General features: G+C 38.1%; 1 long non-coding RNA gene across 1 annotated transcript; it reads left to right on the top strand.

Annotated features, from left to right (window-relative positions):
- Positions 1 to 21,011: 21,011 nt before the first annotated feature.
- Positions 21,012 to 55,743, top strand: LOC109453346 (uncharacterized). The gene is made up of 3 exons (XR_002138266.2): positions 21,012 to 21,154; positions 27,730 to 27,830; positions 52,492 to 55,743. It is a non-coding gene; the product is annotated as an uncharacterized LOC109453346 (long non-coding RNA).
- The last annotated feature ends 5,205 nt before the right edge of the window (positions 55,744 to 60,948 follow it).

Below are 60,948 nucleotides of genomic sequence, written 5' to 3' on the forward strand. Positions count from 1 at the left end.
GTGCAAGAAGCCAGTCACAAACAAGAACATGCTATATGACCTCATTTATATGAAATGTCTAGAATAGGAAAATCTATAGAAAGTAGATCAGCAGTTGTCTAGATCTCGGTGAGTTAGGAGGAAATGAGAAGTACAAGTGTTCTAAAATTGACTGTGGTAATTCCTCAGTTTCATAAATGTATTTGCTAAAAGTCATTAAATTTTACTTAAAATGACTGAATTATATGGCATGTAAGTTACACCTTAATAAAGTTGCAAAGAAATATTTTCAAAAGCTCATTCTCCCGGACCAGTCATTGGAATAGGTATTGGCTAATGAGATGTTAAGTAGTTTCTTGTGAAGGATTTTATTCTCAAATGAAAAGATAAAACTTCTTAGAAGGAAGTGCTTTGTCTCTATTTTTCTTCCTGCCTTAAATTTTTATGTGATATCTAGAGCTGCAGCAGTCATCTTGTGACTATGAGGCAAGAAACATGAGGCTGAAAGCCAACCCTTTAAGAATAGTGGAGGGAAAGTGTGGAAAGTACCTGATCTTTAATGGCTTCAATGAACAGTTGAGCCAAAGCTGACAACCATCTCCATGTTATATCTTATTACGTGAGACCATTGTTAGACTGTTTTTTTCTGTTACTTGAAGATAAATACATGCTTAACTAACAGGAGAAGAAAAGGTAAAAGTTTATGTATGGAAAAGCATAAGAATATAGCTTCTTGACTACCTCTCATGAATTATATAACAATAAAACAAACATTTTATCAATATATACTTCAAACCAGGAACTTTCAGGAATGTGTATTTTGCTTTATTTCATCTTTAAAGCACTGTCATGAGGAGGTACAAGATGGCTGAGTAGATTAACACTGTACTTGCCTCATCCCATGAACACATCAAAATTACAACCAAATTATAGAACATTCAACCTGGGAAACCATCTGAAGTCTAGCTGAATAGAAATTTTATAACTAAGGATATAAAGAAGAAGCCACGATGAAACTGGTAGGAGGGGCGGAGATGCAAAATCGGCTGGTCCCACAACCATATGTGGTGGCTGCAAATCAAGAGAGATATCTTGGCCACAGATGTTCCTCATGAAGGAGCAAGGATACTCCAGTCTCCCACACCAGGCTCCCCAGCCTGGAATATAGGAGCCAGGAAAAGGAGCTGCCACAACATCTGGCTGTGAAAATCAGTGGGGATTCCAAACATTTGGGAGGGACAGAAGGCTTGGGAAACCCAGGTGTGCTCTTAAAGGGCCTACACACAGACTCACTCATTCGCAGGCACTTGCCTTGGGTTTCAGTAGAGGGACAGTGACTCAGGAGGCATCAGAGACATAAGAGGGGTTCTGACTGAGGTGTGTGGCTTTTGGGGGAAGACTGGAGGACAGTCAGCATTTTCCTTGAGTGAGGTCCTCCTCCAGTACAGCTGGCAGGTAGGCACCATCTTTCCTGAATTGACCCTGCCCCCACCATGGCTGAATCTGAATCTGATAGGCCTGGTAAACTCCACTGATCCACTCTGCTGACTCACTTCCCTTAATATGGGAGACACTTTTTCTGTGAGCAAACAGCCCCATCCACATTGCACTCTTTCTTGGAAAACAATCAGAGTCTGGCAGGCCCTGGGCAGGCAGCACTGGCCTCCGTGTGCTCTGAGACTTTTGCTGAGTAGCTCCAGGCTCAGAACTGGCACCAAACCAGAATTAATATTAACCTGGTGACCACAACTCTTCCCAATCTAGTGACTCTCTGAGACCCTGCTTCACCCAACTTGCATATCACACAAGGCGCTAGCAGGGGCTAAACCTTAAGGGAGATGGCAGGTGGCAGCAAGCCTCAGGGTGTCCTGGCTTTTTGAGGAGCTACCCTAGGCCAGGTACTGGTGGCAGAAATCTTTGGTTCACAGTGTGGCCTCTCCTACATGCCTCCAAATTTAGCACAGGCAGCAAACAATCGTGGATTATTTTGTAGCTCCTTCCAGGTAGTCCCTAGCCAGTCAGAGGCAGTGGGTCACCTAGGTCTGTACCAAAGTCCCTCCCAAGAGGACCCAGAACCAACATACTTGGAAGTTGGCTTCAGACCACACCAGAGCACTGCCAAATTAGCCCTATAAGTGGCACACACAAAGGGTGTTCTCAAAAGGCGCCAGAACCTACTGGGATATATAAGTGGGTGAGTCCCCGACACAGCAGCCTATAAGCGGTAGACATGGCCAAACCCCACAGCCAATCAGCCTGGGGGTCAATCCCACCCACTGATGTGCCAATAGCAATAGAGGCTCAACTATAACAGGAGGACACACACCACCCCCCACACAAGGGACACTCCTGGAGCACCCAGAGCAGGTGACCAGGGAGACTTTGCCAGGGCCCCACAGGGCACCTACTACCTAAGGCCACCTGGCCAAGACTGGGAGACATACAAGATCTAACTAATACAAAGAAACAAACACAGAGAGGCAGCCAAAATGAGGAAACAAAGAAATACATCCCAAATGAAAGTAAAGGACAAAACTGTGGAAAAAGAACTAAACAAAATGGAGACAAGCAATCTACCACATACAAAGTTCAAAACAATGTTTATAAGGATGCTCAAGGAACTTGGTGAGAACGTCAACAGAGAGATACCCAGCATAAAAAAGGACATAGAAACCATAAAAAAAGAACCAGTCAGAAGTGAAGAATACAGTAACTGAATGAAGAATGTACTAGATGGAATCACCAGCAGACTAGATGAAGCAGAGGATTGAATCAGCAAGTTGGCAGATAAGGTAGCAGAAAACACCCAATTGGAACAGCAAAAAGAAAAAAGAATCCAAAAACATGAGTAAAGTTTAATTGACCACTGGGACAACATCAAGTATAACAACATTCACATCATAGGGGTACCAGAAAGAGAACAGAGAAAGCAAGGGATTGAGAACCTATTTGAAGAAACAATGACTGAAAAATTTCCTACCCTGGTAAAGGAAATAGACATACAAGTCCAGGGAGCACAGAGAGTCCCAAACAAGATAAACCCAAATAGGGCCACACCAAGACACATTATAATTAAAATGACGAAGTTTAAAGTCAAAGAGAGAGAACTCTAAAAGCACCAAGAGAAAGGCAACTAGTAACATACAGGGAGCTTCCATAAGATTGTCAGATTTTTCAAGAGAAACTTTGCAGGCCAGAAAGGATTGGCACAAAATATTCAAAGTGATGAAAAACAAGAATCTACAACCGAGGACCTACAACCAACGATCTACTCAACAAAGTTATCACTTAAAATCAAAGGACAAATAAAGAGCTGCCCAGATAAGAAAAAACTGAAGGAGTTTATCGCCACCAAACCAGTATTACAAAGAATATTAGAGGGACTTCTTTAAGATGAAAAAGAAAAAAAGATTAAAAATGTGAATAATAAAATTGAAATAACTACATATCTATCAACAATTACTTTCAATGTAAGTGGATTAAATGCTCCAATCAAAAGCATAGGGCAGATGAGTGAATAAGAAAACAAAACCCTTAATATACTGCCTACAAGGGACTCACTTCAGATTGAAAGACACACACAGGCTGAATGTAAAGGGATAAAAACAGATATTTCATGAAAATGAAAATGAAAAAAGAAAAAAAGCTGGGGTAGCAATACTTATACCAGACAAAATAGACTTTAAAACAAAGGCTATAACAGGAGACAAAGAAGGACCCAGTAATCCCACTTCCTGGTATTTATCTGAAGAAACCCAAATGCTCCTTCAAGGATTCGTGCATCCGTATGTTCATTGTAGCCTTGTTTACAATGGCCAAGATGTAGAGCTAGTCTAGGTGTCCATCAATAGATGAATGGATAAAAAGGAGGTGGTACATATGTACAGTGGAATATTGCTAGGCCAGGGCACGGAATGTGTTCTTGCCATCTGCAGCAGCATAAATGGACCTGGAGGGTATTGTGCTGAATAGAGTACATCAAATAGTAAAAGACAGATGCAATGTGATTTCCCTTATCGGAGGTCAAACAATTAAGTTCCCAAACTTGTTGCAACAATGCTGCTAACCTTTTTTTGATATCAGAGGGATTATTCATTATGAGTGTGTACCAATTGGACAAACAGTTAACCAAGTTTCCTATTGGGAAGTGCTGAAAAGGCTGCGTGAAAAAGTTAGACAACCTGAACTTTTTGCCAACAATGTACCAGCTCACACAGCACTGTCTATGAAGGTGCTTGTAACCAGTCAACAAGTAGGAAACACCCTCCCTACTCACCTGATCTGACCCCCAATGACTTCTTTCTTTATCGGAAGATAAAGGAAATATTGAAAGGAAGGCATTTTGATGACATTCAGCACATCAAGGGTAATACGATGACAGCTCTGGTGGCCATTCCAGAAAAAGAGTTCCAAAATTGCTTTGAAAGGTGAACTAGGCACCGGCATTGGTGCAGTTTTCCAAGGGGAGTACTTCAAAGGTGACCATAGTGATATTCAGCAATTAGATATGTAGCACTTTTTCTAGAATGAGTTCTCGAATTTAATTATCCAACCTCATATGTGGAATCTAAAGAACAAAAGAAAGAAACAAAACAGAAATGGTCTCATAGATACAGAGAACATTTTGATGGTTGCCAGATGGGAGGGGGGTCTGCATGGGTGAAAAAGGGGAAGGGATTAAGAAGCACAAATTAGTTGTTACAAAGCAGTCATGGGGATGTAGGGTATAGCATAGGGATTATAGTCAATAATATTGTAATAACTACATATAGTGTCAGATGGGTACTATTAATAGATTTGTTAGGGTGATAGATGGGAGGGGGTTGGGGGACAGGGTGAAAAATGTGAAGAGATTAAGAAGTACAAATTGGCAGTTACAAAATAATCATGGGGATGTAAAGTAAAGCATAGGGAATATAGTCAATAACATGGTAATAACTATGTATAGTGCCAGGTGGGTACTAGACTAGTCAGGGGGTTCACTTCTTAAATTATATAAATGTCTAACCAGTATGCTATACACCTGAAATTAAAATAATATTGAATGTCAACTGTAACTGAAAAATTTAAAAGGGAGAGGAAAGGTGAAGGGCAATAAGTGGTCCAAATTTCCAGGTATAAAACAAGTAAGTCATGGGGATGTATTAATAACATACAGCATGGGGAATATAGTCAATAGTACTGTAATAACATGGCACGGTGTCAGAGGGTTGCTGGACTTATCATGGTGATCATTTCTTTAGGTATATAAATGTTGAATAACTGTGGTGTACCGCTGAAACTAATATAATATTCTATGCTTACTATATTTTTAATAAAAATCTTTTAAAAAACCCACTTTGAGGTAGTTATAGTTATCTACCATTTATAGATAAGGAAACTAAGGCCAATAAGAATAAATAAGTTGTAGAAAATAAAAGTAAAGAGCAGAGAGGAATCTGGACACTCATTTTTCTGACAGTAATGGCTATGCTCTTTATACTATTGTATGCTATTACTTTGTACCATTGTCATGGTTTTGTTTTGTGTTGTATATACAATAATGTCTCATCACTACCATGTTCACCTCTCAATATTTACCAGACTTTTTATCAGTGCTTTTCTTCTCCTTTCCTTTCCTTTCCTTTCCTTTCCTTTCCTTTCCTTTCCTTTCCTTTCCTTTCCTCTCCTCTCCTCTCCTCTCCTCTCCTCTCCTCTCCTCTCCTCTCCTCTCCTCTCCTCTCCTCTCCTCTCCTCTCCTCTCCTCTCCTCTCCTCTCCTCTCCTCTCCTCCCCTCCCCTCCCCTCCCCTCCCCTCCCCTTCCCTTTCCTTTCCTTCCCCTTCACCTTCTCTTCTCCCTTCCCTGACTGTTCTCTCCTGTCCCCTCCCCTCCCTGCCCGTTTCCTTTCCTTTTCATTCATTCATTCATCCATTCATCCATCCATTCATGTTTTTATTTAATCAGAAAACACTCCCCAAATTTCTGCCTCATTTCTAATCAATGCATTAGATGAGTATTATATAAACGGGTAATTCAATACCTTAGCAATCAGCTCTACCACAGGATCATATATACAAAATTGCTTACATTACAGAACTTAGACTATAAAAAATTTTAGCGTACAGCAGAAGTTCTTTTTGAAAAATTCAACATCTCTCCTAGAAGAAACTATCTCCAACTAAAATTTAAACAGAAAATGTGATTTTTTTTTAACTTCAAAATTTTAAATCTGAAGGTCAATTTTATTTTACTCTATAAATTTTTTTATTAGATAGAAGATAGACTCATAGAAAACTTAGAAACAAGAGTAGACTAGAGAAAAATATTCACTTATATTTCCACTTCTAAGAAATCCTATTTTGAAATGTTTTCTTCTAGTCATTCCACTATACTATGCTTAGATTTACATATGCATTTTCTATGATTAGATTGTGAGCTGTGATCTCACAATTCCTTTATATTTGTACAATTTTGCATTCCATTTTTTTTAGTAATTGTTATATCAGCAGTATTTTTATATATGGCAAATTTGTACTAGTTATACATTCCTTCATTCTCTTTCACTTCCTTCTTTTAAGGTACCAAAACACTTCCCAAATATTTAAGAATAAACAGTAGTCTTTAAAATGCTTATTAAATAGGAAAAATGCTATAATAGGTAGAGATTATATGTGAGCATATTTATAAAGATAGTATTCACTTATTGACCATACTTGATACACTCTGCTTTCTGCAGCTTAGATGTTTTTAGCTGTGTTTTTTGTGTTAAACTGCTTCATGTATGTTACAAAGGGAAAACATAGAATGTAAAAAAGGAAAATGAACATGGAGAATTAGTGGAGAGTTATGGTTTTCTGCAATAATTTTTTATACTCTTTACCACAATTAGGCCCCAGAACAATTGTAGGAAAGTGGTTGAAACTATTTCACCTGTTTCCAGGATGGCATAGAAAGGACAACAAAATGTTAGTCACGAAATAATCCTCTTTAAGAATATGAATCTTCCTCAATTATGCCAAATCACGTAGATCACATTTTAGTCATGGTACATGTTGAATAAGGAACATTATGACTCTAAGTGGTGTATCATGACTGCAGAAATTTAAAGTTGTTTTTTTCAGATGAAAATTTTGATAAGCAAACTAGAAAGAGGCTTGTAGATGGATTATGTGTGTTTATACATGTGTGTGCATGCATGCCTGTGGAATTTGTGCACCAATTGACTTGGATGTTGTGTGTGTAGTAATTGGTGATTGAACTCCTTGTTTCCTTTAGTATTCAAATGTGAGCCATAACCCAGAGATAAATACTAATAGCATTCTAATAATTATCCTTTCAGTTAAAAAACATACATACGTAGCTGTGCATTTTTCTAGATATATACATTTATATATATTAAATATAGAAAATTATATAGTTATATATGTATTATATTGTATGTGCTAGATATAATGCATGATATTCAATTATACCACACTAACTTAAAAGTTAGTCATTGCTACCCTGTTAGGGAGTTAAACTAACTAACTTTCAGAAATTTAGGGACAGAAAAAATCTTGACTTATTCCTTAATGGAACTATAGAAAGTACGGTTGGATAAACTGGGTGAATTAATAAAGTCTAAAATAATAAAAATGACTTATTAAACTTATTTTTAAACCTCATCCCTGTATCTTTGTAGTTATAATTACAAAATAATCTGTATATCTGCAAACTCTGGGCAGATAAAATACAAAGGTAAAGAAAAGTTAATAAGAATAACTTCTGGTTGCTCAGAGCAGAACAATTGGTAGAAATTTTCATCATGTTATTATTGTACTTAAAAGGTCCATGTTCCTTGTCAGCATTCCCGCTAAAAAGGCTAAAGAGAAGACCAGGACTCATTGGGAAGGAAGGAAGTCTTCATTATCACAGCATCAGCCTCAGTCATTTCCCACCTTCCTCCATGATCTTCTTGCTGCATCTCGTGAAGACCATTCACCTGGGTCTGTTGTTTCTTGTCAGCACTCCATAGTTTTGCTTCAACTTTCTCTTTCCATCTTCCACCAATCAGCCTTACCTGCTTCTACTTTCCCAGGTGGTTAACAACTTGATGGAATCCATACATCTGCATTGGTCTCTTAAAGTGATCTAAGATGGCTAGCCTGCCTCCTGTCTCTTCTCACCTCAACTTTACATCATCCTCAACTTCATCCTTCTTCCCTCTCACCTTTGATCACTCGTCAAGTCTTTTTTTAATTTCCCTTGAGATTTTCTCTTTCACCCATGGGGATTATTTAGAAGTCTGTTGTTTAGCTTCTGCATCTTAGATTTTTCTATTATTCATATTTGGTTGTTTTCCTTGTCACCAGAGTACACAATGTGTGATTTCATGTTTTAATTTACCTTTTATTGGTAAAGGAGGTAAATTCCTGCCCTAGGGTTAAGAGGACTTGACAGATAAGACTGACAGCAGTTTATTAGTCCCATATACTCACAGATGGAGGAAGGAGGACACCATACAGGGACACAGGAGGGTTGTGCTCAGGAACAGGGTGAACCACTATGGACTGTGGGAGCCAGGCTTTATAGTATCAAGGGGATGAGGTGTTCCCTGTTTCTCAAAGGAGGATAAGATTGGTTTGTTTGAATAATCCCACAGCTGGCAGGAAACTGAACCCTGCTACTCAAGGATGTGCAGGAACTGCAGTTGTTCTGCTTGATAAATTGTGTTGTTTGGTTAGGGACCCTTATCCACAATCACAGACTGGGGAGGGGACCTTGTGGTTAGGCCAGATGAGGCCGTCTCAGTTTCATCAGATGTCAGGGCAGCACATAATTGTGGACCTTAATTTAGGTCTTATGCCACATTTTGATTATTTTAAGTTTGTTGAGGTTTGTTTTATGGCTCAGGATGTGGTTTATCTTGGTCTTTGTTCCAGTAACATTTGAAAAGTGTATTCTGCTATTGTTGGATAGGGTATACAATAGAATCAATTAGATTCTGTTGGCTGATGGTATTGCTGAATTTTTCAACTTCCGTGTTGATTTTCTGTCTAGTTGCACTATTCATTGTTGAGATAGGTGTGCTGAAACCCCCACTTATAAATACAGATTTGTCTCTATCTCCTTTCAATTCTATTAGTTTTTGCTTTACATATTTTGCAGCTTTGTTATTTGGTGTGAATGCATTTAGGATTACATCTCTTAGTGGACTGAAACTTTTATCATTATAAATGTCCCTTTCTATTTCTGGTAAGTCCCTTTGCTCTGCAGTCTACTTTATCAGATGCTAAGATAGCCACTCCTGCTTTTTATTTTATTTTATTAATGTTTACCTGGTATATATTTTTCCATCCTTTTATTTTAACATGACTTATATCATTACATTTGAAGTGACTTTCTTTTAGAGAGCATATAATTAGGTCAAGTTTTTAAGTTCATCCTGCCAATCTCTGTCTTTTAATTAGTGTATTTAGACCATTTACATTTAATGTGTTATTGATTTTTGTTTGTTTGTTTGTTTTTTAGGGCTTTAGTCTGCTATCCTAATTTTTCTTTTCTGTTTGTTCTCTCTATTTTTTATTACTTTTTCCTGGTTCCCTGTGGGTTACTTGCTTTCAAATTTATTTATAGTGTTTATGAGTGTATCTCTTTGCAAAAATATTTTAGTGGTTACTCAAGGTATAACATTATATACATATAACTTATCAGTCTACTGGCATCACCATTTTATCAGTTGGAGTGAAGTGTAGAAACCATACCTTCCTTTACATCCCTTTACCTGCCCCATTTATGATATAATATAATATAATAGCCTCAAATATTTCCTCTACATGACTTTAGAACCACATGGAACAGGGTCATAATTTTTGTTTCAATCCTCAAATATGATTGAGAGGACTTAAGAGAAAAAAAGTCTATTGTATTTACCTGTATTTTTGCTTACTGTGTTCTTTCTTCCTGGTATTCCATGATTTCTTCTTTTATTGTTTGCTCTCTGTTTAGAGTGTTTCTTTCAACCATTCTTTTAAGATAGGTTTGCTGGTAACAAATCTCTTAGTTTTTCTTCAACTGAGAATGTCTTAATTTACCCTTCATTCCTTAAAATATTTTCATCGGAGATTGAATTCTGGGTTAACAGTCCTCTACTTTCAGCACTTGAAAAAGGTGTCAATTCATTCTTTTGGTAATGGTGAGAACTCCGGTATCATTCAATTTTTTCTCTCACTATAGGAAAGGAGTTGTTTCTCTCTTGCTACTTTTAACACTTTTTCTTTGTAGTTTTCAGAAGTTTGATTGTCTCAGTGTGTTTTTTCTTTTGTTTGTTTTTGTTTTTTGGTGTATTTTGTTTAGATTTCACTCTGCTTCTTGAATTTGTAGGTTTGTGTCTTTCTGCACTCTTTCTAGCACTCCAATAACACAAATGTTACAGCTCCTGTAATAGTCCCACAGATCCTTGAGGCTTTGTTCATTTTTTTTCTCAGACTATTTTCATTCTGTTGCTAATGTTGGGTAACTAATTTTCTATTTTCAAGTTCACTGATTGTTTCTTATGTCCCCTCCATTGTCTTCTTGAGCCCATCCACTGAATTTTAAATTTTAATTACTGCATTTTCAGTTCTAAAATTTCTATTATGTTCTACTTCATATCTCCTATTTCTTTGCTGACACTTCATTTTCATTTGTTGAAAAACATTTTATGCTGGCTAATTTAAAATCTTTGTCAAATAATTCTAACATCTCTGTTACCTCAGTGTTGGCATCTACTAATTGTATTTTTTAATTCAGTATCAGATCTTCCTGGTTCTTGGTACGTTGAGTGATTTTAGATTGAAATTGGACATTTTGAGTATTATGAGATTTTGGGTCTTACTTAAACTTTTCAATTTAATTGGATTTTTCTGATACTACTTTGGGTGAGAAGGGGGTGGCTTGTTACTGCAGGTAGGTATAGAAGTGCAGCTTCTCCACTCAGCCACTGTTGACACCCAAGGGAGGGAACTCCTCATTGTTTTTGGGTTGATGGGAGTTCTGGATTCCCCCTAGGCCTCTATGCATACTCTTTTGATTACTGGCTGGGAGGGGTAGGAGTGCTTCATTACTGTTCCCCTTGTGACCTCTGACAGCATGGTGGAAGGTGGCCTTATTTCCCCAGGATGGTGGTTACAGACCTGACTCTCCACTAAGCCTCCTCTGACACCATACCATCAGGAAGAAGGAGTGCCTTGTTACTGCAGGTTGGAGGTGGAAGTCCAGGCTACCTGCATGGTCTACACTGGCATCCCAAGAGAGGTACTCATGACTGCCCACTGGGGATGAAAGGCCTGGCTCCCTACTCAAGTTTCTCTGTCACTTTGCAAGGAGGTTGAAGTATTTCAATACAGCTTGACAAAGATGGAAATCTAGTGTCTTAACCTAGCCTTTGCTGGTGTGGATAGGGGTGTGGCCACAGGTTTTTATGTTTTGTTTTTGTTTTCTTATGCTGTGTTATTTGGCCTCAGAGCAGTTTTAAACCTAAAAGTTTTCTGCCTTCCTAGACTGCCCCTTCTCTGGTCCTTTGGCTCAAGAGACCAGGCTTTTGTAGGGGTTTTTAAAACATCTATATTTGTTGGTATTTCTGGTTGTCACGTTTTCTAGTATTCAGTTTTGGGTGTATGGGCAAAAGAAAACTGAGGGAACTTATCACAATGTCATTCCTCGCTCCTGAGGTTCCTAGCTGGTCTGTCTCCCTTTTTCTGTCTACCTTTTAGAGTCTTATTATGTTTGTTTCACATATTATGTGCAGTCTTTTCCGTTGTATTTAGTGGGAGGAATAGGGAAAGTATGTCTACTCCATCTTCCTGTAAGTGGAAGTGCCCTCATCAAATCCTTCGGATTCTACAACCTAAATATAGGAAATCCTTGATTTTCATGAGTGTTGGGTTCTCATGTAAGAATTCCCCATTCTTAAATACATAATAATTACAAATATAGCATACTATATATATGATTTTGGAACCCATGAAAAGGTGCTACTGAGGTCTCTTGCCATGAAGAACACAATGTCTGACAGTCCTAGCTGCAGCCCTCTGGACCAACCACCACATTCACACCAAGGCCTTACTTCCTCTGGGCTGCTCCCAGCCAATAACTGAGCACAGTGCAGATACTAATGCAGGCCCATTCCTGAGACACTTGGGACTCCTCTGATCAGTGATGATGACTCAGAGACTCTCCATTTGTCTGACTGAATCTTTCTTGGAATTTGGCTGCATTCCAAGACTCTTCCTATTCAATCTGCTTTCCTTTCCCCCTCCTCCACAAGTGTCATACCTGCATTGTGCCCTGAAAGCTCTGCCTGCCTACTCTGGTTCTCTTTCTCTCTCTCTTTTCGCAGGCATTTTCCTCAGGTACAGCTAATCTCACCCTATCGTATTCTTTTTGGAGGACCCAAGCAAATACAATCAAGTGTTTTATATATCTAGATCAAAATCTATAATCTAGATATATGCTTAGATATATATGATCTATACATATATGACATTATACTATATAATACATAAAACTATGCATATAAATACTTGTGTTATGCAGGATAATTTGATAATGATCAAGTATCATTGACATGTCAATTCTGGAGAGAGACTGTAGGGTAATGTGGCTCACTAATAGCCAAGTAATTATCTTTCCTACAAAAACCCACAGTATGGTTCATAGTCACATCCATGTAACATTACAAATTCTCATGGAATCAGACTTCACAGTTAATCATGTATTTTTGAAAGAACAAAGACCTACGCAGTATTGCTCAATAGAACTTTCTGCAAATGTAGATACATCCTATATCTTCACTGTCCATTAAGGTAGCCACTAGCTAAGTGTGGCTACTGAAGACCTGAAATATAGCTAGTGTGACTATGGAATTCTTTATGTTATTTAATTTAAATTTAAGTAGACACAAGTGGCCAGTGGCTGCCATATTGAACACTGTCGGCTGTAGTAGTTCCCAAATCCTTGCACTGCCTTCATTCCAATGATCACTGACTGAGGTCAGGCTTTTACCTTCATGTGACTAGCTGTGACAGACAATAGCCTTCTAAATGTTTTCCATGTTTCTCCATTTAACCTCTAAGCTGCCACTGGGCATTTGTTCTAAATACAAAATCATGGCATTCCTTGCTGAAAAGACATTCCGAAGGGTAGGGGCTGTGACTTAATTGCTGCATTCTTTCCCTTTCCCTTACACCTGGCACTATATATACCTGGCAGCTTTTAGGCCTGATAAACGTCTACTGGGAGAAAAATGAACAAATTTTAATAGCAGGGCATTCTGAAGATAGATTGCCTTATTGCCCTATTTTAGGGGATTTAGGGCCATGTGGCAAGATAATGAAGATTTTGGGGAAGTGAGCTAACCAGGTGCCTGCCCCCGACCCCCACATCCCCACTCCCAAATACATAATCTTTATGAGACTTATTCCATTCTGGTGACTCTCTTCCTAACCATATATCCCAGTATATTACCAACACAGTGGTCAGAGGGAAGAAACACATTTCTGGACCTCTCCCAAAGTGATCCTTTGTGAAACACCACCATGGGTAAATGCTAACAAAATAATATTCTCAAGAAGGGAAAAACCACATCTGCAAAACATAAGATGCCATTTTTCAACCCTATGGATCATTTCTTTAATAAATGCATTGTTGTCCTTAGTAAATCTTCATGCTTTTTTCCACAAGGAGAAACAGGACTTGAAAGAACACTGTCAAGAGCAAAGCTTGTTTAATTTAAATGTGATCTTTGCCATACAAAACACTTTTAGTACCAGCAGTCTTTCTGTGTCTGAGGAACACACACAACCAGCCTTGAGTGTATGTTTGAATATAGAAGGTCCTCAGATGAACACATGCATTTTTTTCTCCTCCTCCCCTCCAACATTCTCCTGTGTTCATCCCATCAGTGGGTCTTCCCAGCAAACAATACCCCATCCTTCCCATGGCAGTCTTCTCTATGCCAATGCACTTGTTTTCTCAGTTTAGTGAATGTTCGTGCTCCCTGTTTCAGGGAGGAAGGTTTAATTGTAGGGTTTCACATTTTCAAAGAAAATGTTTAGACTGGGAGGGATCAGCCATATTAGAGAAATGTGGCTTGCTCACAGATGAGTGGCGTAAACCCCCTGCCATTTGCTGGCAGGTAGCTCAAGAAGAAACTCTTTGGCTATTATTGAAATAATCCATATTTGATTACTTTTTTCCCCAGCAAGTACTTGGTTCACTTGGAATCTAGTTGTTAGGTTTGACACCTGGTCAAATACATCTGCAGTTGCGTATGTGGTGCACGTGCACGTGATCGGATAGTCCCATAACTTACTCACTGTAAAGTTGGCTCCCAAATATTTCTGCACACAGCAATAACATTTAATTATTTTGTAACTTGCAATTATGACTCTAACTGTTCTAAATCCTTTGCCTTGCTTTATCATGAGTGACCAAGTTGTACTGTTTTAGTTCAGCTCAGACATGAAAGATGATTTTATTATTATTATTTTTTGCTTGTCCTTTCCTTGACCAGAGGCTAAGGAAGTCCCTTGTCTGACAAAGCCAGCTACAAACTGCAGGAAGTAAGGTATCATCTACAATGGCCTGTTTATTGGGAACTCACTAATATAAACTGGGAGGAAAGAGCACTACCTGCAAATATATGTCAAACTCTCATTTTCCATTCACCTTCAACTGATAAACCTCACTTTCTCGTGCATGGTCACTAGCTTTATGCTTCAGATCAGAGAGCAGAATTCTCAACTTGGTCTCCCACCGTCCTTTAACTTTTTGTTGTGGCTGCATATCTCATGGTATCATCCTCTTTTTAAAAAGCCCAGTGGAAGTTCCTCTCTCCCTCTGTTAGAAACCGGATGTGCTTATTGGCAGGCTGAAGCGTATAATGCAGCCATGTATACGTTTATTTCCAATGCAAATGTCTTTGCTTGACATGTTTTGAAGAGAGCAAACTGTTGCACTAAGGCAGATTAATGATTTCCTTGTCAGTGGAACAGTGATGTAAAAAGGTTTATAATAAAGACATATTCGTAAAATCTCTGCATATTTGAAAAAAGCCAGATACAAAAAAAATACGTACTGTCTGATTCCATTTGCACAGAGTCCAAAACAAGCAACAAGAAGCCCAGGTGTTAGAAGTCAGGACACTGGTTACTCCTGAGGGGCTGGACTGGGAGAGGAGCTTTGGGGTGCTAAGAGTCTTATTTCTTGATCTGACTTATGTTTACATGGGTGTGGTCATTTTATGAAGATGTGTGGTATGTTACGTGTACTTTCTGTTTTTTATGATACACTTCCAGCAGAGATTGATATTTACATTAAATAAACTGAAAATATACTAAAAATGTTCTCCATATAGGTCACTGGAATAGTATTTGTGGGTTTGGATCTAAGAGGGTCTGCATTTCCAGCACAGGCGGTTACTGCTGTTTTTCTTCTTAACCCTGTCTCGTGACTATTTAACACAAAAATGCAACACTCTAAGGGACCAGTCACACTTCTTTTTCTGAGAACTTAAGCCAATTGCTTGCTTTCCTGATTCATAAACAAGAATAAAATGTGATGAATTTTCTAAAAAGTAGTCTATGGCTCAGATAGCTCCAGGAATAAATGCCTGGGCCTCTGCCCACCAAAAGAGCCATTTTAAAGAATACTTCCTGCCACCCCCAACCCAACTGCTGTCAAACTGTTGAGCTGAAGGGGAAAAACCCACGCATGCTTACTGCAAACCAGGGGCAGGAAGTCAGAAAGCATGGGTAATGATATTTACTCAGAGACGGATTCACATCCTACTTAACTCCATGGGAATTCTCAACAGTTGGTCTTCACAACTCCAGCAATTCTGAGGCTCATTAACCTATTTGCAGGTGCTCTGCTTTCTGAGCTGTCTGTGTTCAAAGAAAAACATTTGCAAAATTCTCTAATGCAGCCTGCGTTCTCAGTTCAGAGGTAATCATGACATTTTTCAGCGCTCTTAGAAAGCAAATGAAAGCGTTGGTGATTTTGAAGTGGTGAGTTTTTAAATTAGTAATGCAATCAAACATTTAATGTGAAACCACTGTAATTGGAGAGAGACAAGGTAGGTAAATAGTCTTCCTAAATGGTTGGTCTCCTCTTCGTAGATTGCTCTTTATGAAATCAGGCTGTGCTAAAAAACCCAGGTCTCTAAACAATGTAGGATAGACAAAAGAGAAGCAGAGCATTTCCTCATGTCCTTCCTTTATTTCTTAGGACATATGTCTGTATTTTTCTGCTGAATCGCAAAGTGGGATTCCTGAGTTAAACTGTTCTGCCCAATCAGGCTAAGCCCTGGGGAGCAGGGCAGCTCTTGTTCAGTGGATTCTATTATGGGTTGCCTTTGAGAATCACATTATTTCTAAAATGCAAGGACTGCAAAATATTTTGCTGTGTACACTCCTTTTCGAGACATTTTAGGGTTTGCAAATTTCCCTTAACTCTTTTCCTCTGTAAAAGAAGCCTTGAATTCCCCCTTCGTGCTGGGGTCTCTGCTATATGATAACTTTGTTATAAGAAGGCCTTTTCCAGGATTTGCAGGCATGAGCCCCTTGGACAGGGGCCAAGACCAGCCTGCCCTACTCTAACTTCTCTGTTTCTGAGGAGGGCTGGAGACCGTCTCCTGGAAATTAATTGCCATTCTGCTCTAGTTTCCAAATATGTCCTTTCTGAGAATCGCCTTACAAATAGCTTCTCTCTCTGGAATATTTAAGACCTAACTGTTTTGATATCTTAAAGTCTAAAGCTTACCCTGAGAGTGCATGGGTAGGAGCTTAGAGTAACCAGGACAAATGACTGGACCACATTTTTGTGGGCTTGGAGGAAGGGTGGTCAACCATACTCTCTTTACTTGGGAGAAAGATGTAGTCTATTTCTCAGCAGACCAAGGCCTGGGGCACAGGTCTGCTGATTCTTGTCCCAGAGATGCTGCCACCAGCTCAGACCTCACCTCGTCATATACTTACTGTTGCAAAACCAACCTATATTGGTCTTCTGAAAGCTGGAATAAATGATCTACAAGTCCTGAGCAGTACAGGTACAGGGGTTAACTGCAGTATCAGGTATACACATTGTATGGAGTCTTGGCATTTTTCTGACAATACCCTGCAAAGAGTCCATGTTAGAGCAACAGACACACTGAAAAACTAGGAGGCTAATTCCTTGCTGCTGTGCCGTCATGTTGGTCTCTTAATGCTACTTTATTCAGGTAACACTGACCCTATGTCCTGTACAAACACTTTTTAATGTTTTAGTAGCACAAATTAAAACAAAGAGATGGGGAAATGTTTTCCTCGTTCCTCACCACGAGAGATAGCTTTTGTTTTGTTTTGTTTTAGGGAACAGTCTAAGAAGGATTTCATCAGTTTTGCACCGTAAGGGGTATAATTTGACTCTGATGGTACAGCTGGAGCTTGCATTAAGAAGTGTAAAGTTCAGGGTCTGTGCTGAGGGGGAAATAGCTGTGTGTATACCTGGGCCGCTTCACCTAGGAAGATAAAGAGAAATGGCATATGGGATGCTGTGACCTAGGACTGTACACCTGTGCAAGATGATACCAGAGGGGCCTACTTAAGTACCAATGGATGTGGCGGCTGAATGATCAGCTATGCCCATCTACCTGAGCTAACTGCCTCACATGTGGCACTGGAACTGTGGGGTCTTCGGCCACTTGTAATGTAGACTGGTTATTATTTACCCATTGGGTCCACTGAACATCATCACCTTCAGAGAAAATAAAACTTTTGTTTGAAGCTAAAATAAAACCTCTCAGCCTATCTCAGCGTAAAAACCAAAATCCTCATAAAGACCTACAAAATGGAATAGAATCTGTCCCGGGGACCTTTCCCGTCATACTCCTTGTCCTGGCAATCACAGCCCCCTGGTAGGTCCCTGGAGGTAAGCCCCAACCTCATTGTCCTCGCTGTTCCCCTGCATGGGACAACCTCACAATGCCCCGTACTTACCCAGCTCACTTTTTCATTTCCTTCAATTCATTGCTCAAATGTAACCTCCATGAAGCCCATGCTGACCACCATATAAATTACAGAACCTCCTTCAGCACTTCTGCTTCCCTCACACCTACTGAATAGGAATTGATTGCACTTACCTCTGTAACCTGCTCGAATTTTTCCCCAGTGCACATTCCATGGTCTAAAAAATTATAATACTCACTTATCACTTAGTCACTGTGTTTGCTTTAAATTATCCACTTTTCTCCCACTAGAATTTAAGCTGCCAAAGAGCAGGGATTTTTGTTTTTGTCCACTGAGGCATCGCAGAACCTAGAATGGTGCCCAACACAGAGCAGTTACTCAGTATATTTTTGTTGAATAAATGAATGAACAAACAATTGAATCTGTTGGAGCACCAGTGAAGAATTGGGTACAAAAAAAACTAAGCAATTAAAAAGTGAGTCAATCGCTACCACCTTTAGAAAGAAACCAAAAGTTGTTTGAGAAAAAAAAAATCATAACCTTGGCTCAGAAATGAACAATGTGTATATAATCAAAATAATATAAAGCTGAATAGTGATTAAACTAAAGTTTGTGATATCCTTCTTGGGAAGATGAGGAGAAAGGAGGGAAAGGTGCTAATGATGTAAGAGCTAAATCTGACCTACTATAATAGAAAATCAATAAATAATGTTTAAAATTGATAAATGGAGACATTCCAGAGAACGTATGTTATTTAGAAATATGAATGTAAATAAGAGATGCAATGAAAAAGTTGAAAGTGTTATTCTGGGAGTGTGGGGACGATAGGGGTGAGAGACCGATGTTTTTCATTATCAAACATATTGCTATTTGAGTGCGTATATAATACCTTGATAAAAATAAAATATCATTTAAAAAAGAAACATTTCCCATAAGCACCCATTCAGAAAGTACTACATTTCTCTTCAAATTCTTTTTAAATTTTTTCCTTGAAGAATACTTTTATATAATTCTTTTTATTCTATGAAATATAAAATTATATATGAAGTATTAATCAGAATTAGGTAATTAGTGACTAATATTTCATATACAATTTTATATTTCATAGAATAAATAGAATTATCAAAGTATTCTTCAAGGAAACAATTTAAAAGATTAGTAAAAAGAATATTTAAATTGTCATAAGTACATTTCAGAGAGAATGGTTAAATATTTTCAGCATTGGCTGGATGTTTAGATTTTTAAAGTAATGTATTTATGGGGAAGAGTTTCAATTTGCTATTATTAGCATAGATGCAGCTTACCATCCAAAACAAGGGGAAGTACATTGAAGAAAAACTAATATACGAGTTCAGAAAATTTAAAGATTTTATTTTTTGGCTGGAAGTTACATCTAGGCTAGTCAATGACTTATTTTGTATACACCTCTCTATTGCATGATTGAACTTTATTTAAAACAAAATAAACAATAGCAGCAACAAAACAATGTCACTAAATATACAAATATATATATAAACATAAATATAAATAAATTATATGTGTATATAAAGATTCTTTTTCTAGTATATTGATTCCAAGCACAGAAGGCTAAAACTCAAATTCCATCATACAGGAAATGTAACCAATTACCAATAAAAGGCCTTGAAAAAGCCATCCAGAACGTCTAATTACATACAAGTGCACTTTGGATGTGCTCTCAGAATCATAAGCCATCTAACAGATAGCATATTACTATCAACTGAATCATTTAAATGCTTACTGAGGTCATGGTAGTGACTTTTAAAGGAACGTTATATATTTACCTATAATCATCTCTGTATGTATGTGTTATAACTCTGATTTCTTTTTAAATATTAGGGTTAACACACACATATGTGTATGTAGATAGATAATAGATATGTGGACATGATTATATAAATATTAGGAAACACACACGTGTATACAGAGACATGTGTACATGATTGTAATACATTTAGCTATTACCTAGCAATAGATTGGCATGTGACAGAACAACTTTTAATTCAATCAGCCTGTGAACATAATTCATAGATGCACATAACGGAATGTAAATTATTTAAGATGACAAATTATTTATGATGATTTCAATAGGTAGTTACCCTTTATTTTGTTATAAAATGAATATTCTTATTTGCCCTAAAGGGGCAAATACAGCCATGTGCTTACTCCTAGCCTAGCAGTCATTGCCTAGGATTCTAATTGACTGTTTTTTCAGTGCCTGACTCATAGTTGTGATTCAATTTGTAAAAAGGCGGGAAAGAGAGAAAGGAAGTAAAGAAGGGAGGGAGAAAGGGAGAAGGAAAGAAAGAGAGAAAAAAAAATAGAAAGAAACCAGGGAGAGATTCCTAGAATGAACAATGTGGGTACCCTGTTTAATAGAAGATGAAAGTCCCATGGCTAATAGGAACCATGAAGCTATTACCTAATTCTGTTATTTCTGAGCAGCGAGTTGTCCAGGTTGTGTTGTTAGTAGAAAACCCAAGTGAGAAACACATTATGCTCTTCTGGAGACTTACAGACCGACCTCGGCATCAAACAGAGAGTACATAGAGAATCAAATTAGAACAAACTGAGGAAGGCCGTTGAAACAACCTCCAAAAGGACTATGAAAGAGCTCTGGAGGGACAGTCCAAAGCATGATGTCAATTCAATGGGGCGCAAATTGGTGAGCACCGTGACATCAGGTAGGTAAGTCTGACACGGAATGGGCAGTGCATATTGAAAATTGATTGCTGAGCCCACAGTTGAGCTTTCCATTACATCCTTGTAAGGGTGGTTCCTACTTAATATTAGTGCATTAAGTGATTGGACAGGATACACCAGGGGTGACCCAGTCTGGAACATACACGATGCATTCACTATAAAACAGATGAGTAAATATACCAGGAATTGGGGAGATAAAGACAGTTTTCACAGACTAAGGGAGACATACTCTGGGGTGCAGAGGTCAGTATGGCAGTGCTGAAGGAGTCAGGCAATGCTCCTGGGAGACAAGGAGTCAGGAACTTGGCAGACGATCTGTGTGAGAGTGAAGGGAAACAACAGCAGGACTTCAACGTGTGCCTGAAACGAAGCCTCGCGGTATCTGCAGCTATCTTCCCGTGGTCTTGGTGGTGCACAAGATGGATCCTTTCCATGAAGACAAAGAACACGGCCAGAGAACCAGGAAGAAGTGCTTCTGAAAACTGGATGGTCAGGATCATCTTCCAAGGTAAAGATGGGGGAACTATAGAAACAAGAGGAAATTAAGCTGCTTTTTACGGTTTGTAAACTTTTTTTCAGTCTGTTTTCCCATTCAGGACAAGTAGGATGTAGACCCTTCCATAGTCACAGAGAAACTGAACCAGATGCAGCCCTAGTCCTAAAATATCAACTCTATGTGACAATTCTCTTGCTTTGCGCTAGGCCCAGCAATCAGACTTCTGGAAAAAAGACAATGCAGTTCTGCCTCCTATTAATAGAAAGCCCTCTTTCTATTGTACTTCTTTAACTCTTTAAGATGTACGATGTACAGGCTGATTAGAGTACAGGCCGAATTCCATTACAGCAAATTCTCAAAGGATGTCCTAGAATTTGGTTGCATCAAATATTGCTTGAAATAAGAGGGCCATTGGCTAAAGATCAAGAATCTTACTATGATGATGGCATTGATCATCATGTTATTTGACTTGTGTTAATATTAGTGATTAGCCAGGGAAAACCTTAAAGACGATTTTTAATATTATCATTGATTGAACCTGGCTAGTTTTAACTACATTTTTCCTGCATCTGGAACAGGCAGTTTGGCTTTGGGTCAGATTTTCTTCCCGGTTTTTCAGGCACTGACTCCATGCTATGGTGTTTGGGTTGCAAATATTACAAGGGCATACTTAAACACAAACAAAATGTCTCACGGATTAAATGGCAGAGTGCGGTTTGCTTCCTGAAACTCGGAAAGAGGAGCCAGAGGCCTGGGCTCCATGCCCAGCGCTTCCACTGACACTCAAGGTGACCTTGGGGGGAAATGATTTAACTGTTTCCTGCCCTGTGACTCTTGGGGTCATTGCAGACACATCTCTGAGGGGTGTAGATTCTTTGAAGATTTTTGTCCAGAGATTGTATGGAGTTGTACGAAGCTCTTCTCCTTTCTTCCGTCCACTTGTCCATGTGAGCACAGGAGGCTCCCTGGGGAAAAATGTTAACAAGGGGTGCTGCACAATAGGCAGTTCTGGTAATAATGGATCGGTGATAGCATCATCTCCAAGAAGAAAAAGCAATGAGTCAACATATACAATGCTTTTTTTTGCATGTATCATTTTCAACCAATTTGCAAGACAATCTCTTATTCCTATAAAAATAAGCCCAGCATGCCCATGACATGTAAAAAGCACCATTTCGCCATCTCCTGTATTATCATTGTAGTGAATTGGATAAGAACTTGGACTAGAGTTAGCCTGTCTGCATAAACTCACTTTGGCAAGTTACTTAACTACTCTGTGCTTCAATCTCCCCTTCGGTAAAAACTATACCCAACACAAAAGCTTATTGTAAGGACAAATTAGTCCATACCTTTAAAGTGCTTGGAACCATGCCTGGCACTTAGAAGTAATGATATTGTTATCATTCTCATTGTCATTAATACGATTAGCCCTAGGATACAGCACAGGATGCTAAATTTGGAAAATAAAGAGAAATTGGTTATCCAAGGTGGAAGGAATAAAAAAGTCCATTACAAAAGAAAAGTGTTGCTTTGAATCTGAAGAAGGTTGGAAGAGGCAATAGATCTTGGTCAGTCAATGTAACAGGAATCATCCATGGTTAAATGTCCTCCAAGAATCATTTAGACAACATTAAACATTTCGTGACATTACCTAATTCTGTACTCAAGACAGCAAGTCTCTCTTGCTATGCTGAAAGCAGGAAATTCAGTTTTGACCAGGAGGAAAGGTTTAATTCAGATTAGGGATGCAGCCTAACTGGGCAGGGGCGGGGGGGGGGGGGGGGGGGAGGGGAGGAAGTGGGGGAGAGGAAGTGGGGGAGAGTGTCTTAAATGTGATGCACCAGGACCATAGTCATCAGATGTTTATGCAGCTGTGTCCAGCCAATGACCAAATGTGCACCATGTGCCAATTAAATCAGGAACAATTGCAGCAACTTTCCTCCTCAATACAGCCGCTCTTACCCTTTATTAGGACTAACCAGTCCATCTTTTGATGAAGGGCCCAGTCAGGTTCAGCGCTCAGATCTGCTACAAGTCAACCCATAACCCTAAGTATCCCTTTTCATGACTGACATTACTTATGTCTCAGGGAAATTCTTCTCAACAGCTTTATCTTATGTTCTTGAAACAGTAAGTGAGCGAATCAGAATACCTTGGGAATTTTGAAGTTGTGTCCCTAGATGTATGTCAACAGAGAGAAACACTGCTTCAAAGTGAAGGGAGAGCTTAAGTGGTGGAATCATTTGGGGGAGAGAAAAGACAAATTAACGATCTTGTCAAATTCTTCTATTCTTGCAGAAGACAGCATTATTTACCAGGGTTGCCCAGCATCCATTTTCTTGCTTCTCCTCTGGCTCCAAATTGTGGTTCTAGACGTACTCAGGAATTAACAAAGTCTTTTCAACAGTTGCGCATAGTGGCTAAGAGACATTTTGTAGGTTAAACAATTCATATTATTTAAAATTTATATATAGGGCTAGATGTAACCTGGGGACTAGCAATTCTTTATGTTGGCAATTAGACGGATAGTGGTAGCTCGAATTATGAATAGTTTTATAAAAATACTTAATAAATTTAAAAGGTCAATTTTATTTAAATAATTGGTATTTAAAATTTTGATATCGATTAATTATAATTTCTATTTAAATAATTTTTATTATACATTTTGGTTTCATAAATCATAACGTCTATTTTTCTTTTAATTTTGACTGATAATTTTAAATATTTTAGAAGACAGATAACTTAAAATATATAAAAATAATTTTAATTTTTCAATTTGAACATTTATTTCAATTTGCTTTTAGGTGAAAATATATTGATATTAGCACATATTGCACACAATTACATTTTTAATTCTTTGGTTTATTCCTGACTATAGAACAAATTATATGAATATCTTTATTATAACAACAGTATTAGTATCTTTGCTGAAATGAAGGCAAGAAAAAGAAAATATATAGAATACATATATAATAATGCATGAGTTATATTTTATTGCTTATCCAAACATTACCAACCTATCGATAGACATCAAGACATCCACGATTATATGAATTGAATTTTCTTTGATATTTTAGATAATAATTTTTAGTAATCTAAGAACTATAGCTTTGTACATCTTCTATTTTGTCATTATAAATGTATACGTGTTTAGGTCAGAGACTAGTACAGTCAATTCTCTTAACTTGTGCTAGTTGTGTTCTGTAAATTCCCCTAGAACACTGCATTACCTAACACCGAGCTATTGCCGTAGGAGGAATAGATGGATAGGTTTCCGTGAGTCTCTGGTCACAATATTTTCATCAACCAATTAATACACAACCTTATTTTATATAAGTTTCTGTTTAAAGACACCTTATTTAATATATATTGTTGATTCATTGACATTGAACTTACGGCCAACAGCACTATAACCCAGGCCTGAAAGCTTATTTAGCTTATGTATTTAAGGCACATCACAGCTTTCTTGGACTTAGAAACACTATATAGCACTTCAGCACTATACTTGCGAGCCATTTTAAATAGTGAAACTACCAACAAAAAGCACACACACACACAAAAGTGTGGCGTGAAATAGACCATAAAAAAGACAGTTGTTTATAGTACCAGAGCTGAAACAAGATGGCAGAGTGTCGCCTTGCTCAACCTCACCTGGGAACGCATATGCCAAGGCAATTCAAACTTTTTCCTTTTTGTGTGTGTTCACCAATGACTGCAAAAGCCCTTCAAGCATTGATTTTGGGTCACAAATGAATTTTAGACAAGTAGGCAAAATTAGCAAATACAGAATTTGCAAATAATTAGGATTGGGTGTACACATTTTATGAAACAGTTTGCAAGCTTGATTTACAATTTTAAATACTTAGTCACACTGTATATAAACTTCTATTTGTACTCTTTGCCCCATAAATGTGAGGAATGGGACTGAGTTAATGTAAGTTCCTAGGTAAGGGAGTTATGAAAAAGAGAGATGAGAAAAAATGGGCTTAGTGTGTGGGTGAGTTGGGGGAGGGTACATCTTGAGAAGATTCCAATATATCCCTTCATGTGTTACTACTACATGATAAAAAATGGCTAAATATCAGGATTCGGCAACTTGAACACAACATTCGTTGCTGAAGTAACATATTTTGGTATGTTTGATAAATTTAAATAAATATCTTAAGATAAATCATTCATTTTTGAAGAGTTTTTTTTTAAAATTGCTTAATGCTAACAAAAATCTGCTAGAACAGCCAATGTTCTAACAGAAATAGTTTAAAAAGAACCAAAAAATCACTTTGCTCTTTTTCTGACTACATCATAGTTTTCAATATTAAATGAATGTGTCTCTTGGAACCAATAAATAGGAAAATGTTTTGTGCTCAAAGCAGTGAGACACGTATTTAGTTGTTGCATTTCAGACAATTGTAAGTAGTTTTGTGCCACTGGATGAGAGAAAATGATTCTAGATGTATGGAATAGCATAGACACAGAGATTAGGCAAATGTAACTAGAGCCAGGCAACTCTTTAAGTCTTCAACGTTGCCCCCAGAGAACCCTAATTTCTCAGATGACAGCAGTAAAGAAATGGAATTGTAAATCAGCTAGCTGTTTAGAGGCTAGAGGATGTCATAACCATGGTAACATCTGTATGTGTTTTTTTTTTGTGTGTGTGTGTGTGTATGTGTGAGAGAGAGAGAGAGAGCGAGAGAGAGAGAGAGAGAGAGAGAGCGAGAGGAGACTAATAAATGGTACGCACAAGTTGATGGGACAGACGTTAAGGAAAAAGTCATCTGTAGTCCCATTTGTCTTTTGTTGTCTATTTTTGCTTTTGTTGCCTGTGCTTTTGGTGTCATACCCAAGAAGTATACTCTGGAAATATATCAAAGGAAACAATCAGCAGAGAGAAAAGGCAGTCTATGAAATAAGAAAAAATATTTGTAAATCTTCAAATGTCTGATAAGGAGTTAACATTCAGAATACATAAAGAACTCCTACCACTCTACCACAACAAAATAACCTGATTAAGAAATGGCAAAGGACTTGAATAGACATTTTCCAAAGAAGATATTCAAATGGCCAACAAGAATATAAAAGGATGTTCAACATCACTAATCATTAGAGAAATGCTTATCAAAACCACAGTGATATCACCTCACACCCATCAGGAAGGCTACATCAAAAACAAAAAACAAATGGGAGCTCCCTTCTGGTTGCTAGATGGGATGCTGCCCAATTCATGAATCACTTAATAAAGCCAATTAGATCTTCAAACAAACAAACAAACAAACAAACATAAACCCCAGAAAACAAGAAGTGTTGGAGAGGATGTAGAGACATCAGAAACTTTGTGCACTCTGGTGGGACCACTGTGGAAAATAATATATCATTTCCTCAAAAAATTAAACATAGAATTACTCTATGACCTAGCAATCTCACTTCCGGGTATATACCTAAAAAAACTGAAGGCAGGATCTTGAAGAAATATTTACACACCCATTTTCATTGCAGCATTGGTCACAATAACCAAGAGGTGAAAATGACTTGAATGTCCATTGATAAGTAAATGGATAAACGAAATGTAGTATATACACGCAATGGAATAAGCAATGGTTCAGCCTTAAACAAGAAGAAAATCCTGGAGGTGTTGGCTGGAGGCTCCCTTAGTCCTTGGCATGTGAGCCTCTACATTAGTGAAGCTCACATGGGAGCTGGATTCCTCAGAGCCTGAAACAGAAAGCTAACGAGATGGAAGTCAGTCTTTTATAACCTAATCTCGAAAGCACATCCTATCACTCCTGCTGTATTCTCTTCATTAGAAGCAAGTCAGTAGGTCCAGCCCACATTTAAGGGGAGGGAATTACACAGGCCATGAGGACTACTGGGAACCATTTTAAAGACTGCCTACTACACCAGCTTTCACATAGATGAGTTTCATTTGGGCTTACATTTCTATTTGATCTCTAAAGGAGGAAAATGAGATTTATAAGAGGTAAGTGGAGAAGTAGGAATGGAATCAAAAGTATATCCATGGAAATGGGCTGCAGACCCAATGGATGCTGAGAAAGAGAGCGTGAGGGATTCAGGAGTCACAGGAATTCTAGCCATTGAAAGGGTACAGTTCCATGGAGAAGCCTCAGCACTCAGAGAAGAGGCACATTGCTGGGGACATCTGAAGTAGTACCATACAGAAGAGGAATTATACTTATGTTTTCTGATTCCACAAAATAAAAACAGGACCAATGGGTGGCAAATACTAAGAGGCAAATATCTGCTATATAGAAAGTACTTTCTGGCCAATGGAGCTGTTGATGGGTGGAATGGGTACTGCAGTAGGGAGGTGCCCCACTGCAATGAAATTGCTCAGTAGCTCCAAAGAGAGGTAATTATGGGTAGAGGTGAAACCTGAAACCCTATCCCTACTGCCAGGCTCTCAGCTTCCCTGCCATGGGAGGTACCCACACAAAGGAAAACGTTGATTTGTTAATGGCTGAACAAGTACCCATCATGCCCCAGGGAGGGTTTCTTTGACAAGTGACCTTGGAGCATGAGACATACATAAAAAGAAGCAGTCATCAGTTCTCCCCTTCTGACTTTTCCCCCAGATAGATGACTGAGACTGCAGGGCAGGTGCAATGCACTTCATGAACCAGCTCCACCAAGACCAGACCTGAGAGCACTCCTCTGGAGGCCAGAACCTGTGTCTGTAAGTCGAAATGAGGGAAATATGAGCTACCTTATTCTTAGCCATTTCTGCTTAGTAATCTGGTATGTGCATGTTTAATCAATCCGCTATTGATGAAGATGCTTATAAAATATTGGGTGGGGGAAGTTATATTTGCATATAGAAAAAAAAATCAAATTACAGGAGTGATCCAAGAGGAAAATCCAGGTCTTTCATAAGAATGTATTTATTGATCTTATTTGAAAGTACATCGTGTACTCATATTTACAGAGTTCAAAAGATTTACTTTGAGTACTGTCACTTTTACCCTACCATCCTGACTCTATAGAAGGTCTTTTCTTTTATTGTGATAAATATTCACAACATAAAATTTACAATTTTAACCATTTTAAGTATGTAGCTCTGTGGTATTAAGTACATTCACACTGTTTTGCAACCATGACCACCGTCCATCTCCAGAACTGTTTCTCATCTCAGATTGAAACTCTATTTATCAAACAATAATTCCACGTTCTCCCCCTCTCCCTCAGCCCCTAGCAATTTTCTGTCTCAGCCCCTATTCTATTTTATGTCTCAATGAATTTTTGCCTATTCTAGGTACCTCATCATATAAGTGCAATCATACAATAGTTGCCCTTTGTGTCTGGTTTATTTCACATAGCATGTTTTCAAGGTTCATCCATGTTGTAGCATGTGTCAGAATTTGACTCCTTTTGAAGACTGAATAACATTCTATTGTATGTATATACCACATTAGTTTTATCCATTTATCCATCAAGGGACATTTGGATAACTTCCATGTTTTGGCTATTGTGAATAATGTTGCTATTAAATTGATGTAAAAATACATATCTCTTTGAGTTCCTGCTTTTAAGTGTTTTGGGTACATACGCAGAAGTAGAATCACTAGATCCTGTGGTAATTCTTTGTTTAATTTTTTTAAGAATAGAAGCAGGCACTTTTATTAGTTTCTTTATGCTTTTAGTAATTCTTTATGCAGATATAGCAAAAACAAAAATATGTACCAATTTCCCACATATATATCTCTGAAGATATTCCCATATCAGTATCCAGAGAGCTTCCTCATTTTTTTTTCTGTCTTTCTTTTTTGGTAGCTGCATAATATTCCAAAACTATGCCACAGTTTATTTAACCAGTCTTTTACTTAAGGACATTTTGAAAACTCTTTTCTCTAACAGAAATGTCACAATAAAAGAATTTGTACATATATAATTGTATAAATATGAAATGTATGTATAGGACAGATTCCTAGAATTGGATTATTGGATCAAAGAGTAAATGTAATTTTAATTTTGGTAGATATTGCCCAATTAATTGCTCCCTTAGGGGATATGAAAATTTATACTCTTCATTGCCAATGAATGAGTTTCTGTCATTTCACATATTTACCATAGATTTCAGATTTTTGCTAATCTGCTACATGAAACCTGATAACTCAGTATAGTTTTAATTTGCATTTTTCATGTCCTAGTGAAGCTAAATAACTTTTCATGTTTAAAGGCTGTTTTATTTTTCTGTGAACAGCTGGTGAATATTCTTTGCCCATTTTTCTACTGATTACTAGCTATTTTCTTACAACCATCTAGGAATTCCTTATATACTTGGGAGATTAGCTGTTTGTCTGTGAAATGAGTTAGAAATATTTGTGCCAGTTTGTCATTTGTCTTGTGAATTTGCTTATGATATTTTGCCCTGAAAAAATACTGATTTTTATATCATTGAAATTATTTATCGATTTTGAGCCATAGTTAGAAAGGGCTTCCAAGATCCAATGTTATAAAAAATATTGTCTGTTTTCTTTAATAATTTAATCTTTCTTTCTTTCTTTCTTTCTTTCTTTCTTTCTTTCTTTCTTTCTTTCTTTCTTTCCTTTTTTTTTTTTTTTTTTTTTAAATTTCACTGCTAGATTGTTTTGGAGTTACCTGGAATACTGGAACACAAGGTGTGATCAAACAATGCAGTGAATGTTTAAATAAAATAAAAAAATTATTACAGTAAAAGACACATTGCAATTAATTCCCCTCAAAACTCCCCCTTGCTTTGAACACATTTATCTCATTGTTCTTGCCACTTGCTGAAGCAGTTCTGGAAGTCCTCTTTCGTGAGTGTCTTTAGTTGTGCTGTTGTGGCTGCCTCCATGTCCTAAATCATTTTGACTTTGGGGAAGAGCCAGAAGCTGCAAGGTGCCAGATCCGGTGAATAAGGTGGATGGGGACACACCATAATGTTTTTATTTGACAGAAATTGCCATACACAAAAGCAATGTGTGACACAAAGCATTGTCATGATGGATGATTTATGGCACACTTTAAAACACAACTTCTCTCAATCATAGCTCACACCTGACTGACTGCATTGAACAAGTTGAAACTTCTCACACACTGTTACTAAAGTTCGATGTACTGTTTCCCATATTGAAGATCCCTGCCTTTCTGTTGGGTAGCACTTGGCAGCAGCATTCACTGTATGTTTTGATCACAATGGAAAGGCTCTGTGTCACACATCACTTCTGGTAAGGCAATTTCTGTCAAATAAAAACATTACGGTGTGTCCTTACCTACCTTAGTCTGGCACTGTGAGACTAGATTTCTTGCTCTTCCCCAAAGTCAAAATGACCACGAAAGGTAAATGTTTTGCAAAGATTCAGGACATCGAGGCAGCCACGATAGCACAACTAAAGACACTCATGAAAGAGGACTTTCAGAACTGCTTCAGAAAGTGGCAAGAACGATGGGATAAGTGTGTTTGAAGTGAGGGGAATTAATGGCAATTTGTCTTTTACTGTTTTTTTTTTTAATGTATTTAGTTATCTTTATTACAATTCATAAATACATCAGAAATGGGTATCTTTAATAAGACACCTAGGTTCTCATGGACCTCGGCTTTCTGTTCTTTCAGTCTTTAATTTTATTATGACAGTTTTTTCACCCAGGGATTCTGGAAGTGTCTCTGGTCCTCCTAGGTCCAAGGACAAATCTGGCTTAGAGCTGCCCATGCTCCGTGACTTCTGCAATTCCTTAAATTCCAATGGGTCGCTTGGCCAATGGAACATTCCATTACTGTACTGGTTAAGGTTCTGGGGCTATGCCTGAAAATTTACATTTCTATCCTCCTGTCACCCTTTTTATTCTATAGGGCAGTTATAGTCCCAACATAGTATCATCACTTTACCATTTCTCCCTGCCAAATAAAGGACCCCAAAGCATTGCCAACTGCCAACAAGTTATGTAAGGCTTCTCTTCTCTCCCCAAATGAAGTTATTTGGAATCTTGAGTGAAGGCAGACCATAGGTTCTCAGAGCAAAACTCTTTCCCCAAAAATATACATTTTAAAAATTTAAACATTCACCATATTTTCTGATCACACCTTGTACAGTGTAAGGTTCAGATGCTCTATCTCCTTTCAGATGCCTGCTTAGTAGTCCTCAAAACATTTATTAAAAAGTCCTCCCTTACCTGATTCATTTGAGATAGTATCTTTACTATGTACTAATTTTAGGATGCAGTTTGGATTATGTATGGGTTTCTGTTCTTTTCATTTTTGTCTATCTGTATTCATGCCTCACCATCACACTATTTTAATTATTGAAGTTTTATAGTGTATCTTAATACTTAGTATAAATAATAACTGCTCTGCTTTATCAGAGTTTTTCTGGCTAGCTGGTATTTTTATTTGGATTATATAATATTTATAAATTAACTTTGGTGGAATTGTCATCTTTATAATATTGAGTGTTCTAACTTCATGCATTCTTTTCATTTGTTTGTTTTTACTTTTGTATCCATTAGGAATATTTCAAATTTTTCTCATAAAAGTTTCTCATATACATATTTCTAGTTAAGTTTCTTGTTGGTGATTTGTCTTCTGTTATTTTTATAATATTGTCATTTTATACTTTCTTATGGCTATTGATTTCTGATATGTTTTATCAGAAATTGAGCTACTTTATTTTTACAATAGTTTTTCAGAAGATTCTTTGGGATTTTATAATTATATAAACATGATATCTATAAATAGTGATAGTTTTTCTGCCTCCTTTGCAATTCATACCTCTAACCTATTTGTCTTATCAAATTGCATTGTTTAATGCCTCCAGAAAAATATTAAGAGTAATAGTTATAAAAGGATCTGTTCAAGTTCTGTGGGTCTGTGCTTCTTGAATTATCTATTTTAGACAGTGTATATTGATTTTTATTATGAAAAATTAAGACAACTTCCCTAAATACACTATCTGGCTTAAAGGCACTATTTCATGACTGTCTTTTGATTAGTCTTGTTGTCTTTTATTGCCAAAGTTTTATAACATTTAAATTCTATTAGTAACCTTTAAGTCTTGCATGCTTTGTTCTTAGATATTCATTCTAAAAGAGTATTAAACTATTATGATTATATTAATTTTATTCATAGAGGGATCAAAAAAGAGGAATATGGTCTTGTGTCAGTAACTTCTTCTGCTCCGAAGAGAATTGCTAATTAACATCTATTTGATCCTTTACAAATTTCTTTCCAGCCTTGTTCATCTCTTCTATGTCACACTTGATTGTTATTCTTTCTTATGCCTCATGTTATTCTCCTCTGGAAGTGCCTCTGTTTCTGGAGTAACCCTCCAGATAATATTTTCACGTGGGATATGTGAGTAGTGTATTTTTGTGTGTCCTTGCATATCAGGAAATGTTTTTATTTTACCCTGGTGCTTTACTAATTATTTGGCTGTCTATGGAATTCAAGGACCAAAGTCAGTTTTCATCAGAACTTTGAGGACTTTACCACCTCTCCTTCTAGAGTCTACAGTTATTAATGGAAAGCCTGATACTAATTTGATTTTCATTCCTTGGCATATAGACAGTTGTTCCTCCTCTCTTGGAAGGATTTTTTGTTGTTGTTGATCTTTGGAATTCTGACATTTCCTCAATTGGATCCAGGGTGGGGTGTTTGTTTGTTTGTTTGTTTGTTTGTTTGTTTTTCATCCACCTGCTTAATCTTCAGTAGATAGTTTTAATACGAAGATTTCTAACATTTTTTCAACTCACACCTCTGTAAAGTATGACTATCATTCCCAACTTATGAATAAGGTTTAGAGAGATAAACCAGTCTTCCCCAGGTCACTGGTTTCTCCACTGTGCTCTACTTGTAACGACTTTAAATATACCTGAAAGCCATAATTAAGATTACTCTTGGTGCAAAGTATAAAACACTTTGACTTTAGATTTAGAAATTTGGGTAATTGTTGTCTTGAAATTTTGGCGTTCATGACAGTAATGATTAATAAATTGATAAGCTCATATTTGCAAGTTCTATCTACTATAAAAAATGAAAAATACTTGAATAGTTATTTTCCCATGGGCTCCCTATTTGGTTATACCTTATGCAATTACTTCTTTTTGTGGGCCCTAAAGGTGAGAAGTAACTAGAAGTTATGGAAATAGTATTTCCTGGAAGAAGCAAGAGTGAAATTTGGGGTTCATCCCCTAATCAAATCTTCCCTGTTGGTGGCGAGAGAAGGTAGTGTGAAATACATATTATAGATGGGAGAGGGATTGGGAGGCTGGGTGAAAAATGTGAAGGAATTAAGAAGTACAAATTGGTAGTTACAAAATAGTCATGGGGATACAAAATACAGCACAGGAAATAGGTATAGTCAATAATATTGTAATAACTATGTATGGTGTCAGGTGGGTACTAGACTTATTAGGGGGATTAGGTCATAAATTATATAAATGTCTAATCACTACACTGTACACCTGAAGCTAATGTAAAATAATATTCAATGTCAAATATAATTTAAAAATAAAATAAAGAAAAATATATTTTTTTAAAGAATTCATAGTTGATTTTTAAAAAATGAATTAGAATAATAAACTGATAGAGACAAGAGCGATATGTGACAGATCAGCAAGAATTTATGAGTCATGATGTTTTCAAGCCAGGGAGTTCCCTAAGGTCATGTTGCAAATCAGTGGTAGAGTAAATAAAAAGTATTTTCTTTAAAGATATCAAATTCCTTTCCCATTATATCAACTGAAGACATTTTTCCTTGCCTCTTTTCTCCATAGACAGTCAGGAAAGTTGCTATGACTAACAAGGAAAGCACCAAATACCCTTTAACATACTGAGCTTAAGCCATAAATAACATGAGCTAGCGTCTCCCACTCCAACTGGTGGTCAGCTCCCTGACTAGACACACCCAGAAAGAAGGGATAGTGTATACCCAGGGCAAAGGGACCATAATTTTAAAAGCCGCTGGTAGCTGTTCTGGTATAATACAGACAGCATTCTCTATGGATAGAATAAAATGTAGTGTCGTGATACGCAACCAAGATACCCCATACCAGGGTCTCTCAACTTTGGCACTTTCGAAATTTGGGGCCAGATCATTCTTTGCTGTGGGAGGCTGTCTTGGGCATTGTAGGATGTTTTGCAACACCCTTTGCCTTTACCCACGAGATGCCAGTTTGAGAACCACAAATGTCCTTCACACATTGCCAAATGTCCCCTGGGAATGGGGGCAATTGCCCCCAGTTGAGGACTACTGATCTACACAGATTCAATAGAAAATGTTTTTTAGTAAATAACTGGAATATGCATAAGAAGTTTTCTAGAATACATTTTGCTTTTCACACTGGAGTCTTTGAATATTATGTGTTAAAACATAAACATTTTAGGCTCTGGAAAGAGGCAAAGAATCTTTATATAAATACAGCAAATACTTGAGACCATCAGATAGCAACACTGCACTACACAAAAGAAAATTCTGTGGCATGAGAAACAATTTTCTGAGCAGATTATTAATCTCAGCTTTGTGTTACTAATAGCACAAACCCAGCAATTAATCTCTCTATTCGTGACTTTATGCTACAAAACATCTAAACATGATAGAAAAAAATATATTCTTACTTCAAAAATAGAACAACCCTTTGTAAAGATAATTCAGTCAGCAGGACACTCTAGTTGGCATTCCCTAAATTCTATTTTTGCTGAGAGGAGCGACTGCCTTAAAAAAGATGCACTGAAACTTAGAATATGATAAACCACTTTGCTGCACATTTTTGCTTGGATAAATTTGCTGGATGGTCATAACTTATGCCCGGAAACATAATCTTATGCCAAATATTTGGAAGGTGAATGAAGGAATTATTCAGTGTAACTAGGAGGCTGAAGTAGAAAAATTTCCAGAAAAGCATTTGCATTTTTTGACTCTTGCCTAATACTGACATTTCTTACTTCTGTTTACTGTATGGACAATGGAATGTGGCCTAAGTTGCCTATAAAAGGAATTTTCTGTTACTTCAACATTGACCCAATCTATCTTTCCTAGGTGGGGGTGGGGTGAGGATGGAATGTGTGTGTGTGTGGTGGGGGAGGCACAGTGAGGAAGAAAAATAAAATGTAAAAAGTTTCTAGTGAAAGAAAGGGAATCTTTAAGTGGAAATGGCTTATTTGTAAGCTCAAAGTGTTATTCTACCTTAAACTTTTTATGAATATTAGATCCTTAGACATATATAAACAAATGGGTGTATGTATGCATATATGTATGTATACACACACTATATATATATACACACTTATAACATATATATGTGTATATATATATTATACAATATATTATATGTGTGTGTATATACAGACACACACATATGATATATATGTACATCTTCGGTCTCTTTAACAACGTCTAGTCCTGAAAAATCCCCATTACAGAGCCCCATGGAAAATGAGTATCATTTAATTTGTGGGGAGGTGAGATTGTGAATAAAATTTTTCTATTTATTATTTAGTGTTCCATAATGCCATCTGCTAAATCAGCTGGTTAATCAAGGCATCGATCAGCCAGTTGTCCTCAACAAGCCTGGAGGTCTTCGGGAGGATAAGCTTCTGAGCTTCCTGAAGCAACACATGTCCAAAGCTTTAGTGAGAAAAAGAACTCAGACTCACCAACCCAGGAATCATGATGAAAATTCTCTTCTTTGGGCAGCGTTTCTGAATATTTGCAGACTCTTATTTAGACGAGGAATAAATAAGAAAGATGTATATTCCCCAAGAGAGCATAGAAACACAGAAAGCACCTTTGTAATAGCAGGAGGAAGAAGATGAGAAGCAAAATCAGGAAAAAAGCCGGCACAAAATGAAAGGAGGGTGTGCCTGACAGAAAAAGTTCAAGGCTTTGATAAAATCCAAAGAATCCATTTGCAGGCCTATGCCTGGTCTAACCTCTTAGAAAGAGAAAGGGCGTCCTTCCCTTTCTCCTGGTTCAGAAAATAGAAAAATTCAAAATAAAACTTAAAATGAGGAAGAAGCAAAGGTTACGTTGCTTCTTTCATAATAGATACAGTAGCTTCAAATGAGGCCTCATGAACATTCACAAAGTTTCCTAAAAATTCATAAATAACATTTCCTTGAGATGATATTGCCCCAAGAAAAGCAAATAAGGGAAATAGTGTGTTAGCCTAGAGCAGTTTGAGAATGCTTCAAACTGCGGTCTGCAAGCTGTGGAAGGGACAGCAGCTTATTTTCCGGCAGGAGATATGGGATGGGTTGGGAGGGGTCTTTATGTTCATCTTTTAACCCTGCTCCCTCCTCACCTCCCCCCACACACACACACACTCTGCACTGCTGCAGGGAAATAGAAGGAACTGGATTCCCTCTGCAAACCCCAACTAAGACGCATGTGTTCCAGTGCCTCCAAAATTCTGAGTGCGAAATGCTTACTATAAATACATGAAGGCATGGATGTAAAATGTTTTTTTTAAGTGGAGTTATTAATATCAGGAATAATAATCCACCTAAAACCCTTACAATAAAAAGTTTACATCATTGTTAGTGGGAAATGTTTTTGAAAGATACCCAGAAGTGCAGCACCGCATTTTCTGTGCACTCATGTCTTTGATGGCTGCTTTCAATCATGCAGTTTATTTGGATATTCAACCATGTAATCAATTTTCAACCTCTGTAAATAACTTTGAAACATCTTTAGGCCAACAGAATTCTCTCTGTTCCTCCATGTTTTCCACCCCATCTCCACCCACCACTTTCCCTGTGCTGTTAGGTTAATAGTAGATTTCATCTTGGACCTATGGAAAACGAATGCTCAGTTCCCCTCTTCAAAAAACTTTGTGAAAAAAACAAACAAATATCTCAGGAGAAGCAGAGTATAGTTCATGATGTATCAGTTTTTGCTGTGTTATGAACCCACCCAAAACTTAGTGGCTTAAAGCAACCATCGTTTATTAGCTAACGATGCTGATACAGCAGTGTGGATTAGACTTAGCTGAGCAGTTCTACAGGTCTTGCCAGGGCTCACTCATTCAACTTTGGTCAGTGGGCAGGCATTCTGGGGCTGCTTGGTCTAGGATGTCCATGTCTGCCTACTGGTGCTGTCGGCTGAGGTAAGAAGGTTTACTGGGTCAAGTGTCTCCAACAAGCTAGCCTAGGCTTATGGCAGTTTCAGGATCCCCAAGTACAGCAATAGAGAAACCCTGACATGCAAGTAGTTTTGAAGCCTCTACTTTAGTCCAATGCAGTCCTACAGTCAAGCCCAGATTCAAGGGGTTGAGAAATAAACTCTCGATGGGAGATGCTACCAAGTCATGTTGCAAAGTAGTGAGCATAAATGATTGGAAGAAGTTTAGGGCCATGTCTTTCTTTCCTTTCCCACCGCCTTTTTTTTTTTTTTTTTTTTTAACAATTTAGCGTGTATGGCTACTGGTATATTTTTTAAATGGAGGTCATAAGACATATTAGAAGTTCATTCAGGCAACTCTCCCATCAAAAGATTGAATCAATAATATATCATAAATGGTTTTCCAGTCATTGCTGTGATCATTATAAATCCCTTGTTTATAATAAAATGTGATTGTATCTGTTTAAGCTCCATCTATTGGTCTCAGCTCGCCCTGTGACACCAGACATACAGACCAAGCAAGATCTCACTTCTATGTGACAGCCTTTTTGATTTGTAAGATGGCTGCCTTGCTCCTTGGGCCATCCCTTCTACAGGCTGCTCATCCCACCTCCTTCCACTGTTTTTTATCAGATGTGGTTGCAACACCTTAAATATTCCACTTACTCTCCTCCAGCTCTGCCCCAACTTTACAGTCTGATGTCAACCTGAGCCAAATGCAATATTCCAGGTGCGATCGAATAGCATGCAGAAAAGGAGACTATCTTTTCCTTCATTCTATATTCTTTACTTTCTGTAAGGAAACCTTAGATCACTGTGCTAACTCAAATTGTATGCACATGCACAAGTTCTCCCAACCTATATATAGATGCCATTGTGGGATTAGATACAGATCCTTACATTCTTGTTAAATTTCATTCTACAATATTGATCCCATTTTTTCCTATTGCTAACTCCTCTCGGGATCTCTATATTGGCTTGTAAAGTATTTTGATGACACAGATGTCATCCATGAATTCAGTCAATGTGCTTTCTGGATCTTCATTCAAGTGTTAGATAAACTGTTGACTAGGACAAGGCTGAGAACAAAACTCTAGGAAGCCCACTAAGAACCTACTTAAATTTCCAACAAAATGGCATCAAGACAACTGGTCTAATGATACCATCATCTTGCTATTATGTGTCTACCTCAATTCAGGGTGAAGCAGTGGAGACTTCAACAAATCCCTCACTAAAATCTAGTTGTATGGTGTCTATCTCATTCTTCTCATTCACCAGACTAGTTATACCGCCCCACGAGAAGTGAGATTAGTGTGATTCCTCATGCACTAAATCTTCACAAGACATTCCTAATTATAATTATTTCTAAGATTGATTTAACCAGTCTGTATTAAAAACCATGATCCTTATCTCCTCTTATTTCCTGTTTGTTTATTTGTTTATTTATTTTGTTCTGTTTTCTGTGTTCCACCGTTCACTCCCCAATTTGGAGTTTGGAATTCTTCTATACATAGTGTAGATCTGATGACCAGTTATATTAGATCAAATCTGTATATTAAATAGATCTGTCTAGAAGGAGTTTAGAGGATGGCATAAGGGTGCAAGTTAGGAGATTCCTTCAGTAAACTAAGAGACATGTAATGAATAACTGAATTAAGACTTTTTCCCCCTCTACCTTGGAGATATATTTAGCAATGGAATATTTAGCAATAGAACACATTTAGGAATGGAAAGATCTTGGCAGTTGATTGAATGGGATGGAAGTGAGAAACACGATTCTATCTAGGATCACTGTCCTTAGTTTCTGATTCAATTAATTGAAAAAAATGGTTTGACATTTATTGAGGAAGGGAACAAGTTATTAACTTTATGTTACTATTTCTAGGGTTACACATATTTCATTAAATTTGAATTATTTTGAGAATTTCCTAGATAATCACAATCATTTCTATGTCTCGCTCTCTTTTTGTTACTACTCTGTTACTACTTGGTATTTGTTGTGGTTTCATAATCAGGTGAAATATTCTAGAATATCCTAAAACTCTTAAAGTATTCGCCCCCTTTAATATCTTATGTGGTTGATGTACCTTAATATTTTTCTTAGACATTTTAAAATCTATCTTTCACTTTACTGTCTTCCAAGTTCCTCACCATAGTTATGAAGAATTCACTTTCTCCCAAAGTTCCTATCATGTTCACCTTACAAGTGAATTACTGTAAATCTAAAAATGGTCTAGATTAATCCTTCCCTTCCATTCCAGGACATGAGCTGATCATCAGCCAGTCTAGAATTTTTCAGATGCTCTGCCTTTTTGCTGAATGAAATCTAGAGCTGGTGCCTTCGTGCTTTAAGTCCATCATCACTCCCTTATGTTTCTTACTTTTATTTCAAAAAGCACATTGTCCATTCCCTATACTTGTTGAAAAAGTCTGTAGGATACTATCCTACCACTTATGTATATGCGGGAGACATTGGGTCAGACTTACAGAATTCCAGGCCTAGAAAAGAACTGGAGAGCCCACCTAATGTTCCATTTACAGATGAGAATGCGCAAATCCAGGGCGGTTACGATTAGAGTAAGATCACATAATGGGTTAGTCAGGGAGAGCCAGATTAGAACATGCATCTCCTGATGTTTAGCCAAAATTTATGTTATGTTTTCAGTTGGCAGGAAGTCAGACACTAGGATTCAAGTAAAGAATTCAGGGTATTCCACTTCCAGCACTGCAGGGGCCCAATGATACATTAAGAATATAATGTGGAAGCGTATAATTGTGTGAGGCTGTGAAGATGTCCTTATGTGGTAACAGGTAGACCTTTGGATCCTGATATAGCTTCAGCTACATTCTTCAGTGTAAAGTGCCCACAGCCCTGGGAATCTTTGACCCAACCATTTCCTTACTTCTCAGGGGTTCCACTGACCACTGGAGAGACCTCTGTGAATACCCACAGCAGCATCAAGAGCTGTGTCCACTCACTGCATTATTGGTCACGTTTTCTGTGGCATTGCTTTACCTGGATCAGTAGTCAATCTAAAAGAAAGTGGCATTTAAACAAGACCAAGTTGTTATTCTTGCTCATCTCTAAACTTGAACCAGCCCTTTGTGGTCTGGTCTATTTCAGGTGAATTCCAGAAAATTCCCTTTTACAACAGCTCCTTTGAAGCCAGGACACCAACTATGGCTAGCAAAAAGAAAAAAAAAAATAACAATAAAATAAATTAAAAACAAATAGCGCCAATAGAGAAAGGTGTGTTGCTCTGAAAGTGGTCACATGGGACCTGTGCCATTGAGCCTTGAGCAGATGGGGTGACTCATAAGATGACCCATGTGCCATGCTCTGGCCTGTCACTAGTTGCACTATGAGTCCTGCCAAATGAGCTATCACCTCTCATTAGATTACAAGGGTGGCTTCCAGCAATTGTTCTTGAAGAGAAAGAACCGTATCTAGAAAATACCAGCCCACGTGCCTAAAGGAGCTGTTGTAACTGCCTCTGAGGGGAGGGCTGTGAGTTGGCCATGCTATTGGAGATCTTGTTCCCTGGAGGACCAAGAAATAATAAGGATCCAGCATCAGAGTGTGGTGCCATGTTACCCCTTGTTGAAGCTCCTTGGAGTATTCTTGTGGGACCAGGAAACTCCACAAATGTCATGGCATTTCCATATAGTCTCTGCAGAACAGAAAGCAGCCACTGAGTTTCCATCCTTTTAATTTCACTTCCTTAGGAGAAATGAAATGAAACAAGCTTGAGCTCGCTAACATGAAGAATGATCCAGGTTTGTGGCGGGAGGGAGGAATGGTACTCCTCCACCACTTTCCCCCAACCCTCGCCCCCATTGTTAACCTAAGATGTTCCTGCTATAAGTGATTGGGTATTAGAGCCAGTTATCTGAAAGTGAGAAAGTTGGAATGTAGGATCCTCAAATCTTAACCCTGCTCTACAGTTGGTTCATTGCCTCATCAAAGGTTCTTTGACAAGGACAGTCACAGACATGGTATCAGATGGCTGAAGTCACCTGCCCCATGGATAAAGGGTTGCAATGCAATATTGTTTCCTTTTAAAGCGAACACATCATTTTTTTAATGTTAAGAGAGATAAATGTTTATATCACTCGCCCTTCTGTCTCATAACAGCACTTTAGTTCTTTCGAAAGACATAATATGACAACACCATACATGCTGGTAACTTATGTTTCTTCAAGCTTACTTTAATGTCTAAAGAGCTATGGACAATCATAGGCTGTCTACATAACCTGAAGCCAGGAAAGTATTGTATTCTTTCATTTTTTTCTCAGTACAACTGGTCTTGCCAGTCAAATTCTTTGGGGCCGTGAGGAAAATACACCCATAGATCACATAACTAAGATTAAAACTGATTTAAAGTATCCCCAGAAAGGTGAGGTAGAAGGATAATTTTCCACCTCATCATCAATTTGGGTTTTAGTCCTTCTCGTCATTGAATCTGCAGCATATTTTAGGTTCTACCAAGATAATATCTCAAGGTTCTTAGGGAAGTTAACATGAACTCAAGTGACCAGGCCTTCTTTGTTCACTTTGCACTTGAACTTCTTAACAAAATAATCAGATTATATTATCTAAGTGTCAAATACTTCTGTTGACTAACTGATACCAACTACCTACCTATGAAATGGTAGATATCTCTTAAGCCTAGTGACATTGGCCAGGACAGCAGTTCTCATCCAATTCCAATCAGCTGTGTCCAGAGAAAACTTAGCAACTGATTTTACTTCCCAAACCAAGCAACCTGTGCCAGTCAGAGTTACTGAGACAGGACAAAGGATTTGGGGCCATTTTTTTCTTAAAAGGGGATTGTGCCATTGCAGGTACGTAAGACTGCATCTATTATCCATGCACCCCATGTGACCACCCCAATCCACTCAAATCCAGCCACTATTTAAAATTGCCCAAGCCTAGACTCTAGAGTGATTTTTATTATTGCAAAGTCTGTTCTTGCTACACATTTTGACCAGAAGGTCATCAAAGAACTGACCTGTTAGAGCACCCCTCTGAAGTTCATCAGAGAAAGTTTCAGATGGCCTTGTGATTTCCCAAGTAAAAGAGATGTCAGAAGTGCAAATTATTGGCATTAAATGGGAAAAAAGAACATTGGAAGCTCAAGTGTAGTTTGGGGAAAATTAAAACTAAGAAGAACAAAGGAAAGGAAATTCAATTCAGGTCTATTCTGTAAAAGGTTGGGTTCTTATTTTGATCTTGAAAAAAATTTTTTTGAGGAAAAACCGTTTCCAATTCTATCCATCTGCTAACCTTTTATAATATCTTTCATCTATAGCATGATTTGGAGGAAAGGAGGGAGTCAATGATAAATTGATCAATAAACTTAATATTTAAAAATAATAGATTGCTTGTATAAAGTAATGGCAGTTTACAAACCTGTCACAAATATCTAGGTCAGTGCTAAGAGTGAAAAAAATGTAAACAGAAGCAACGCATTTATCAGTATTATTCTACTACTACTCTTGCTATTTATCTCCCTGGTAAAGATATAATGCTTCATTTCAGGTAGAAAATATAAACTGTGCAAGCATCCAAAGGAGCGCTATTGTCTTAATTGAATTCTTTCAGAAATTAATGTGTGGCTTTCTCTCTTTTCCTCTTCTTTTCAGTCTTTCTGGGGAAGTCTAGGAGGGACGTCATCAGCCAGATTGACAGTTATACATAAGGCAGCAACAGTTTAGACTGCAAGATGAGTTTGCAAGACTGTTATAGTCAATGCCTCCATTAATAAAAAATGAGAGCATTTCCCCCAAAATATTTGCCTAGAATATATACAATATATATATTTTTAAATTCAGCATTAGTCTTAACAAAGAGAAGAAAAACATTTTTCCCTAGTGGCCAGAGTGCAGGGCTGTGAGGCTGAAAACCAGTTGCCCTGCTTCAGTTTTCTCAATAGTTATGGAGATAATATCATCTGTCTCTCAAAGGTGCAAATAAACTAAATAAGGTAAAAGATGTGATGATTCTCTGGAAAGTTTATTTGATATTCGGTTAGGAAGGATGCACTACTATGATGTTTTTTGTTTGTACAAGTATAATTATAATCAATAATAAAAAAACACATTCTGGGTGGTGAATTGGCTACAAATAGTGCCAGTCTTAGGCAAAGTGGGACATAATGAGGCATTATTTTGGATAACACTTCCTGCAGACTTCCTAGTGAGAAGCACTTCTCTCCACTCAGCCCCCCAAACAAAAATATAGCAGTGTTCCCGACTCAACCCCAACCTGACTCCTTGTCCCTGTTTCCCTTAATAGTTTTCTTATCTCTTGACTCTTCAAAGCAATTTGAGATGCTGTGATAATGATTTCAGATGTCATTCTTGCCCAGGTTTTGGGGGCATTTTAACATGGAATAATGTATTAATCCATAGGAATGATTCTAATGATGGAGAGCTTGGGTTTCTGTTTGTTCTTTCATTACTATGTTCTTTAAGCTGTTGATCATTGATTCAACAAATATTTATTGAGTATTGACTATGTGCCAGGCAATATGCGAAAACTGGAAATGCAACTGAGACTGACAGGCTCCCGGCCCAAACTCTCATGAAGTGACTTGGAAATAGACATCTGTGGACAAAAAAGAGGCTCTGTAATAAATCTAACCAAATGTAACCTCATAGGGTGATCTGATCATAAATTCCTAACTGGGCAAGTCATGGTGGGTCGTCATGACTCAGCTATAACTTCCCTAGTAAAAGGTTATCTGTGCCTTAAGCAAGACCTGTCCATTGTTTTGTGCATCTAGGTTAATACACCTTTGAAATGCCTCTTTTCTAGGTCCCTCAGAAGCATAACCACCCTCAAGAAAGCACATGATCTTGTTAACTATCCTGTAATCTCATTATAGAGATTTCCCTGCCTTGCTTTCTCCCACATTCATATAATCTTTCTTATGTTCCCTCCTTAATTACATCGTATAAAAGAAACTGCAAACGGTTACTCCTGGGAGCATTTGAGATCTTGCTTCCAGGCATGTTGTCAGTTTGGCTCAAATGAACTCTTATAAAATTCTCTGTGGGTTTGGATGTTTCTTTACATTGACACATCCAAATAGTGAAGGACAATCCATGGGATGAGGGCTTTGATGGGGCAGCCTGGGATGCTGTGGGAAACTTCTGGGTCTTGGGACAGGCCGCTTGGGAGACCCTGGGAATAGTGTGTAGGTTTTGATGCCTACCACTTAAGAAAGTGATGTCTTCACCCACAAATTGGGCCAGTTCTGTTTAGGAAAAATTACCTGCAAAAGGAGAGATGGTATTGGGAGTCAAATGCCCTAAGTGACACTTCACGTCTGCTTCACCAGTTGTGTTTCTCTGGAGAATTCACTCAACTTTTCTGAGCCTCAGCTTCCTCCTATGCCAAAAAATATGAGGGCAGACTATGTGAATTTTGTGGTTGTTATTAGTTTTAAACTTCTATATCAAAGTATTTTTCTAATACCTAAATTAAACCTTTCAAATCCAAGGTCCAAATGCAGTTCTCCTTGGACATTGCCAAAGGGTAAATTTCATTGCCTCCCTATTTTGTTGTGACACTATTTCTTGGCCACTGGTCATTGCTACACCTATAACTTCCTTGGAAATCTGCTGTCAGGGCCCTGCTCAGATGAATGATAACCATGTGTTCTCTGTTGCCCTCCCACAGGCACTGAAGAATAGGCTGAAAACCAACCTGAGATGCTGCACAAGTCCAGTCCTCTCTCCCTAGCAGACATCTTATCGTATCAGGATTGGAATGCCTAGGTCCACTGCATATGGCAAATTTAATGAACCTAGCCAAGCGGGGTAATGGAAAACATTAAAGGAAATAATTCTAAAACAGATTAGCACGCTTTGTCCTTGTTATCCAGCTTTAAAAAAAAATGACCCTAACAGAGTCAAATAAAAATGACAACTTCTTTCAGGCATGTAATTATTTAAAAAAAAAAAGAAAAGAAAAGAAAAGCACTTTAGAAGTCATTTGCTCTAACACTTACACTTCAGAGATGAGGAAATTGAGGCTCAGAGAGGGTAAAATGTTTGGGTTAAGAACCCACAGCTGGTTGGAAGCAAGCCAAGACCAGAATTCAGATTTTCTGATTCCCAGGCTCTATTGCTCTCTCTCTCCTTCTCCTGGCTACCTACCCCAGACTCTGATGTTTGTCTCTAAGTTATACATATCGCAGAGTGACCCAGTCTTTCTGAGAGTCTGGTCTGGTTCCTCACCTCTGGAGAGGAAAGAGGATTTCCTTACTTATCCCTAAATTTACTACTATGTCTTGAGATCACTCACCACTCACCCTGGATGCCTCCCTTGCTGGAGGGCCTCTGGAAATCCTATCTTTTACTGCTTACTGTTTTCTCCATGGCCTACTAGTGTCCCTGCTTTCAACCATAGGCATCCAGGTTCAACACAAAGCAAGATTGCTGAAGAACCACTGAGGGGAGTTGTTTTGTGTTTTCATGCATCTCTTTGATGAGATTTGAATGCCATCTCTGTGGAACAATTGTTAGAGCCATCAGTGGAGCCAGGAAGGTCAGAGACACCCCTCGGTGCCAAGTCTGTAATGCCTCTGGTTGAATTGGTGCCTGAGCCAAACCCTTTTAATGTTGTCCCACTCTTAAGAGGCCATACTGAAAGACAGGAGTGGGAGGTGACCAGTTGGGCAGCCAGAGCTCTAGCCCCAGCTTTCTCCTCTAACTGCACAATCTAACCAAGAGGAAAACGAATGCTACTCCACTCCCATTTCATGCACAAGGGGTATAGGTTTTAGTTAAAATGTTTTCTGGAAATACAGCCTTGTTTTCTCTGAGACAAAATGTGGCCATGTTTTGCATTCTCTTAGGAAGATGAAGCAGCAAATACTTGGGGTATATATTAAAGGAAAAAAGTCAATAAACAACAAGGTAAGTGGACGATCATATTGATCTGAGATCCATAATCTCTACACACACACACACACACACACACACTCACACACACACACACACACACACACACCTACTTTCAGGAGTTTTTAATCAATCAATATGCGGATATGTATTAAATATCTATGCTAAAGGCACTGCAGTGGTAGTTTTTTCTGATATCTGAATTCCAAAATTAAAGTGGATTCATAAATAGAAAAATATGGGCGTATCTAAGTAAGAAAAGAACTGAAGCAGTATTGGATCCCATATATGCTCTGACACAATGTTTTCAAGGGCCAGGTCACCCACCTGTTGGTTATTTAAAGAAGGGAATTCTGGCAGCAGCTGGGACTCTGCCATAAATAACTTACACACCAATGTTTTAACATTGAGCCCTTCTCCTCACATCTTTCTAAAGGATCTTGATTTTAGAGGTGTCTCAGGTGACGGTTCTCTCCAGAGTCACTGAAAATGAGAGCGGCTGTTTTCTTGTTATCATTTTCTACTCATCAGCCCTTTCTACATGCAAGTTGGCTATTGGTTTCAAAGGATTTTCCACATTGAAGGGTCAGAAAAACAGCAACTGTACAAGAATAACCACTGTTACTATCTGAGGCCATTTATATCAACTCCATTAAATAATTAAACCCACACACATTTCAAAATCTTCCAATATCTCCTCATTATCATTGATTTTAACCTCAAAAATCACAATCTTGGTATTTAAATTTCCACCAAAGCTCCCAGTCTCCCCATGGTTATACTCCCCAGTGACTGCAGCTGCGTTGGCTACTTTCTGATTGTATCTGACTCTTTACTTGATCCGCTGAATGTTACCCCCGACCGATAGCTTTCCTATTACCAAGAAGAGCTGAAAGAAGCTTAACTTGGGATGTGTATTATAAACCCATAAGTTAGGGTTGTATATGTGTGCATGTGTTTTCTATGTCATGGCCATTTGTAGGTAGGCTCACCTGTCCAGTGCCAAAGAAAATTCAAGTCATTTAAAACAATGGCATACATGAATTCACCCTTAAGGTTGGAATTAAAACAATGAAAACAAACACCCACGTCCAAGTGAAAGCTTGAGCTGCTGCCTTAATGGCTCTTTCAAAGGACAGGAAAAAAAAAAAGGGAGAGAGAGATTCTTTCAGAAGGTGGCCTAAATACTTTTATTTATTTTATAACTTCATTGGTGTTGGAAAATTTTCGTTAGAACACTCTTTTGTTTTCCTCAAAAAATGTGTCAATGTACAACAATTTGGTTGGCTTTAATGGGCCCTGTCACTCCCAATATGAACATTTGCAGATAAGAGGACCAAACCACAGACCGAAATGCCTTCACACATAAGTTCAAGCGCTATTTATATCCTACTCTGTCAATAAGATTTAATCACTGTGCATCGAATCTTCAATACGAATTGCATCATCTTTATATTATTCTAGTACAGGGTCTTGTCCTTAGAAGGTACTCAATAAATGTTTGTCAAAGCAGTCACAGAGAATTTAGGTCACAAGAAATCTAAGTGATTATCAACATAGCAGGCCTTAGTGGTAACCCTTACATGTTATTTGATTTCTCAAGAGGAAATACAAATTCAACCTCACCTTTGTGTTCTTCTTTGGTAGATTTCAAGGTGATCTCAATGGCTTTGGAGTTTCAGAGGCAGCATTTTCTTAAAATGTTTTGCTCGTATGCTGAATACACTTTTATAACTTTAAAAGATATTAGGCATATTCAAGCAATTCATTCTACTTGACTTGACAAGAAGAGAGTTATATTCATGGAAGTGTTTTTCCTACAAACAGAGTAGTAATTGCCTGGTTAATGAAGGGTAAGTGTGAAACTGTGCCATTGACATTTCACATCACAGAAATATATATACTTCTTAATTGGTGTCCTATATCCTTTCTTTCTAGGAGTAAATAACTAATTCCAAAACTGGTTTTAAGTAGTATTTAGCAATGATAGTCATTATTTTAGGCAAAATGTTCGATGTTGGTTTGATTTCAGTTAGTTTAAATTAAGTGGACCTACTCTTGGAGTGGAAGACAAGCATCCATGAGTCAATAAGAATGAGTTGTTTCAGTTTAGTTTGAGAATTTATGAGGCAATTCACTAAAAATTCCATGAAAATGTATGTCATTTAATCATGAGCACCGTGTCCACTGTTCTTGTTCTTCCAAATGTCTCTTCCAGACATAGACACATATGTCAATAGGCTTCTACATCCATTTGCAGAAGAGGAGCTTCCCAAGGAGTGTTTGACTTCGAGCAATCAAGAGAGGTAGAACATGAATACGATTGCCAGTTGGGCTGCACACATTTAACAGTCCTGAGTAGCTGCTATGAGAGCGGTGCAGAGTGGCCAAGGACGAAGAAGGTGCTGGGACTCTGACCACATCCCTCAGTGACTTCTTGCCACATGCAGAATGCTGGGTAGGAAGGGACCTCCAAGATACTTTCCCCTTTGTGTCAGCCGCACCTGCTTTCATGGAGTAGAGGTCCTTGTCCTTGCGTCTGCCTAATGACAGAGCTCCCCAGTGGGATCAGGACAAGGGTCGCTTAACCTCAATGCAATTACAAACTCAGTTTACTGGAATAGCCAGACCCCCAGCATGCACCCCCACACACACCCCGCACCAATTCTGAACTACACTGGACAGTGTCTTTCTCGTCTGCAACTACAGCTTTAGCATCCAGTTAATACTGCTGCAGAACAGGTATTCCATTTCAGCTGGATGAACGGCATGAGCTGTTGGGGTAGGGGTAAAGAAACTGCAGTAGCTATTTCCACAATTGCTAAAGTTCACAGCTGTCAGGCCTTTAAGCTCCAAGGTCAGTCCTGGAAGAGCAGCTGGTAGAGGCTGCAGTATTCCCCAAGGCTTATGCTTAATCTTTGGTCATTCCCTCTAAGCCCATTGCTAAATGGAGCTCCTTGTGATATCTTTCACGGTTATCAGTGAGGTTGGAATTGCCCAGTGCTTTCTGGAGTGTAACTGAGCTTGGATTGATGTCTGTGTCTAATCTGAAAACATGGTTTAGTATTGGCTCACGTTTATTTTTCATTTTAACGTTACTCAGGACCTTGTTGGGAGTTTACTATTCTGTGACTTTGCTAAAGTTAGTTGGTTTTCCTCTCTCTTCCCTACTACATTAATGGTAAATGAGAGATATTTGCTATTCACACCTCTCAAGCCAGACTCAATTACTCACTTTGTGTAAGTAAAGTTATATTATTAGTACAAATCCTGAAAAATGAAAAAAAGTCAAAACATGTTTTTAATATTATGTAAAGGTATATATGTGTGTGTGTGTGTGTGTGTGTGTGTGTGTGTATGTGTGTGTGTAATTTATATGAGAAACACTATGGCGCATCTATATAATCATTAAATCAGAGAACAGAAATCAGAGAACTATTCGGTATATACAGTATGTTGGCTATACTAAAATGGCTGGTTACCTTTGGCAAGTCAATTAATCTCCATATAACTCAGGTTTGTTGCAAAGGTGACTAACAATTTTGTCATTCTTCTGGTTAGTAGACTAACAATCCCCTCTGCCTACCAGACAGCTTGCTCTAAAGAGATGCCGTTGTTCTGGGTCCCAACCCACAGGACTCTGGGAAGACGAGGACACTGCCCTGCTGATCACAGGACACAATCCTGGGAACACAATGCCTTGCACAATGCCTGGCCCGTAAGAGATGCTCACGGAATAGCTGTTGAATCTACTAACGAAAGCTTGAAGTGCTCAATATGCCTGACAAATCGTTCCTTATTCTGGACAGAGTTCAAAATTTGTTCTATTCAAACAAACAAGCTTGTTATGGATTCTATTCAAAAAAAGAAAGAAAGATGTCAGACCAACAGTTTTTATTCCCTTATGAATAAGAAAAATAAATTGAAGTAGTATAAACAGGTAAATACACATCAAACACTATTAAACAAAATTGAATTGCTTTTAATTGAGTTCAATCATATTGTTTCTCATTGAAAAATCAAAGTATGCTTCTCACTCACTTGGTAGTCACTTCCAACGTTTCGGAAGAAATGACTGGATTGATAGGAAAAAATTTTAGAGAAATGCATATGGAAATTAAATAATTGAACACCATCATATCCAATTGACTTAAAAAACCTAAGTGCCCATTCTTTCCTGCACTGTGCTGATTACTATTCTAATTGACTAGTGTGGCATTTAGCAAATATCAAATAGCTGCATGTGTCACAGGCTTCATTTTCCCCCACACTGACCTTGGATTAACCCTTCACCTCTCACTCTATAGCTAATTAAATCCAGTGACAGTTCAGTGAGACATTCTTCACTGAAATAGTTAGTGAGGGTCTTAAATTCCTTCATACTTGTCCCAACCGCTGTATCTATCTTCTCATTGTACATCTGCTTCAGTGTCAATATTTTGTCAAAAAACTACAGTACTGCCATGGTAACATCATAAACTCATCCCTCGCCCAGCTCTTCAAGGAGTTTATAAAAATCCAGCTGTAAAAATTGGCCATAGGCTGTGTGAGCTGGTTGGTTTATGTGTGGTCATTAACCATTTTTTCCCTTTCTTTCCTCACTGCTTCCACTCCAAAACCAGTCATTTAAAAATATTTACAAAGTAATTTAACATTTATTTAGCCATCAAAGAGGAAATTGGCATTGAGCTCAAGTTGACTTTTCTTACTACTTCTGCTGCTTTCTAAGGTCAAAATTGTCACTTTCCTTTTTTGAATTTTTGCCATCTGGGTGAGTTCAGCTGAAATCAGGAGTCAATTTTTCATCTCCCTCTCATTTCCTCTTGCTTGAAAGTGTTCACTTCCCTGAGTTCCTTTTGAATTTAGTGAGAGCCTTACATATAGGAAAAATACACAAGCATTCATGGGAAAGGGGACAGGCATGGAAAGAACAAATCATTACAGCACAGTTAATCTATTTTTTACTGAAATCCACTTAACTCCACTTGAAATGGGGTGAAATTGTTTATTTTTTCTTCAAAGATAAGTTACATAAGGTATTTGTTTCTCCATTATTCCTAGTGGTCAGAGATATTTTTCTTTTCACTTGTTTGGGAGCTTGTGCTGAAATTCCATTTATCTTTATCCTAAAGATTTAGATAAGGTTGGGTGAGATTACATCACTCAAAAGTGGGCAGAGGTGACACAAGGACCTCTGCATCACCTAAGGAATGGGAGATTTTTAACGTTCTTTAAAAAATAAAATTAAACTTGTTAGCCAGAAAGGGACAACTGAAAAAGCCCAGAAAGAGCCAACCAATATCTACTGGAACTATTCTGAGTTCGAGTCTTTGACAGAATATAAATATGTAAGTACAGATATGTTAATTAGGTGACATTTGATAAGTTAGATGTCCTGGAGCAAAATTCAGTTGGAGGTTTTGATACAGTTCTCACTTACTCTAACTTATCTCAGGACAAACATCAAATGTGTGTTATTCAATAGGTTCTGGTGAAAGGAACTTGGATGGTAAGAACTGTATATCTAAGTCGAAAGTGGGGTCAGGTTGTTAGGCTGCCTCTGGACAGACATGCGCAGGGTCTGTTCAGAGGTTGGCCAGCTAAGGTGTGTGTGTGTGAGTCTAAGGTGCACATGGAGTGATTCTGAGTGGAATGAACAGGTTGGCTCAGGTACAATCATGACTCTGGTGAGGTCAAGGACTTGTCTTTGGGACCTTCCCATTTTCCGTTCTCTCTCTCTCTCTCTCTCTCTCTCTCTCTCTCTCTGCACAATGCTTGATTCCTAGTACAACTGTTCAACATATGTGTTCTTTGTGAATAATTTGATTTTATCTCTTTTCTAATTAATAATAATTAGTAATGTATTATCTTAGGAACTGTATAATTACATCTAAAATCTAGAGAGTTGTAATATCTTGAAACTATTTACCATAGCACAGCAAATGAACAACTCAGCTAAGACTAAAAAAAAATCCCCCTCTTCCATCCTGGCAGTGTGTGGTGTAATAGCATCAGAGTCCTTAATTATAAATGACAGAGTTGCAGAATGCTTGCACTGTAGATGGTTATCAGTTAACTTAAAAAAAATCTTTTCATGCACTCTGCAGTTTGGAATTCCCCCCTTTCCCCACCATCTTGATGTCAAGAGGAGCTACACACGTGGGTCAGTTCTATAAAGGGCCACACAAGTTCATCTGAGATTACCCTGGAAATTCCCCCCTTTGAGTGTGATGGTTCAGTGGAATGAGAAGTGATTTTATAGGGTAAATGTGTTTCAGTACAACAACCATTCTGAACAGAAAACAAAATATCACTAATGCTGTTATTTTCTCAATGTCTGTTATATTCCAGGGAGGAGCAAATGCATGGCGAGATCAAGTCAACAGTTCTGATCTACAGATAAAAAACTTTGAGAGTTTTCTGTGTATTAGTGGGATGAAGCTATGTGGATGGATGAGCTCACATTGAGAGAGAGTACAGTATAAAGTGAGATGTGAAGGAATCAAGATCAAAGTCTTAAATAACTTAAGGAATTGTTAGAGAGTGAAAATGGGACTCCAAGAAGTGGTCAGGGGAATGAGAAAAATTAGGAGCAGAAACCTGGAGAAGAGAGGGTTTCAAGAAAGTAAAGTATGGACAATACTCTTGAATTCTCATGTAGGGTCAAATAAAATAAGCAAAAGAAAAAATTACCTAGCATATTATGGACTGAACTATATCCCCCAAAATTCATATGTAGAAGCCCTAATGTATTATGTAACTGCTTTTTTGGAGATAGAGCCTTTAAAGAAGTAATTAAGTTTAAGTGAGGTCATAAGGGTGGGGCCCTAATCCACTATGTCTGGAGTCCTTATAAGAGGAAAAAGAGATGCCAGGGATTCATGTACACAGTGGAAAGGCCATGTGAAGACACAGGGAGAGAGTCGTCAAGGAGAGAGGCCGCAGGAGAAACCAACTTTGCTTGATTTTGGACTTCCAGCCATCAACACTGTACAAAAACAAATTTCTGTTTTTTAAGCCACTTAGTCTGTGGTATTTTGTTATGGCAACCTTAGCAGACTGATACAAGCAAAAAGAGGTCATAAATGACATATAATAAAGTTGTTTTGGGGAGTAATGGAGGTGAATGTTGTTAGCACGTTGAAGGTTAAGTGGGAGATGAGTACATAGAGACGGAGTATAGCTAACTCTTCCAAGAAATTTGAATGCGAAGATAAAAGAGAGATATACTCTTTTAAGGAACGTGGGATTTCAAGATTATGAGGATTAAACTTGAAAATTAGCAAATAATGAATGAAATCATTGATGCAAAAGCCACATTAAAAATATAAAACATCTCTCAGATTAAAAGCACAATTAGATTTCCATCATAATATTATTGACAATAAAAATAATGATAAATCAATAATAATATCGTTTATTGAGCAACTAATATAAACCAAATTGTGAATGGTATGCTTTATATATTTTACCTAATTTTATCTTCACAGCATAGTGCTTGGAACCAACCAGGTATTTAATACATATTTACTGACTAAATAATAAATGACTCTACAAAATATATATTACTATTAACCCAATTTATATTTGAGAAACTTAAGACTCACATAGTTTAAATAACTTATCCAAGCCTAATCAATAATAGCTCTAATGCCTAATCAATAATGTAGACACATGTAAAGAAAAAAATGTATTAACCAAATGAAAATGCCCTAAGTGAAAATATGAAATGAGAGGTTAGAAAGGCAGAAATTAAGTGCACTTTTATATGCTGTCCAGTGAACAGTGTATCAGGCCAGTGGCACTATAGTTCTTTTAAAAATGGCCGGGAGGCTTTAAGTTTCTAGTGATTAAGGTCTTTCCAACATTCACGGCCCAACCTCCACCAGGGATCTGGAAACCAGACTGTGGACTTTGTACACCCCTGTAAGAACTCTCAGGAAGATGGAGAGTTATCGGAAAGTTTTAAACAAAGGAATTTTATCAATTTATATATTAGTTGCCAGGGCTGTCATAACAAAATACCACAGACTGGGTAGCTTAAACAGCAGGAGTTTATTTTCTTAGAGTTCTGGAGGCTGGAAGTCCAAGGTCAAGGTGCCAGCAGGGTAGGTTTCTCCTCAGACCTCTCTCCTTGGCTTGCAGTGACTGTTTTCTTGATGTGTCCTCACTTGGTCTGTGTATTGTCTGTGTCCCAATCTCTTTTTACAAAAAAGCCCATAATGTTGGCTTAGGTCCCACTATATGACCTCTTTGTACCTTAATTACATCTTTAAATGTCCTATCTCCAAATAAATATAGTCACATTCTGAAGTACTGAGTGTTATGACTTCAACATATGAATATTGGGGGAGGACACAATTTAGTTCATAGCACTCCACCCTCTGTGACCACCAAATTTGTGTTTTTTTCATATGCAAAGTATATTCATCCCATCCCAACAGCCTCAAAACTCTTAACTCATTCCAGCACCAACTCTAAGTCCAAAGTCTCATCTAAATATCACCTAAAAGGGGTATGGGTGAGACTCAAGATATGATTCATTCTGAAGCAAAATTCCTCTCCAGCTCTGAAACTATGGAACTAGACAAGTATCTGCTTCCAAAACACAATGGTGGGACAGGTGTAGGATAGATATTCCCATTCGAAAAGGGAGAAATCAGAAAGAGTTTATAGGTTCTCAGCAATTCTGAAACCTACCAAGAATTCCATTATATTTTAGGGCTCAAGAATAACTCTGTTTGATTTTCCAGTCAAGATGGCAGAGTGGGTAAACACTGTGCTTGATTCTTCTCATGACCTCATTGAAATTACAAGTAAATTACAGAACAACCATCACTGAGAATCTCTTGAAGTCTAGCTGAACTGAAGCCCTACAACTACAGACATACAGAAGAAGATCCTCGAGACTGGTAGGAGTGACAGAGATGCTGAATGGGCTGGTCTCATACCTGAATGTGACTGTTAAATATCAGGAGGGCTCTCTGGGCTGCAGAGATCTCCCCTAAAGAGCGAGGGTTCCCAGCCCCACACCAGGCTCCCCAGCCCAGGGTTCCAGAGCTGGGGAGAAAAGTCCCCATAATGTCTGGCTGTGAAAACCAGCGGAGATTGTGGTTGGGTGAGATGGAGGGTGGCTAGAGTCCCGGGCAATTCTCTTAAAGGACCCACGCGTGGACTGACTCCCTGAGGAGGTTTGAGGGGCAGGTTGAAGAAGGTAAAGAGATTAAGAAGTACAGATTGAAGGTAAAGGGATTAAGAAGTAAAATATAGTCATGGTGATGTAAAGTAAACATAGGGAATGTAGTCAATAATATGTAATAAGTATGTGTAATGCCTGGTGAATGCTAGACTAGTCAGGGGGATCACTTCTTAAATTATATAAATGTCTAACCACCATGCTGTATACCTGAAATTAATATAAAATAATATTATATGTCAACTGTAATTGAAAAATTAAAACAGGGAGAAGGAAAGGGGAAGGGGAATAAGAGGTCTGTATTTCCATGTGTAAAACAAATAAGTCCTGGGGATGTAATGTACAGCATAGGGATATTATGGTAGTGTGGAGTGGTATCAGATGCTTGTTGGACTTATGGTGATTACTTCTTTAGGAATGTAAATATTGAGTAACTATGTTGTATACCTGAATCTAACATTGTATGTTAGTTGTATTTTAATAATAATCTTTAAAAAAAATAAATTTTTCACCCAAGGGGGAAAAAAAGAATAATCCTCTTTGGCTCCATTCTCTATCCTCTGGGCCCAATAAGGGGGTGGCCCTACCTTCTGGCCTCACTGTAGGGGTAACCCTTCCCCATGTGGCCCTGGGCAGTAGCAGCCTGCTCTGCTGAAACTGAGGGTATGGCCCTCACCCTCTGGAACTGACATGGAGACAGCCTCACATTCTCCACCCCCTAACAACTGCCCTCTGGGCCTGACTATCTCTGTGTCACCTTCAGGGTAATTCTTTCCCTGTCTTGAAAGATAATACAAGTTTGCAGCTGGATAGCTATTAGCCTTTCCAGTAGAATCCCAGGAGTCCAATAGCCTTCCTTTTTCTCCTGTCCCTGCCCCAGTCCCCTTTAGCCCATGTCCCCTTTAGTTTCTACTGAGATGCTGTGTTTCCTCAAAAATAAGACCTACCTTGACAATCAGCTCTAATGCGTCTTTTGGAGCAAAAATTAATATAAGACCCGGCCTTATATTATATTATTTTGCTATATATATTATATTATATATTATGTATATTATATATTATATATATTATATTATATAAGACCCGGTCTTATATTATAGTAATGTAATATAATATAAGACCGGGTCTTATATTAATTTTGCTCCAAAAGATGCATTAAAGCTGATTGTCCAGCTAGGTCTTATTTTCTGGGAAACAAGATGGTTGATTGGATTCATGAGTCACACCCATAGTCTATTTAACAAATGAATGTCCCTCCAAACCCTTGGTGTTTGTTCTCTTCAGAACATGCTTTCTCATTTTTGGCAATATGGCTGAGAATTTTCTAAATCTTCAAATTTTAGAAGTGCCTTTTTATTAACAATTCCTTCTTTAATTTATTTCTCCTCTCACGTTTTACTATAAATAGGAAAAACCAAGTCAGACCTTTAACACTTTGCTTAGAAATTTCTTCAACTAAATATTCAAGTGTACTATACACAAGTTCTACCTTCCACAGAATACTAGAGTATAATGTGCCAAGTTCTCTGCCACTTTATAACAAGGATTGCCTTTCCTCCAGCGTTCAATAACATGTTCCGCATTTCCATCTGAGACCTCACAAGAAGCACATTTAACACTTTATTTCTACCAACAATTTCCTCAAGGTAATCTAGGTTTTTGTTTGTAATATGCACCTCAAAACTCTTCCAGCCTTTCCCCACTTCCAAAGCCTAAGAAGAAAGCTTTATGTATTTCCTATAGCAGCGCCCCTCTTCAAGTTACCAAATTCCACATTAATTTTCTAGGGCTACCATAACAAAATATCATAGACAGTTGGCTTAAACAACAGAAATTTATTTTCTCATAATTCTGGAGGTCAGAAGTCCAAGATCAAAGTGTTGGCAGGGTTGGTTTCTTTTGAGGCCTCTCTCCTTGGCTTTTAAATGGCTGTCTTCTCTCTGTGGCCTCACATGGTCTTCCCTCTGTACATGTCTGGGTCCTAATCTCGTCTTCTTATAAGGACACCAAGCACATTGGATTAGGGCCTACTGACCTCATTGTAAATTACCTGTTTAAGAAACCTATCTCCAAATACAACAGGGCTCTCTGACGTACTGAGGCTTCACCATATGAATTTTGGGAGGGCACAATTCATCTTATAACACATCACTTAGATTTTAAACATGATCACTGAGTTACTGTGATAAGAACAGATTTCAGGGCTCTAGGTATGCAGGGGTATAAGAATGGAGAGCAATTAGGAGGCTTTTGTAACAATTAGGTGGCTTGTCCAAGGTAACAGTAGGACTGAGGTGGTCATAGAAGTTTGCACTTGGAAAATATTTTAAAAGGTGAGCTGCAAGAAATTGCTTTAGAATTGAGTGCAGGCTACAAAAGAAAGAATTTCAAGGATAACCAGGGCTTTTGGCCTGAGTAGCTGAAAGGATGGAGTTGCCATTCCTAGAGAGGGGCCGATTATGGGACAAGCAGACTGGGGTGGGGAGATTAGGAATTCTGTTTAGGACATATTAAGTTTGAGGTGCCTATTACATATCTAATTAGAGATGTCAGGTAAGCATTTGAACATGAGACTGGAATTTGGGATAGAGGTGTGGGCTGGAGATATAAATTTTAGAGTCATTATTATATAGTAGTATTGCAAAATAAGAGGCTGCATGAAACCACCGAGCGGAGGGTCTAAAGAGGGGATAAACGTCCAGGGGTTGAGATCTGGAGCACTGCAGGGATGAGGTCAAATACATGAGGAAGGACCAGCAAAAGAGACTAAGAATGAGTGGCCAGGGACATATGAGGAAACCCAGGGTAGTGTGGTTCTTGAAAGCAAGGTGATGATGTTTCCAGGGCAGAGAGAATAATCAATCATGCTTGCCAGATGCAATAGACAGTTCAGTAAGGTGAGGGATGATATCTGACCATTAGGTTTAGCAATGTGGAGGTCACTGGTGACCTTGAATATGTATTTACTTAATGTGAATCAGTTCTTAAGAACCCAATAAATTCTGAGGCACTGAAAAGTGGAGTTTGTGGATTAAACTGTAGAGGGGAAAATGCCAAGGAAAATCCATCCTTTATGTCTAAGTGTCTAGCTGCCCTCTCTAGATAATCTGCTATTTCTCTGCTGATCAAACCGCAACAACCTCTGCCGGTCTCAATGATAAGGTTAGAAATGCAGTCAACACAACGTGGTCTTTGAGTCTCTGTAAACTTCAAGTTTTGTTTCTGTTGTCATGAAATGCTACCACAGTGCCTGGGGTATAGCAGACAACCAATAAATATCAAATGAATAAATTAAAAAATGAATGTTGCTGGATAAGTAGGTATCAACCAATAAAAGACTACTTCCTTACTCTACTCTGTTAGTCTGAACTTTCTAAGAAAGAGATCGCAAAATGAGATTAGTTATCCAAGAGATCTATTAAGGGAAATACCTTTGGGGAAAAGATAACGAGGGAGGCAGAAGAGGTTGGAAGAGCCAAAGACCTTGGAGAAGACAGGGAAGAAAGGAAGGATGGCTAAGTGGAATCATCTTAGACTGCAGTGTGGTTAAGAAAGTATTGCCAAAGCTGATTGGCAGTCCTTGAGCCAAGGATGTCCATCAGAGGAATCCTCGTCTTCCAGGAAAGGGTTTGCCTCATATCACCCTACCACACTCAGTCACTGGCTGGGGGCGTCCATAGGAAGCATGGCCTTGGCATCAATGTGGTGGTATTTTTTCTCAGAGTGTCATAGCTGGGGCTGTTGTTCACTTATATAACCTATAGCCGAGATCTGAGAGGCACTTTCCATAGCCACCTCATCTTTCATGCCTATTTGTAGCTTTCTACGCAATATTTTATATAAATGAGTGAATGTAAATAAAAGTATCAAAGGAAATCTGAAAAACTGTCTTTTTCAGAGTCTCTAGTCCACTACCTGAATATCCATAACAATAGTTAGTTAAGTAAGTCAACCAATGGCAACAAACTATTGTTCAGGCAACTTAGAATTGGTAGAAGATTAATCTTTTGTCATAAATGTCTAACACATTATCACTATCTCATATCTCATGTCTTTTAATAGACACTCTCTCTGTTCTGCTTCCCCTTTATCCCGTTAGTGACTAGCCTTGAATCAGCCCAGCCCCCGCTTGCCTCCTCCTCTTCCATTCTAGTCCTCTCCCCACAAACTTCCTGTCAAGGTTACTCTTTAGGTTGTTGCTTAGCATCTATCCCAGAAAGTTAAACAAAGCCACTTGCTCTCAATCTAATTTTCAAAGGAACCCTTCATCCATGAATGTATCCTTGTGTTTTCACAAAAATGTGATTTGACAGCCATGTACTCAGAACATATTTTTGCAAGATGGGTGAGTCAAAAGGTAATAATTTTTTAATATAGGAAAGTCTGAAGAAGAATATCTGGTTTGCTCTTCTTAACACTTGGACTAAGATTTTTTTGGTAATATAATATGTTCATTTTCCAAAGAAGTAAACTGAGTCACAGGATAAAGAATAATTTTATTTTTACTCTTCTTTGTGAATTGACACCAAAGTCAGAAATCTTATATTAAATGTCCTAATCCTGCACCACACTCAGTCACTACCTAGAGATTGCGCTACTTATACAGGCTGAGCACATCATTCCTGAGAATCATGCATTGTGTGTGTAGGAGAGGATAAAAAACTGCTTTTGAACCTAAATATTGGTTCTTCAGTGGTTTGTCATATTAGACGTACCATTTCACTTGAATCAAGCAGGTTTTTTTTTCAGGGTTGCAGAGGAAAACAACACCTACAGAACCTATTTTCCTGCCTCCTACTATAGTAGTTACTTAAATGAGAACTTCTGTTTTTAATTTACCAGTAACCATGCTAGCCCTTGCTTTTATCATTCTCCCCAGTAACGTCTATGCATTTAGGATTTAAAGTGGTAGTGGGGAAAGTGGATCACAGATGAGAGGAAAACTTTTTTCCCAGGGTGAAGGAAGACAGGAATTAATGGATATATAGTAATGGATTTTGTAATAGTCCTTTTTCTTCTAGGGATTGAGAGCTCAACTGCCCTTATCTATGTAGCACTGACACCAAGATATACTATTTCTAAAGACAAAACAAAATCTCTATAGAACCTCATTCACCTTACTTAAGGCATTCATTTACGGGGAGCTTTAATTATTCCATGCGAAGAAGTTGAGCACTTCAGAGGAGTTAAAACAATTTTCTCAGGTCTCCAAAAGACCATTCCTATTTTAGAGCCTCAAGGTCATAGAGGCTGGAGTCCTAGGAAGGTCCCTAAGATGTATCACCTACTATTTTGTTCAATACAGAAATGGCCAAATTTCAGCTTGAAGATAGTAACAGACCTTTATGTGCAGACTTCCTAGCAAGGGGAAAATGGCTACTCTAAATTGTGGTGATTTGATGTAATACTATGTTCTTTAAAAGACTTGATATACCTAATGTGAATCCTGGAAATGTCTGTTGATTTTATTTCATATACTAAATTACTATTTTTTGTAATGTGGTCTTGGTGAGTAACACTAGTGAATTCCGGTTCCCACCCTTATTAGGTTTGGCCACACTTACTGGGATCCTATGGGCAGTGTTGAACCTAGACTTCCTGTATACATGGAA

Source organism: Rhinolophus sinicus, linkage group LG06 (assembly GCF_036562045.2).
Source record: "Rhinolophus sinicus isolate RSC01 linkage group LG06, ASM3656204v1, whole genome shotgun sequence".
In the NCBI taxonomy this organism is placed as follows: Eukaryota; Metazoa; Chordata; class Mammalia; order Chiroptera; family Rhinolophidae; genus Rhinolophus; species Rhinolophus sinicus.